Source organism: Chiloscyllium punctatum, chromosome 40 (assembly GCF_047496795.1).
Source record: "Chiloscyllium punctatum isolate Juve2018m chromosome 40, sChiPun1.3, whole genome shotgun sequence".
NCBI classification, from domain to species: domain Eukaryota; kingdom Metazoa; phylum Chordata; class Chondrichthyes; order Orectolobiformes; family Hemiscylliidae; genus Chiloscyllium; species Chiloscyllium punctatum.
In genome coordinates this window covers 24,342,081-24,414,169 of record NC_092778.1, presented here as the reverse complement: position 1 = coordinate 24,414,169, position 72,089 = coordinate 24,342,081, and the positions used below count along the sequence as shown (strand labels likewise).

At 43.8% G+C, this 72,089-nt stretch overlaps 2 protein-coding genes across 2 annotated transcripts; one reads left to right on the top strand and one right to left on the bottom strand.

Moving 5' to 3' along the window:
• The first annotated feature begins 46,482 nt into the window (after window positions 1–46,482).
• med9 (mediator complex subunit 9) lies at window positions 46,483–51,023 on the top strand. The gene is made up of 2 exons (XM_072559484.1): window positions 46,483–46,650; window positions 49,945–51,023. Exons 1-2 carry the CDS (start codon window positions 46,508–46,510, stop codon window positions 50,159–50,161), a joined length of 360 nt encoding a protein of 119 aa, XP_072415585.1. The 5' UTR covers window positions 46,483–46,507; the 3' UTR covers window positions 50,162–51,023.
• A 17,789-nt stretch (window positions 51,024–68,812) lies between these two features.
• rasd1 (RAS, dexamethasone-induced 1) lies at window positions 68,813–71,328 on the bottom strand. Its single transcript, XM_072559483.1, has 2 exons — window positions 70,943–71,328; window positions 68,813–69,888 (listed from the first exon to the last, which is right to left on the bottom strand). The coding sequence occupies exons 1-2, from the start codon at window positions 71,208–71,210 to the stop codon at window positions 69,362–69,364; spliced, it is 795 nt and encodes a 264-aa protein (XP_072415584.1). The 5' UTR covers window positions 71,211–71,328; the 3' UTR covers window positions 68,813–69,361.
• Between the last annotated feature and the right edge of the window lie 761 nt (window positions 71,329–72,089).

Here is a 72,089-nt window from a genome sequence, read left to right as displayed (position 1 = left end):
TTGAGGTTCTGGGTCTGTACTCAAGAGAGTTTAGAAGGGTGGGGAGGGGGGGGATCTGATTGAAGCTTACAGAATACTGAGCATAATTTGGAGATGCCGGTGTTGGACTGGGGTGTACAAAGTTAAAAATCACACAACACCAGGTTATAGTCCAACAGGTTTAATTGGAAGCACACTAGCTTTCGGAGCGACGCTGCTTCATCAGGTGATTGTGGAGGACTCGATCGTAACACAGAATTTATAGCAAAAATTTGCAGTGTGATGTAACTGAAATTATACATTGAAAAATTGATTGTCTGTTAAGCCTTTCATCTGTTAGAATACAGTGATAGTTTCACTTCTTTCAGGTATAAATCACAAAACCCTTTTTTTAAAGTTGCATTCTTGGGTTAGCTGTTAACAATGGTGATAGCTAGACAATATGTAGAAGGTGTTAGCCCCCTGTATTCTCTGTCTATGACCTGATGTTTAGATTGATTCTAATCTAAAAAGTGAGATAACAGAGTTTTACATAAATTCATGCAGTTTTTGAGCTCAGAGTTCTACATGAATGTATGCAGTTTGTGAGCAAAGTACAATGTAACTCTGCAAGTACAAATTCACCCCACAAAATATATGTGTGCATTGGGTCTTTGTCTGTCTGTGTGTGTGCGTCTGTCTGGGGTGAGGGTTGTGAGTGTGAGAAAGTGTGTGTGTGTGTGTGTGTGTAGTAAGTGCAGAGTGTCTTAAGTCTGTGAGGGGGCGCATGTGTGAGAGTGTGGGAGTGCGTGTGGGTGTCTGTGTGTACCTGTGTATGTGAGAGTGTGTGTGTGTAGGAATATCTGTGTGTGTGTGTAGTGCAATGGTGATCACCTGTAATGTGACATGAACCCAAGGTCCCGGTTGAGGCCTTCCCGATGGGTACCAAACTTAGCTATCAGCCTCTGCTCGGCCACTTTCCTCTGCTGCCTGTCCCAAAGTCCACCTTGGAGGATGGTCACCCGAAGGTCCGAGGCTGAATGTCCTGCACCACTGAAGTGTTCCCCAGCTGGGAGGGAACCCTCCTGTCTGTTGATTGTTATGCGGCGCCCATTCATCCGTTGTCGTAGCCTTTGCTCGGTTTCCCCAATGTACCATGCCTCCGGGCATCCTTGCCTGCAACGTATAAGATAGACAATGTTGGCTGAGTCACATGAGTACCTGCCATGTTCAAGGTGGGAGGTGTTCCCACGCGTAATAGTGGTATCTATGTCCACAATCTGACACGTCTTGCAGCGTCCACCATGACAGGGTTGTATGGAGTTGTCCTGAGAGCTGGGCAGTTTTGCTACGAACAATGATCTGTTTGAGGTTTGGCGGTTGTTTAAAGGCAAGTAGTGGAGGTGTGGGGAAGGTCTTGGCGAGGTGCTCATCCTCATTGATAATGTGTTGCAGGTCACGAATAACATTAACAGAATACTGAGCGGCCTGGATAGAGTTGATGTGGAGACAACGTTTGAAAGCATATGAGAGACTTAGGACCCGAGGCACAGCCTCAGAGTGAAGACATGACTCTTTTGAACTTAAATGAGGCGGAATTTCTTCAGCTAGAGACTGGCTATGGAACTCATTGCCACAGATAGCAGTGGAGGCCAAGTCATTGAGTGTATTTAAGCCAGAGATAGATAGGTTCTTGATTATTAAAGGGATCAAGGGTTACAGGGAGAAAACAGGAAAATAGGGTTCAGAAACAGATAAGCCATGATCGAATGACAGAGAGCAGATGTAATGGAACGAATGGCCTAATTCAGCTCCTACGTCATATGGTCAATCTACCTGTCAAAGCACCTGATAATTTTGAAAAACCTCTATCAAGTCTCCTCACAAAAAAAAACAGTCTCATTGTTCAAATATGGACACCATTTATGTGTTAACTGCGTTGTTACATACACAAGGATCTATTTGCCTCTCACTCATGGAGTGACATGCTTTATCATGATACCCAATCTGTGAATAATATTGTAGTTAATCCAACGGAAACAAACAGGTATGACTAAGTTCTTTCCTAGAAAATGTTAACGTCTTCTGTTTGCTGAACAGTCTTATTAAGTTAATTGAAATAGGTGTTTTTAGTGTATGGGGTTAACGTTCAGAATTTGTAAGCACAAAATGATTTCTCCACCAAAACAGGAACACATTATATTAACCCATGGCTGTCTTTGACATGAGATCTGTGAGCTAAATATGCCTGCTGGGTGTTCAAGTTGAACTCACTTGCACAAAAGCCACTTGTGGATTGACCTTTTATAAGATCACAGAACCTCTCAGTGCAGGCCAGAGACAAGAGCTTGCAGTCAGGGGTTTTGGGGATGGAGAAAACCATCAGGAGATGGAAAGGGAGGAAAACAATGGGCAAGAATGGGGAAATTATCAATAGAAGTGGGGATGGGGGAGGTCTGGTGTCCGTGGAACAGTCAGGACTGAGTGCCACAATTTGAAGAGGCAGGATTGTTGGGTTTGGGATGAAGGTAATCTGGAGGCAGCCAAACAGTGGTCAGCAACTATCTTCGACACAATAGCCATCTTGTTGGATGCTGCCTGAACTGCTGTGCTCTTCCAGCACCACTAATCCAGTATCTTAAAGAAGCCCTCAGGCTTTCTATTTGCATATGAAAAGTGGCTACTTGATGTTAGATTCTTGTCATTGCTTAACCACTATGACAGTGGTTGCATTTCAGATAGGTAATGAGTGCTTATGGTGTACCTACTCTCTGCAAAATGTTTAAATGCCCATTTTGCACTTGTGAAAAAGAAACCAATACAATTGAGGTTCAAAGCCACAATTACCATGTGTTTAAAATTTCAAATCAATGTTCTCTATAATTGACATACAATTGAAGTTGCTGTTATTAACTGATGTGGGTGTTTGGATTCAAAATTGTCCAAGTAGCCAAAACAATGAATTGTGTCGTTTTAATATTATATCTTTGATATTGGAAATCCTAAGACCACTATTCTAAAATCTAGATGGTGACTAGAGAAAGCAATAGCCTTCATAGACTTTGGGTTGGCAGGATATCAGTTGAGTTAATTTGTTATCCAGATATAGGCCTTCAACAGCATCAACATCTAACCTCTGATTCATGCCTGACTAACACTAAGGTATTAGCTAATGTGCTAAAAGGACACTGGCATTGGAAATGTGATTGAGGTATTAGTCAGCACATGACTATGCATTCATCATCTGCTTTAAACAACAACTGGTGCTCACAGTGGCTTCTCAATTTAACCAGACTGCCACCTTTCAGAGAGGGTTGGATTCATTTGTGGCACAGTCTATCCAACAACATACACCTGGTTAAGCATTATCAGAAAAGGCACATCTTATCAAAGCATCTCATCATGAACTCATCAGAATGCTTTGCAAGAATACAAACTCAAGGGGAAGGATCAATAATTATACTGCTTGAGCCGACACTGCAAATTGATTGACAAGTGATTTCTGATTGGTTGAGGTGTTGTCATGGTGAATATATCTATTGATCCTGATTGACATTTAACAGCCAAGCTTTGTTTAAATTTTAAACTCGGCAGTTTGACACTGATTGGCCAGGGCATTGCCCTGAGAAATGAACAGTGAATGGGCGAAGTTGGCTCTCCATTGACTGAAGGTTGATGCTAATTCTAGGCTTGCTGAAGTTTCTGTTCCTCAGCTGTTTGTGGGGCAGCCCTTTGTGCAACAGCCACAGGGATGACCACAGCTTGTGTGCCAGGAACCACTGGGGAGGGTTCCAATGAGCCGAAATGGTCAATCCTCAGTAGAGTGATCATTAACAGTCACAGCCACAAACAAATAGCATTTAAACAGTGTACTCCAATCACTGGGACATGGTAGCCCCCAAGAAGGAGGCCAGTAGAGTGTCTCTATGTGGCCATTGCATATTGTTGTCCTGATTCAGACGTCGGTTCCACAAGCCTTTTGATGCACATACAGTACCAAATTGTACTTGTGGCAGAGGGTATTCTGAGAGATAGGATTTACATGCATTTGGAGAAGCAAGGACTAATTAGGGATAGTCAACATGACTTTGTGCATGGGAAATCATGTCTCACAAACTTGATTGAATTGTTTGAGGACGCGATCGAGAAGATGGATGAGGGCAGAGCATGAGAAGTTATCTACATGGACTTTAGTAAAGCCTTTGATAAAGTTCCACATGATAGACTGGAAGTAAAATTAGATCAAATCGGATTCAGAGAGTGCTTGCCAATTGTATACAAAATTGGCTTGATGGTAGGAGACAGAGAGGGAGATAGTGGAGGGTTGTTTTTTGGACTGGAGACTTGTGACGATTAGTGGTCCACTATTGTTTGTCATTTATATAAATGATTTGGATGAGAATTTAGGAAGCCATTGATGTCAAGTAGACAGTGAAGAAGGGTATCTTGATCTTGACAAAGGGATCTTGATCAATTGGCCCAGTTGGCCCAAGAGTAGCAGATGGAGTTTAATGCATATAAATGTGAGGTGTTGAATTTTGGTTAGACAAACCAGGGCAGAAATGTACAGTTAATGGCAGGGCCCTGGGGAGTATTGTATGAACAGAGAGACCTAGGGGTTCAGGTACATAATTCTATGAAAATTACATCACCGGTAGACAAGATGCTATATGGCACATTTGACTTCATTGCTCAGATTTGGAGAACTATGCACAGTTCTGGTCACCGGGAAGGGAGGATATAGGAAAGATATTATTACATTAGAGAGGATGAGAAAAGATTTACAAAGATGTTAATGGGCCGGAAGGGTTTGAGTTGTAAGGAGAGGCTGGATAGGCTGGGACTTTTTTCACTGAAGTGTAGGAGATTGAGGGGTGACCTTATAGAGGTTTATAAAATCATGAGGAGCACAGATAAGGTGAATAGCAAAGGTTGTTTCCTACGGTAGGGGAGTCCAAAAGTAGAGGGCATCATTTTAAAATGAGAGGAGAAAGATTTAACATGCACCTGAGGCACAAATGTTTCATACAGATGGAACTTTATCAAGTGAACCACCAGAGGATGTGGTAGATAATAGACAATAGACAATAGACAATAGATGCAGGAGTAGGCCATTCAGCCCTTCGAGCCTGCACCGCCATTCAATATGATCATGGCTGATCATTCCTAATCAGTATCCTGTTCCAGCCTTATCTCCATAACCCTTGACTCCACTATCTTTAAGAGCTCTATCCAATTCTTTCTTAAATGAATCCAGAGACTGGGCCTCCACTGCCCTCTGGGGCAGAGCATTCCACACAGCCACCACTCTCTGGGTGAAGTAGTTTCTCCTCATCTCTGTCCTAAATGGTCTACCCCGTATTTTTAAGTTGTGTCCTCTGGTTCGGCACTCCCCCATCAACGGAAATATGTTTCCTCCTGCCAGAGTGTCCAATCCTTTCATAATCCTATACGTTTCAATCAGATCCCCTCTCAGTCTTCTAAACTCAAGGGTATACAAGCCCAGTCGCTCCAGTCTTTCAGTGTAAGGCAATCCTGCCATTCCAGGAATTGACCTCGTGAATCTACGCTGCACTCCCTCAATAGCCAGAATGTCTTTCCTCAAATTTGGAGACCAGAACTGTACACAGTACTCCAGGTGTGGTCTCACCAGGGCCCTGTACAGCTGCAGAAGCACCTCTTTGCTTCTATACTCAATCCCTCTTGTTATGAAGGCCAGCATGCTATTAGCCTTCTTCACGACCTGCTGTACCTGCATGCTTGCCTTCATTGACTGGTGGACAAGAACACCCAGATCTCTCTGAACAGCCCCTTTACCTAATTTGATACCATTGAGGTAGTAATCTGCCTTCCTGTTCTTGCCACCAAAGTGGATAACCAGACATTTATCCACATTAAACTGCATCTGTCATGCATCTGCCCACTCACCTAACTTGTCCAGGTCACCCTGTAATCTCCTAACATCCTCATCACATTTCACCCTACCACCCAGCTTTGTATCATCAGCAAATTTGCTAATGTTATTGCTGATACCATCTTCTATATCATTTACATACATTGTAAAAAGCTGCGGTCCCAGCACGGATCCCTGCGGTACCCCACTGGTCACTGCCTGCCATTCCGAAATGGAGCCGTTAATCACTACCCTTTGTTTCCTATTAGCCAACCAATTCTCTATCCAATCTAGTACTTTGCCCCCAATACCGTGCGCCCTAATTTTACTCACTAACCTCTTGTGTGGGACTTTATCAAAAGCTTTCTGAAAGTCCAGGTACACTAGATTAGATTAGATTAGATTACTTACAGTGTGGAAACAGGCCCTTCGGCCCAACAAGTCCACACCGCCCTGCCGAAGCGCAACCCACCCATACCCCTACATCTACCCCTTACCAAACACTACGGGCAATTTAGCATGGCCAATTCACCTGACCTGCACATCTTTGGAGTGTGGGAGGAAACCGGAGCACCCGGAGGAAACCCACCCAGACATGGGGAGAATGTGCAAACTCCACACAGAGAGTCGCCTGAGGCGGGAATTGAACCCGGGTCTCTGGCGCTGTGAGGCAGCAGTGCTAACCACTGTGCCACCGTGCCGCCCCCTGGACTACATCCACTGGATCTCCCTCGTCCATCTTCCGAGTTACATCCTCAAAAAATTCAAGAAGATTAGTCAAGCATGATTTCCCCTTCATAAATCCATGCTGACTCTGTCCTATCCTGTTACTATTATCCAGATGTGCCGTAATTTCATCCTTTATAATAGACTCCAGCATCTTTCCCACCACTGAGGTCAGACTAACTGGTCTATAATTTCCTGCTTTCTCCCGCCCACCCTTCTTAAAAAGTGGCACAACATTAGCCGCCCTCCAATCCTCAGGAACCGACCCCGATTCTATTGAACTCTGGAAAATAATCACCAGCGCATCCACGATTTCCCGAGCCACCTCCTTCAGTACCCTGGGATGCAGGCCATCAGGTCCCGGAGACTTATCAACCTTCAGACCTAACAGTCTCTCCAACACCAAATCCTGGCAAATATAAATTCCCTTAAGTTCAGGTCCTTCAGCCACTGTTACCTCAGGGAGATTGCTTGTGTCTTCCCCAGTGAACACAGATCTGAAGTACCCATTTAATTCCTCTGCCATTTCTTTGTTCCCAGTAATATATTCCCCTGTTTCTGTCTTCAAGGGCCCAATTTTTGTCCTAACCATTTTTTTGCCTTGGACATACCTAAAAAAGCTTTTACTATCCTCCTTTATATTCTTGGCCAGTTTACCTTCGTACCTCATTTTTTCTCTGCGTATTTCCTTCTTACTAATCCTCTGTTGTTCTTTAATAGCTTCCCAGTCCTCAGTTTTCCCACTTATCTTCGCTAAGTTATACTTTTTCTCTTTTAACTTTATATGTTTCTTTACTTCCCTCGTCAGCCACGCCCGCCCATGTCTCCTCCTGGGATCTTTCTTCCTTTTAGGAATGAACTGATCCTGCAACTTCTGCATTATACACAGAAATATCCGCCATTGTTCCTCCACGGTCTTCCCTGTTAAGGTATTGCACCATTGAACTTTGGCCAGTTGCTCCCTCATAGCTCCATATTTCCCTTTATTCAACTGAAATATTGTCACTTCCGATTGTACCCACTCCCTCTCAAATTGCAGATTGAAGCTTATTGTATTATGGTCACTACTTCCCAATGGCTCCTTCACTTCGAGGTCACTGACCAATTCAGGTTCGTTACACAATACCAGATCCAGAATCGCCTTATCCCTGGTCGGCTCCAGCACCAGCTGCTCTAAAAATCCATCTCTGAGGCACTCCACAAAGTCTCTTTCTTGAGGCCCGATACCATCCTGATTCTCCCAGTCTACCTGCATGTTAAAATCCCCCATAACAACTGTAGTAACATCTTTGCGACAAGCCAATTTCAGCTCCTGATTCAACTTACATCCGACATCCAGACTACTGTTTGGGGGCCTGTAGATGACTCCCATGAGGGTCTTTTTACCCTTAGTGTTTCAAAGCTCTATCACACTGACTCTACATCCCCTGACTCTCGGTCCCCCCACGCAAGGGACTGAATATCCTCCCTTACCAACAAGGCCACCCCACCCCCTCCGCCCGTCAGTCTGTCCTTACGATAGCACGTGTAGCCTTGAATATTCATTTCCCAGGCCCTGTCCCCATGAAGCCACGTCTCAGTTATCCCCACAATATCGTATCTGCCAATTTCCAAAAGAGCCTCAAGCTCATCCACCTTGTGTCTAATGCTTCGTGCATTCATATATAGAATTTTTAATTTGTTACTGCTCTCACCCATCCCCTCAACCCTTATTTCACTCAACTTTACAGCATGATGCCTTTTCCAGTTTTCTGCCTCCTTGATACAGTTGTCTTTCTTGACTTCTCTTGTTCTAACTACCCCTTCAATTTCCTTTTTAAACATCCAGCTTGTCCCCTCCCCCCCACTACTTAGTTTAAATGTAGCGGTGTTGCAGCAGAAAACCTGCCTGCCAGAATGCTGATCCCTGATCTATTAAGGTGCAAGCCGTCTCTCTTGTAGAATTTATGGTTACCATAAAATATACCCCAGTGATCCAAGAACTTGAAACCTTGCTTCCTGCACCAGTTCCCCAACCACACGTTCAAGTCCATTATCTCCCGGTTTGTGGCCACACTAGCCCGAGGAACTGGAAGCAAACTGGAGATAACCACCTTGGACGTCCTGCTTTTTAGCCTTCTTCCTAGTTCTCCGAAGTCTCGCTGTAGTATGTTCCTCCTCTTCTTCCCGACATCATTTGTGCCGACGTGTACCACCACCTCGGGCTCTTCACCCTCGTCCTTGAGGATGTCCTGCACTCTGTCCGCGATGTCTTTCACTCTAGCACCAGGAAGGCAACACACCATCCTTAAATCCCGTCTGCTGCCACAAAAACCCCGGTCAGTTCCTCTCACGATGGAGTCCCCTATTACCACGGCTCTGTGCGATGTCCGACTCTTCCGCTCTGCTTCTGCGGCAACTTTTGATTGACAAACATGGCCGCCTTGCGAACTGGCAGTGTCATCAGACTCTACTGTGTCCAAAAGCTTCAACTTGTTCCTGACAGGTACTTCTCCCGGCGTCTCTTGCACCTGTCTCCTCTCTGCCTTCCTCATCGTCTGCACTCTTCTGCTCTCTTCTGACATGATTGGTGTAATAACATCACTGAAGGTCTTGTCCAGATGCTGTTACAGTGACCATATTTAAAAATCATTTAGACAGATACATGAATAGGAATATGTGAACAGGATGTGGACCAAATGCAGGCAAATGGGACTAGTTTCGTTGGCATGGACAAGTTGGATGAAGCATGTTTCCATGCTGTATGACTCTATGACCTCTCCTTTTACTAACCCCCAAACCCCAGAGTACACAAGAAAGGCAGTGCTGCATTTAGGATAATGGGGTGGATGTTTTATGGTCCAAGTTATGAAATGAAAAGCTTCGACACCTTGTGCATGCTATGGAACTTTGGAAGATGATTGCTAGTTTGCCATCTCAGATTAATGTTTCCAGCCTGTAAATCATTGCTTGTGCCTTACTGCCATTAGTGTAATTCATTTGTAATGTTGAATGTTGTGGTCAAAGAGAGCTTGTGGTCTATTAGTCAACACAGAAGATCAATATGTAACATCTGTGTACAGGATGTTGTGACACCTTAATGGTATTGCCCTTCGAAGGGCCTCACATTGCACAAAAGTGGAGCCCTCCTCCCTCACAGAATGAAACGCTTACACCTTCCACTCCGGGTTTGGTGGCAGCCATTTCCAGTTCCATTTCCATTGCACATTTGTGATGTGGATGGAAGAAAACAGTGGTCACTCTTCAAAGAGTGAGTCACACACTCAATAGCTCAGTCTAGGTGACCTCTCCAAATCTTCAGAATCCCTTCTTCCCTGTCCAAATGTGATCTTCCTCCAGGTTCCCAACCAAACCATTTATTTAGCTATTCATGTCTTCCATTTTTGCCCCTGAGTCCCAGGCATACAGCATAGTCTTGCCAAACATTATTAAGTTCCGTACCCTCATTGAAGCCAGGGTGGTGCCGACTGTTGTCAATCCCTGCCTACCACAGTACCTCTTTCATTCCCTTGCTCTTTTGTCTCTCCCTCTTATATGGTGACTTGTTTCCCCTCCTCTTCACAATATTATCCCCTCTGTATCCCAGCTTGCTACCTTCAATCCACACATCACATCACATCAGTGAACCCTTGACTTTCAAAAACTACCTTTGACTTACCTGGGACCACCTGATGGATGGCTGTGTCCCTTAACCTGACTGAGGGTATTCCCCTTAGATTTTGAGGCATGGACATTTGGTTGAAACACATGCAGTGTGTTTGTGGTATACGTTGCTGCCATATAATGCACTTGTAACATTGTACTCCTAATCCTGTTGCAACATGAACCATCCCTTGACTGATCACGGAACCATGGTTTTACATCTGATTAAACATCAACATTAACGCCCAAAGGCATTGTACTCATATATGTGAGGAATAAGAGAATGATCAGGGAGAAGGTAGGGCCGATCAGGGATAGCGGAGGGAACTTGTGCTTGGAGTCTGAGCAGATAAGGGAAGCCCTAAGAATGTTTTTTTTGCTTCGGTTTTCACCAAGGAAAGGGATCTTGTTGTGAATGAAAACTTTGAGGAGCTGGGATACAGTCTTGACCAGATCAAGATTGATGAAGTTGATGTGCTAGAAATTTTGGAAAACATTAAGATTGATAAAACCAGATTTATCCTAGGCTGCTCCAGTAAGTGAGAAAGAAGGTTGCTAAGCCGCTGGCGAGGATATTTGCCTACTCTCTCTCCATGGGAGTTGTACCGGATGTTTGGAAGGAGGTGAATATTGTTCCTCTTTTCAAGAAGGGTAATAAGTAAATTCCTGGCAATTACACACCACTCAGTCTCACATCTGTGGTCAGCAAAGTTGTGGAAAGAATTCTGAGGGATAGGATTTATGACTATTTGACTATAGTGTGATTAAAGGCAGTCAGCATGACTTTGAGAGGGGCAGGTCATGCCTCACAAATCTTATTGAGTTCTTTGAGGAGGTGACAAGACAGGTTGATGAAGGTCGAGCAGTGGATGTGGTGTATCTGGACTTTAGCAAGGCATTTGATAAGGTTCCCCATGGTAGGCTCATTCATAAAGTCAGGAAGAATGGGACACAGGGAGATTTGGCAATCTGGATTCAGAATTGGCTGGCTGGCAGAAGGCAGAGAGTGGTTGTAGATGGATTCTATCTGGAGGTCAGTGTTGAGTGGGGTCCTTGGGCCTCTGTTCTTTGTAGTTTTTATAAATGACTTGAATCAGGAGGTTGAGGGTTGGGTTAGCAAATTTACAGATGACAAAAAGGTTGGAGGTGCCTTCGATAGTACAGAGGGCTACTGCAGACTGCAGCGTGACATAGACAGGATGCAGAGCTGGGCTGAGAAATGGCAGATGGAGTTCAACCTGGATAAATGCGAAGTGATGCATTTTGGAAGGCCGAACTCAAATGCTGAATATAGGATTAAAGACAGGATTCTTGGCAGAGTGGAGGAACAGAGGGATCTGGGTGTGCAAGTATATAGATCCCTCAAAATTGCCACCCAAGTGAATAGGGTTATTAAGAAAGCATATGGTGATTTGGGCGTTTTCATTAACAGGGGGATCAGGTTTAAGAGCTGCAAGGTTTTGCTATAGCTGTACAAGTCCCTGGTGAGACCACACCAGGATGCTGTCTGGACTGGAGGGATTTCCTTATGAAGAAAGGTTCTCTCTGGAGAGAAGGAGGAAGAGAGGAGACCTGATCAAGGTATACAAGATAATGTCTGGAATCGATAGAGTCAATAGCCAGAGACTTTTCCCCAGGGCAGGATTGTCTGGTACGAGGAGTCAGAGTTTTAAGATATTAGGAGAAAGGTATAGAGGAGACATCAGAGGTCGGTTCTTTACGCATAGAGTTGTGAATGCATGGAATGCGTTGCCAGCTGTGGTGGTAGAAGTAGAGCTATTAGGAACATTTAAGCGACTGCTGGACATGCACATGGATAGCAATGAGTTGAGGGGTGCATAGGTTAAGTTATTATATTTTACATTAGGATTAAACATTGGCACAACATTGTGGGCCAAAGGGCCTGTTTCTGTGCTGTACTTTTCTATGTTCTATGTATGTAAGCCAGATGTTGGGCTCTAGATGAGGAGAGGCAAGTACAAAAGGCAAGACAACGGGAGGATGCTGAGGGCATCCATTTAGGCAAAAAAGTGAAAGGATAGTAAGAGAACAAGGCAGAACCCTTGAAATGCATCCTGATCCAGTCCTATGAGGTGCATACTTGTCCCTTTGTGCAAAGGACCCTGGAAGCAGTATACAATGCTTGGTCTGTTGTGTTGCATTGGTAATATCCCTACCTCTGAACCAAGAGGCCCAGTTCCAAGTCCCACCTGCTCCAGAGGTGGGTAGTAACATCTCTGATTGTTTTGATTTGAAAATATGGACCATGAAAGGTTTTGGCGCAGACCAAAAAGGTAGCATTGAAATGGCAAACTGCATTCAAAGGGAGTTGGAGATATGTCATGATAAGGCAGTGCAATGCCAAGCTATGTGGACTGGGTTAAGAGAAGTTGCTGCCAACGGCGATGATGATGACTGCTGTCAACATGAGGGGCCTGAGGAGCAATCGGCCAGATGGAGTTGCTAGGTTTCCACTCTGATGTTCTTGTCAAGAATTATTGCTTTTTAGTTTCCATCTGCTGGGTGGGCGAATAGCAAATTACATATCAATGAGGTGAGATGAGGTAACAATGGCATGTAAATAAGCTTCCCACCACTCACTAGCCCTTCTCGCCATTGAAAGCTTGATTACAGAATCGACCTTTTCTTTACCTTGATGCCAATGCCAGTATCATTCCCAGCTAGGAAGACTCTACTCATAGTGTTCTATCATTTCCATGAAATTTTGAAAACTTCACCATTTCTTATATTGGCCCTCTGTCTTCACAGTTTATAAGGCTGACTGAGCCTTACAAACCTTGCAGGGTTGTAGTTACAAAATGTTAAGGGGCATTCTGTAAAGTATGTGTTCTAAATCTTTCTCACTTCAAATATTTTTGGATGTTGGAAGAGGAAAATCAGCAATTTATTGTTAAATATTAAAAATGTTGGCACACATGGGCCCATCTTACAGTGAAGCACATTAAAGCCTCTTTCCCATCATTGCTGTATTCCAAGAAAATAATTGTCTGAAAACAGGAACTAATCTAATCTCCAATGTTTTTTTCAATGCTATAACGGAAACTGTTTTCAGGTAGTTGGAAAGATCCATATCGTAAAAATTTCGACTTGGCTATAATTCTGTACCGGTTTTATGGGGCTGCCATTTATTTATCCTCAATATAAAGATTAGAGTTCTACTTTTTTCTATGGTCCTAAGTTCCTCTTGGGTTATACATGATGCAGACCTACTTCCATCAAAGCAAATTTCATCAACATTTTCTTGTATTCAACAGAACAGTAACTCATTCAATTATTCTTGAGATTGTGAATCGATGGAAATTTATTGTTGTGTAATACTGGTTGGACTGAAATCATTTTAATCAGAATACTTTGCTAGCTAGAAAAGTTATAGAACAAAATATTTGCTTTTATTATAGAATTGACAACAGATAATCAGTGTCTTGTAAAGTTGTGCAAAAAATTCCACCTCCACAAGCTTTATTAGAATACGTCATTGCGTTATACAGTGCAGATTAAATATTAGATACAATATCGAACAGGTGGCAGATTTAGGATTTCCTGTTGATCTTACTGCGTTGTGCTGTTAATGTTAGATAAGTTGAAATTATTAGGTTTTTAATGTTGTTCTGCAAACAATAGCATGATCCTCAATGTCACATTAATATCAGTGGCAAGATTTTCAATATGATAGAGACTGGAAATGGGAAGCTATGACTTCCTCGGGCATAGTCAGTAAGTGACAAAAATGCAATGGGATATATTACACTATTCTCAATGAATATAACTGAATCAACATAGAGTAGCAATAAAGTAAATTATGTGTAGCGGGAACAGATCGATTGTGACAATTTGGAGTAATGCCAGTAAACCATTTGCAAGTTCAGACTTCTGTCATCTCGAAATACAAAAATGGTTTAACAGCTATTTCTATGATTATGATTTTTTTTTCAAAAAACAACATGTTGTCTAATGTAGGTAAGAGAAAATAGATGTTGTAGGAAGCAAACACTGAGGACAAGAGTGGTGGTGCACATCAATGTCTTATTCTTATGCTTCAAGAGGATGCGAATGTTGCTGACTGGACAAGAATTTACTGCCAATCCCTAATTACTGAATGGAAGGTGCTGGTTAGCCACCACAGACCTTGGGGTGAAGACATACCCACAGTGCTGTTAATGAAGGGAGTTCCAGGATTTTGATCCAGTGACAGTGATGGGACTATGATATATTTCCAAGTCAGGGTGGTCTGCAGCTTGGAGGGGAACTTGCAGGTGATAGTGTTCCCATGTATTTGCTGTCCCTATCCTTCTAGGCGGTAATCAAAATGTTAAGGGGCATTCTGTAAAGTATGTGTTCTAAATCTTTCTCACTTCAAATATTTTTGGATGTTGGAAGAGGAAAATCAGCAATTTATTGTTAAATATTAAAAATGTTGGCACACATGGCCCATCTTACAGTGAAGCACATTAAAGCCTCTTTCCCATCATTGCTGTATTCCAAGAAAGTAATTGTCTGAAAACAGGAACTAATCTAATCTCCAATGTTTTTTTCAATGCTATAACGGAAACTGTTTTCAGGTAGTTGGAAAGATCCATATCATAAAAATTTCAACTTGGCTATAATTCTGTACCGGCTTTATGGGGCTGCCATTTATTTATCCTCAATATAAAGATTAGAGTTCTACTTTTTTCTATGGTCCTAAGTTCCTCTTGGGTTATACATGATGCAGACCACAGCTTGGTGAACAAATCACAATGACAGATTTAAGGCTGCTATCAGATGCTGAGATGATCTGGGAGATGCAGTTTAAATAAATAAATCTATTTCCTTCTCTCTCCAGAATGAATCCTCAGTCATATTATACTCAGCAAGATCCAAACCTCAAACATGGGATTGGAATGTACTGTCAAGGAAGCCTGAGTGATATGCTGCAGGAGTAGTTTTAGCACAGCCACTGTGCAAAATCAAATTGGGGGAATTGTCCTGGATGATGTCGATCTCCTTCAGTGTTGTTAAAGCTGTATTGATCCAGGCAAGTGGAGGCTATTCTGCCACATTCCTGACCTTTGCTTTTCAGATGGTAAACAGGCTTTTGGGAGTCAAGAGGTAAGTTGTTTGTTGCAGAATTCCCCGCCTGTGATCTGCTCTTGTAGCTGCAATATTTATCTGGCTGGTCCAATTTATTTTCTGGTCAGTGATACCCTAAGAACATTGAGGGGTTCAGTGATGGTTTTGTGATTGAACGTTGAAGGGACAGGGTTAGATTTACACTTGTTCGGCCTGTGTGGAATGATTCAGTCCATGCCTGAGTGATGCCCAGGTCTTACTGGATACAAGCAAGAATTTCTTCATTATCTGAGGAGTTACAAATGGTGTCAAACAGTGTTCACCATCAGCAAGCATCTTTACTTTTGATTTTATGATGAAGTGAAGTTTGTTTATGAAGCAGCTGAAGATGGTTGGGTCTAAAACAGTACGTTGAGGATATCTTACAATGATGCCCCTGAGGCCAAGCTAATTAACCTCTAACAAGCCCAACTATCTTCATTTGTGCTAGGAATGACTCCAACTAGTAGAAGTTTAACCCCCCACCCCACCGCCACCCCCTTCCATCCCCTATTCCCATTAACTCCAGTGTTCTGAGACCCTTGACAACACACTTGGCCAAATGCTGGTTTGATAATGGACAGTCACTGTCACCTGATCTCGGGAGTTGAGCTCTTTTTGTGCATGTTTAGATCAAGGCTATAATGAGGACTGCAGCTGAGTGGTCCTGGTGGAATTCCATTAAGCACATTATTGGTGATTAAATGTTACTTGATATCATTTTTGATGCACCTTGCATCACTTTACTGATGATCAAGAGTAAACTGATGACATGGTATTTGGCTGCATTAGATTTATCAATCTTTTTAAGGATAGGACATACCTGATCAATTTTCTACATTGCTAAGTAGATGCCTGTGTTGTAGCTGTACTGGAACAGCTTGGACAAAGGCACAGCAAGTTCCAAAAAGTATTACATTGGGCTTGAAACGTTAACTTTATTTATCTCTCTACAAATGATACCAGACTTGGTGAGTTTCTCCAGTAAGAGCACAGAGCAGCAGCACCGCTTTTTAAACAAGGGAATTAAATAATCACATGAGGAATACATAGCAGCAGAAATAATATTGTCAGAAAGATTGAATTTTAGAGTTGATTCATATAAAATATGTGATTGGTCAGCTTGGCGGAAACTATTCTTGAGGAAGTTAGATACTAACTCATTGACCGAACAAGTAAAATGTTTATATGCATGTGTCAAATCAGCTGCAATATACAATTAGGAGTATAACCTATGATATTATGGCAAATTAAGGTGTAAGAGAAGCAACAGATACTTTTGAAAAAATTCTGAAAAAGCTTTTAACAATTACTTTCATCTCAAAAGAAATAAAATACTTGAAAGAACAATATTTTATTGAAGAGTTCAGCATCAAGGAAAATCCATAGATAATTTATTTGATTATTTCCACAGATTAGTGGAAAAATTGTAACGATAGTGATTTAAAATCAGACTTTATCAGAGACAGACTTGTGATCTTAATTGCCAGATTTCTTAAAATCCAAAGAGATTTGACTCTAGAGAAAGCTATTCAGATAGTGAGTGAAATCCAGAAACACCACAGATCAATCATCAGACAAGATCAGGAGATCAATTAAATCTGTTTAGTTCTTAAAATACACAAGCACAAAAGGAACATCTGAGAACCAGTATAGTAAATAGGACAGGTGCTAAAGATCTCTATTAGCACCATGAAGCAAGGAAACCTCACAAGCACAGGCAGTGCCCAACTATTAAAAGAGTTTTGTTTTATCTGTAACACAACAAGTACTCATCGAAGTAATTGATGTATCTTCACCAAACATATGCAACACAGCTTGGTGAACAAATCACAATGACAGATTTAAGGCTGCTATCAGATGCTGAGATGATCTGGGAGATGCAGTTTAAATAAATAAATCTATTTCCTTCTCTCTCCAGAATGAATCCTCAGTAATATTATACTCAGCAAGATCCAATCCTCAAACAGCAGAACAGAGGAAACAAATATGTTGATTTTACCACTTCTGCAATTGCTGATATCAAATGAAAGCATTTAACCCAATCAACAAGATCCACATCCAACACAGATTTATTGGCAGACTGAAGAAACACCATTGAGAAGAAATGACCAATGTCCAGAAGTCAAGGAAATAATCAAGAAGAAATTGCCTGGTTCAGGGATTGCCTGGTGATATAGTTCCATAATACTTCAAAATGTCATTATCCTCAGTGAAGGAAACACATGATTTTAAAGGTACCCCAGAAGCAGCATTGGGGTAATCACAAATTTTTGCGAAGAGCAGCTTCCATGAAAGAAATCCAACAGATGAAAAAAAATCCCCTAATTTAAAGGGACTCACAGATGTCACACTGTCAAAAATCAGAATCTAAGTCTTCAACCCAGAGACCTCCCAGTCTTCTAATTCCATACAGAACGCATCTGGGAGAACAGCGAAGCCTCCAGACAGCCTGAATTTGTAAAGTCAGAGACTTGGGGGAAGATGGATTAGTGATTAGAACATAGAACAGTCCAGCACAGAACAGGCCCTTCAGCCCACGATGTTGTGCCGACCACTGATCCTCATGTATGCACCCTCAAATTTCTGTGACCATTTGCATGTCCAGCAGTCTCTTAAATGTCCCCAATGACCTTGCTTCCACAACTGCTGCTGGCAACGCATTCCATGCTCTCACAACTCTCTGCGTAAAGAACCCACCTCTGACATCCCCTCTATACTTTCCTCCAACCAGCTTAAAACTATGACCCCTCTTGTTAGTCATTTCTGCCCTGGGAAATAGTCTCTGGCTATTGACTCTATCTATGCCTCTCACTATCTTGTATACCTCAATTAGGTCCCCTCTTCTCCTCCTTTTCTCCAATGAAATAAGTCTGAGCTCAAATGTTACTCAAATGTTTGATTAATGTTACTCAAATGTTTAAATGAGAACAGAAATGTCTTGGAAAGGAAGTTTTGTGTAAGGGTGTGAGAGTCTGAAAGCATTAGTACTGAAGAGTGCCCAAATACCCATTATCATGATATCATATGGATTTGATGGAAGAGCAGCTTAGCACCTGGAAGGAGTAAAACCAACCATCCAAATCTTCTCATGGTGTCTATCATATCAGTGCCACCTTGTACTTAATTGATGAAATGCAATAAACTACATCTTGTTTAAGAATGTTCCCATTTGACAGCCACATAGTTTTCCTCTCCGATGCCAGGGTCAGCAGGCAGCTCCCATAGATCCCTACCCTATGGGATGATGGTAGTAAATCTATCCCGTGGTCAACTACATTATGAACGGTTAATATGACATGATGATCTGCAGTGAAGATTGCTCACACAACAATATCCATCAGGAAAACAAACACTACTGCAATTTCAGTCCAGAGCCCAATCCCATTTTCTGTTTCTTCCTCACCTTTCAAGATATCTCTACACCCTTACTGCAGGAGAATGGAATCTCACCAGCTGTTGTAGTTGTAACATTGTTGTGGAATTGACTAGTGTGCATTGTCTTCAGTTCCTGAGTCTCAGTTTGAATCCAGTTAATAAGATGAATGCTCCTCTTTCCCTCCCTGGCTATAATTGAAAATGAAATCTGGTACACACTTACAGCAAAATATAGGCAATGCTTATCCAATAATTAGCAGTATATTGGCAGTTTCATGAGATAAAAACCCTGTGAAGTGTCATGTTGGCTGTGTGAGACAGGAATGCTCAACTAGCCAATAGTTCTTTTGACTGTCAGTATGTTCCTTAGCCTGAATAACAAAGAACACGTTGTTCAACCAGGGTTTAAGTATGAAGTGAAGGTACAGGCCATACAAAATTAGGAATTAGCACAATGAAGTTAGATAAAATGATCGTATCAGTGACGTTTTCATCTTCAATGTACAATATGTGATCTGCAATGAAGCATGAAACACATAATAGCACAGAAATTAGAGAAGGTCTCTCAGAAGCTTAACCTGTCAGTCTGCTTTTGTCCCTGGGTTTAACAGAAGTTAAGCCATGCACAAATCCCCTAGCTGTTAAACCTTTAAGTTTCAGATGGGGACATTCTCTTGAAGTTGCAGAATACAGTGCCTGTATCTTTTGCTGTATTCACCAAAGAAGAAATAAGCAATAAAAAGAAAAAGACTAAAAGACTATTGAAATGGAGGATAGAATGTAGTAGGAAAAGATACGATAATGGGGGTCATATATAGGAACAGGAGTAGAACATTCAGCTCTTGGAAGCAATCTTAGCATTTAGTTGGGTTGTGACTCTGCAACATCTTAATTCCATTCGCCTGCCTTGGTTCTGTCTCCCTTAATATCAGGTACAGTAACACAATGTTATACAGCAGGATTAGTCATCCAGAGGCTGGATTAATGATCAGAGACCTGAGCAATATTCTTCCTTATGGCTGCTTTGGTGGGGGGCGGGGAGGGCATTTAATCAATCGCCTCTGTCCAATTAAGTCTATGGCCGGAAGGCTCATAGGTGATCTCCCACACTGCCACAAAGTAAAGCCCTCTTAGAAACCTCATCCTGTCATCCTGCACATTACCACAATGCCAGACGGGGTCTCATCAGGCATAAAGGCCATACAGCAAATCCTTCAGTGTTGCTAGTTTGTTCTCGGAGGGCTGATTGAGGCACCTGGCATCAGGAAAGAGATAACTGTTGAGAACCACTCGATATCCCCTTTTAAAACTGGGGAAGATATAGTGAGAGTGAAAACTGCAATGTGAATGAGAGCCTGCATTCATTGACCTCATTCACATCGATACTGTCACTGCTGTCACTGTGTGCGCACAGGGAACATGAAAACACTGCTTACCCAAATATGTCAGGTCCAGGCCAACTGCAACAATGTTTGTTGCAGGATTGCTAAAGCTATAAATGAGAATAAATACAGTCTTGGAGCAGAATGCAGTGACTCATCTAGTGTGGATGGTAGGGTACTCCTCTGGGTTGACTTATTAATCGAGGGTGATGGAGGGAAGGTTGAAGTTATGGAAAGTAGGATTAGGGTGATAGAGGGAGAGTGAGGGTGATGGCTTGAAGCTTCCACGATCCTCAGATTTGGAAGGTGGAGCGTGCTGACAGCAGCATCCTCTCTGATGGACAGAATGGTACCACTGGGTCAACAAGGAGTGGATTCCTGTGTATTGCACTTTGAAGATGGCATCCATACCTTTAACTACCTTTAACTGCAGTGGGATATGGTTGCTGGACAATTGGCTGCTTCTCTCAACTGTGAATAGGTAATTGATAGTGTGATTCAGTGAGGCCACATTTGCACACCCTTCAAATGGTATGGCACCAACTTCTGGTACCAACATGAACATGGCGAGCCAGAGATTTCAAGTGTAAGCAATCCATTCTCTCTCAGCTCAATGTAAGAGACCACATACTTCTCACTTATGGGTCTATAAACTGAAATTAAAATTGGACTGCTATCACTGAAACACCAGGTGAGTTTTGCAACTTGAAAGGCAAGTGCTGCATATTGTTGAGCTATTCAATTCAATGTGGCTTTTCGGATGCAGTAAAAGAGAGAGACTCTGAGACTGAGCAGCACTAAGTTAAGGATTCGGCCTGACAATGGCCCTTCAATTATATCAAAAAATGTAAACTGCCAAGAGCAGCAAAGGAAAGGAAACATTCAGAGCCTGCAAATAGAAAGCTTCCATCTCTCCCACTCTACCTATCTCTGTGTAGGGAAACAACAGAGAGCTTATGCAAGTTTAAAGGAAAGAATCCTAAAACAAGAAGAGACCTTGGACCACCTAATCAACTACTGAATCAACAAACAACCATCACCTACACAGAACAGCATAACAACATTGCTAAAATCACAAAGACTGTGAAAACATGAAATTCTTTCTTGTAGTCTGGACTTCAAATCTCTAAAATTTTATTGACTCTGCCTATTCTCTTTTTCCCACCCATAGCATATGCTTTAAACTTTCGATCTTTTGTCTGTCTTCACAGAATCACAGTATCATTATGGTGCAGAAGGAGAGCATTCAGTTTACTGTACCAGCACTGGCTTTATTCCTTAGTGCCAATCTCCTGCCTTTTCCACATATCCCTGCACACCATTATTATCCATGAACCATCTATTGCAATCTTGACAATGCCTCCAGTGAACCTGCTCCCACCATACTTCCAGGCTGTACATTCTATACTCTTAACTGCTTGCAGTGTGAAAAAGCATGTCTTTCCCTCACATCACCTTTGCTTCATTTGCACATCACTTTAAACTTAATTAGGACTGAGTGTCTGTTTGTATCTGTGTAAGTGTATTTGGAGTTTTGAAGGGATATAGTTTTTTTTTACATAAATAGAAATCCTTTATTTTCACAGATCTTGTTAGATTTAAATATAGCACAATAAATAGTTGTTTTCCTGTTCCTGACAAAACATACTGTGAATTGCTTTGGTCCTGCACAGCAGTCAGGAAGGTAAATTAGTCATTTGAGTGATTTCAATGAGATTTTATATATTTATACATTTTGTGACAGATTGTGCAATTGTGTGTGATTATTGGCGCTCTCTACCCATTAAATTGTGACATCAGGGAGCTGATGAAATTTTTGGTCTAAAGTTTATTCTCTACTATGCCACTCTCTTCACCATCCACTCCACCAGCTTACCCAGGATTCGGTAGTCACCTTAGATTCGATTTACATGTTCCAATGAGCAATACCACATTCCTCTTCCAAAAGCCATTGCCTATATGCATGCAACTCTTTAGACACTGCTTTTGCCAGTGCTCTTCATGGTAATGTAACACAAGTCATTGAGTGAGACAAGAGATGATATAGCAGGGGCACTTGCAAAAATGTTCAAATCCTCTTTGGCCACAAGAGAGGTGCCAGAGAACTGAAGGACAGTCCATGTGATACTGTTATTCAAGAAGTGAGCGAGGGATAAACCAGGAAACGTCAGGTTGGTCAGTCTAACCTCAATGGTGGGGAAACTATTGGAAACAATTCTGGGGGACAGAATTAATCTGCTCTTGGAGAGACAGGGATTAATCAAGAACAGTCAGCATGGTTTTGTTAAGGAGAGGTCATGCTTGACCAACTTGACTGAATTTTTTAAAGAGATGGCCAAGTGTAGATGAGGGCAGTGCTTTTGATATTGTCTAGTTGGACTTCAGCAAGAATTTGATAAGGTCCCACATGGGACACTTATAGCAAAGGTAAGAGTCCATGGCTGAGTGTGAAGTGAGGGGTAATTTCTCACTGGAAGTATTGTACTATGGGGTCCCACAGGGGTCCATGCTGTTTGTGGTCTATAGGACATAGAAAAGTACAGCACAGGAACAAGCTCCATCGTCCACTATACGTGGGCCGACAATGTTGCCATTTCTAAACAAACTCATTTGCTTGTATATGGCCCATATCCCTCTATTCCCTGCCTGTTCAATGTCTGTCTAAAAGCCTCCTAACCTTTGCTATCAGATCTGCTTCTAGCACCTCCTCTGGCAGCATGTTCCAGGCACTGACCACCCTCTGTGTAAAAAACTTTCCTCTCCTTTAAATACCTCCTCTAAACCCACCTTAAATTTTTACCCCCAAGTATTGAACATATACCGGAGAGAAAAAGATTCTGACTACCCAACCTAGCCATGCCTTAATTTTATATACTTCCATTAGCCTCTGATGCTCTAGCAAAAACAATTCAAGTTAGTCCAACATCTCCTTATAGTGAATACGCTCCAATCTGGGTAATATCCTGGTAGATCTATTTTGCACTGTCTCTGAAGCCTTCACATCTTCCCTATAGCGTGGTGACCAGAACTGCTCACAATATAGGAATGATTTAGACGAGTTGATCAGCTATTTGGGGTGGGGGTGGGGTGTAGGGAATAAATAGTGAGAACAACAGCCTTAGATTACAGCAGATATCGATGGGCTGGTCAGATGGGCTGATCTATGGCAAATGGAATTCAATCCGGATACGTGTGAGGGGATGCACTTGGGCAGGACACAACAAGTCAGGGGGATACATGATGAACAATAGGACCCTAGAAAGCACCAAGGATCAGAGGGATCTTGGTGTGCATGTCCAGCGGTCACTTAAAGTGTCAGGGCAGTTGGTTAAAGTGGTTAAGAAGGCACATGGGATGTTTGCCTTTGTTAGTGGAGGCATAAAGTTTAAGAGCAGGGAGGTGATGCTGGAATAGTATAAAACATTGGTTACTGCATGCAGATCTGGAATCCACATTATAGGAGGGATCTGATTGCACTGGAGAGGTGATTTACCAGAATGTTGCCTGGGCTGGAGAGTTTCAGTTATGAAGTTATGAGTGTTGCTGAACAAAAAGACCCAGGGGTACAGCTGCATAATTCCTTGAAAGTGAAGTTGCAGGTAGATAGCGTAATGAAGAAGGCATTTAGCACACTTGCCTTCATTGGTCAGAACACTGAACACAGGAGTTGGGATGCCATATTGCAGCTGTACAGGACATTGGTGGGGCCACCTTTAGAATACTATACACAATTCTGGCCATCTTCCTATAGGAAGGATAGTGTTAAACTTGAAGGGGTGCCGAAAAGATTTATAGGATGTTGCTAGGGTTGGAGGGTTTGAGTTATAGGGAAAGGCCAAATAGGCTAGGGCTCTTTTCCCTGGAGTGTTGGAGGCTGAGGGATAACCTTATAGGCGTTTATAAAATCATGAGGGGCATGGATAGAGCGAATAGCTAATGTCTTTTCCCTGAGGTGGGAGAGTCCAAAACTAGATGGCATTGGCTTAAGGTGAGAGGGGAAAAATTTAAAGGGGACCTAAGGGGCAACTTTTTCACACAGTGGGTGATGCATCTTTAGAATGAGCTGTCAGAGGAAGTGGAGAAGGCTGGTACAATTACAACCTTTAAAAGGCATCTGGAAGGGTACATGAATAGGAAGGGTTTAGAGGGATATGGACCAAATGCTGGTGAATGGAACTAGGTCAGTTTGGAACGTCTGGTCGCTGTGGATGAATTGGACTGAAAGGTCAGTTTCTGTAATGTTTGACTCCATGACACTATTTAAGAAGGATTGGACAGACTGGGGTTGTTTTCCTTCGACCAGAGGAGATTGAGAGGGGAGATAATTGAGATGTATAAAATCATAAAGGGTTTCGATAGGGTGGAAAGGAAGAGATCTTTCCCCTTGTTGGAGGATCAATGTCCAGGGAGGGGCATAGACTGAAGGTAAGGAGAAGAAGGTTTAGTGGAGATGTGAGGGAAAGCCTTTTTACCCAGAGGGTGGTGGGAGTTTGGAACTCACTGCCTGTACGGGTGGTAAAGGCAGAAACCCTCATATCAATGAAGAAGCATTTAGAAGGCATACAAGTGCAGGAAAATGTGCTTAGAATAGTGATTGTTTTTCACCAGGGCAGACGTGATGGGCCGAAGGACCTTTTCCCTCACTGTAGGTCTCTATGACTCTATGCAGCAGTGAGTTTCACATTCAGTCATGACTCCGACCCAGATTACCAGCTGTACTGCCATCCATGCATGGGATGTAAATCTAATTGGGGGCAAAGGTCACCTTTATGTCCCCAGAACAACGCCACCATTGTAACTCGTCCAGTTTGTCTTCCACAGCCTGCCCTAATTGTTTGACCTCCTGTTTTTCAATGACGCTGCTTTATTGCTGCCTGGAACTCCATCCTGAGGAAGTGGAAACCTCAGTAAGTCCATTAAAAATAGAAAGAACTGCGGACGCTATAAATCAGAAACAAAAGCAGAAATTGCTGAAAAAGCTCAGCAGGTCAGGCAGTATCTGTGGAGAGAAATCAGAATTAACGTTTCCGGTCAAGTGACCCATCCTCAGAACTCATGCAGGATTTCTGAGGACGGGTCACGTGATCTGAAACATTAACTCTGAATTCTCTCCACAGATACTGCCTGACCTGCTGAGCTTTTTCAGCAATTCCTATATTTTGTTTCCCCTGTAATATCATTGGTTATCTCAATTTGCTCCCTGCGGGAAGGTCAGATGTTATTTATCACAGAATGTCCAATTGTCATTCGGGACTGGAATGGGAGCAGATATTTGAGTTGCTCACTTGCAGTGGATATTACTATACAGGTACTGAGGTTTGCTGAGGGTCACCCAGTATTCCCCTCCTTCACAGCGTGCCACCTGCAATGGCTCATGATGATGGTAGAAATTTCAAGGTTACAATTTAGGGTGGTACTGAAAAACACTTACAGCTCTCATCCTTCTCCTGACATGATGTAGACAGACGACATTATTCTCTTAAAAAATCAGAAATTGCAGGAGAAACTCAGCAGGTCTGGCAGCATCTATGGAGAGAGAAATGGGCAGCCAGGTGGCTCAATGGTTAGCACTGATGCCTCACAGCACCAAGGTCCCAGGTTCGATTCCAGCCTCTGCCGATTGTCTGTGTGGAGTTTACACATTATCCCCATGTCTGCGTGGGTTTCCTCTGGGTGCTCTGGTTTCCTCCCACAGTCCAAAGATGTGCAGGGTACGTGGATTGGCCATGCTAAATTGCCCATAGTGCTAGGTGCATTAGTCAGAGGTCTGGGTGGGTTACTCTTTGGAGGGTCGGTGTGGACTTGTTGGGCCAAAGGGCCTGTTTCAACACTGTAGGGAATCTAATCTAATCAAATAGAGTTGACATTTGGAGTTCACTGTCTCTGAATGGGTTTCTCTGGCAATTTCTGTTTTTGTTTCAGATTTCCTGCCTGAGCAGTTCTTTGTTACATAACAATATTCTCTACATCCATTCATACAGTCATAGAGTCATAGAGATGTACCCCATGGAAACAGACCCTTCAGTCCAACCTGTCCATGCTGACGAGATATCCCAACCCAATCTAGTCCCATCTGCCAGCACCTGACCCATATCCCTCCAAACCTTTCCTATTCATATACCCATTCAAATGCCTCTTAAATGTTGCAATTGTATCAGCCTCTACCACATCCTCTGGCAGCTCATTCCATACACATACCACCCTCTGCGTGAAAATGTTGCCCCTCAGGTCTCTTTTATATCTTTCCCCTCTCACCCTAAGCCTCTAGTTCTGGACTCCCCAACCCCAGGGAAAAGACTTTGTATTTTTACCCTACCTGTGCCCCTCATGATTTTATAAACCTCTATAAGGTTACCCCTCAGCCTCCGACGCTCCAGGGAAAACAGCCCCAGCCTGTTCAGCCTCTCCCTACAGCTCAAATCCTCTAACCCTGGCAACATCCTTGCAAATCTTTTCTGAACCCTTTCAAGTTTCACAACATCTTTCCACTAGGAAGGAGATCAGAATTGCACGCAATATTCCAAAAGTGGCCTAACCAATGTCCTGTACAGCTGTAACATACTCTGACCAATAAAGGAAAGCATACCAAATGCCTTCTTCACTATCCTATCTACCTACGACTCCACTTTCAAGGAGCTATGAACCTGCACTGCAAGGTCTCTTTGTTCAGCAACACTCCCTAGGACCTTACCATTAAGTGTATAAGTCCTGCTAAGATTTGCTTTCCCAAAGTGCAGCACCTCGCATTTATCTGAATTAAACTCCATCTGCCACTTCTCAGCCCATTAGCCCATCTGATCAATATCCCATTGTAATCTAAGGTAATCTTCTTCGCTGTCCACTACATCTCCAATTCTGGTGTCATCCGCAAATTTACTAACGATACCTGTTATGCTCCCATCCAAATCATTTACATAAATGATGAAAAGTAGTGGACCTAGCACCGATCCTTGTGGCACTCCACTGGCCACAGGCCTCCAGTCTGAATAACAACCCTCCACCACCACCCTCTGGTCTTCTACCTTTGAGCCAGTTCTGTATCCAAATGGCTAGTCCTCCTTGTATTCCATGAGATCTAACTTTGCTAACCAGTCTCCCCTGGGGAACCTTGTTGAACACCTTGCTGAAGTCCACATAGATCACATCTACCGCTCTGCCCTCAATCCTCTTTGTTACTTCTTCAAAAGACTCAATCAAGTTTGTGAGACATGATTTCCCATGCACAAAGCCATGTTGACAATCCCTAATCAGTCCTTGCCTTTCCAAATACATGTACATCCTTTCCCTCAGGATTCCCTCCAACAACTTGCCCACTACCAACATCAGGCTCACTGGTCTATGGCTCCCTGGATTGTCCTTACTACCTTTCTTAAACAGTGCCACCACATTTGCCAACCTCCAGTCTTGTTTGTTAAATTTGAATCAAACTTAAAATTTCATTTGAAGATCAATATCATTATGAAGTCAACTAGCTCATTGTGGTAAATAGTTGTAGTTTGTTAATAAATACCAATTATTCTGGCAATTCAAAATTTGTTTTCTTTAAATAGAATTGATAGGTGACTTCAGTGACACAGATCAACTATGTAGCTAGGCAATGTGTACATTTAATGTAGTTTATCAGCTTGTCTTGTTCAGGCTTCAAGCATTGAACAGATTGATTGCATTCTAATGTCAGGAAATGTTCATAGTAGGCAACCAATTGGACAACAAAGAACTCAAAAAGTGCTTAATCAAGCACAAGGTATACCCAAGAACACTGCAAGAAGCTAGAGAAGATATTATGGAGGTCCTGGCTGTTATTTTTGCATCATTGTTAGCCACGGTGAGGTCCCAGAAAACTGGAAGTTAGTGAATGTTGTGCCATTATTCAAGAAAAATCTGGGAACTACAGACCAGTAAGCTTAACATCTGTGGTAGGTAAGTTACTTAAGAAGATTCTGAGGGATAAGATATACATGCATTTGGAAAGAAAGGGTTTGGTTAGGAATACTCAGCATGGCTTTATGTGTGTGAGATCATGCCTCACAAGGAAGGTTGATGAGGGCAGGACCATAGACCTAGTCTATATGGATTACAGTAAGGCCTTTGATAAAGTTCCACATGGTAGGCTGCTCTGGAAGGTTAGGTCACATGGAATCCAGGGGGAGCTGGCAAATTGAATACACAATTTACTTGATGGTAGGAAACAAAGGGAAATAGTGGAAGGATGCTTGTCGAATTCGAGGCCTGTGACTAGTGCAATGCCTCAGGGGTTGGTGCTGGGCCCACTACTGTTTGTTCTCTTTATCAATGATTTGGATGAAAATGTATGAGGCATAATTAGTAAGTTTGCAGATGACACAAAAATAGGCGGTATCGTGGACAGTGAGGAAGGTTCTCAGAAATTGCAGCAGGCCCTTGATAGTTTGGGCAATGGTCCAAGAAATGGCAAATGGAGTTCAATAGAGATAAGTGTGAGGTCTTGCATTTTAGAACGTCAAATCAAGGCAGGAGTTTCTTAATGAATAGTAGGGCCTTAAGGAGTGTAGTAGAACAGAGGAACCTTGGAGTTCAGGTGCACAGGTCTTAGAAAGTGGAGTTGCAAGTAGACAAGGCAGTGAACAAGGCTTTTGACACACTGGCCTTCCTCAGTCAGGGCATTAAGTGTAGAAGTTGAGAAGTTATGCTATGGTTCTACAGGATGTTGGTGAGGCCGCACTTGGAGTATTGTGTTCAGTTTTGGTCACCTTGCTATAGGAAGGATGTCATTAAATTGGAAAGCTTGCAGAAGAAATTTACAAGAATGTTGCCAGGACTCAAGGGTTTGAATTATAGGGGGAGGTTGGACAAGCGAGGACATTTTTCTTTAGAGCGTAGGAGAATGAGGGGAGATCTTAAAGAAGTGTTTAAGACCATGAGAGGCATGGATATGGCGAATGAACTCATTCTTTTTCCCAGGGTTGGGGAATTGAGGGCAAGAGGGCCTCAGTTAAAGAATAAAGGGGAAAAAAATAAAAGGGAACCTGAGGGGCAATTTCTTTTACACAGAGGGTGGTCCGCATATGGAAGGAGCTGCCAATGGAATTGGTTGCAGCAGGTACATTAACAACATTTAAAAGGCATTTGGACAAATACATGGATAGGAAAGAATTGGAAAGATATGGGCCAAGTGCAGGGAGATGGGGTTAGCGTGGAGGGACATTTTAGTTGGTATAGACCAGTTGGTCAAAGGGCCTGTCTCTGTGCTGTAGGACACAATGACATTACGTGGCTACACACTGCTATAGTATGGTTTATATAGTTTAGCCTGCAGTGAATGATATGCTAGATTTATGTGTGACTATTTTAAGTATAAAGAAAATTATCATGTCCGTGATTTGCAACTTCAGCTTCTGTAGTTCCCCAATCCCAACAACCCTTAGCTACAACTTGGCCATACTAGTTTGTTAATCATGATATTTAATGTTCCACAATCCTGAATACAAGTGTTCCGAACTGAATAGGCTCTCTTGGATCCCCTGGTTAACTGACTCATGTCTCTCTGCAGCCGCAGCTGCTCGTTATATCAGCAACACTGAGAGAACACAACAGGCAGCAGTTGTCATTGGTCAGTATTTATGATATTTTGTATTCCTGTACTCTTTGACCTGTGTCCAGTATTTCCATCAGCCATTCCTTTTCATATTTAAACAAATATATGTCACATAAGACCGTTGACAATGAATTGCTAACCCTGGTTTGGAAGTAAGACCTAACCATTCCTTGAATACAGGCTATAAAGCTCCAAATTCAAACACAAACATCACACACAATATAATCTGTTTCTCTCAGACAGAGAGAGAAAAAAGCACATGTTCTGAAGGAAGGAATACAGAAATAAAACAGTTATGACACACTAAATAACATATTGCTTTAAAACTATGCACAAAACTCCACAAAAGGTTAATTCATTTTTAATGATTACAAATGGGCGGCACGGTGGCACAGTGGTTAGCACTGCAGCCTCACAGTGCCGGAGACCCGGGTTCAATTCCCGCCTCAGGCGACTGACTGTGTGGAGTTTGCACGTTCTCCCCGTGTCTGCGTGGGTTTCCTCCGGGTCCTCCGGTTTCCTCCCACAGTCACAAAGATGTGCAGGTCAGGTGAATTGGCCATGCTAAATTGCCCGTAGTGTTAGGTAAGGGGTCGATGTAGATGTAGGGGTATGGGTGGGTACGCTTCGGCGGGGCGGTGTGGACTTGTTGGGCCAAAGGGCCTGTTTCCACACTGTAAGTAATCTAATCTAATCAAATATCTGCAACTATAGAAGTTGCTGACCCAGTCTGTCTCTCTCTCACTTCAGAATGGAATAAAGCAATTCTTTCAACACAATATTACAGATTCAGTGCCAGCCTTTTCAGTTAGCCCTTTTCAGTTAGCCTTCAGCGAATGTTCGGAACAAATTGATACATGTTGCCTTTTCTAAGACCAATTGCCCATGACACTCAGATCTTCATTTCATCCCAGATGTCTTTCCTCTGGTAGGAGCCTAGGTCTGGTATCAACAAGTTATTCTCTTAGTCCCATTAAAGCTGTGGTACCTTTTAACTATTCTGGAAAATGACCATCAAGATCTGCCCTTCTGTCAATTACCCTGTCCATAAGATTAGCTATGCTGCATTTTGGGAAAACAAATCTTAGCAGGACTTATACACATAATGGTAAGGTCCTAGGGAGTGTTGCTGAACAAAGAGACCTTGGAGTGCAGGTTCATAGTTCCTTGAAAGTGGAGTCGCAGGTGGATAGGATAGTGAAGAAGGCATTTGGTATGCTTTCCTTTATCGGTCAGGGTATTGAGTACAGGAGTTGGGAGGTCATGTTGTGACTGTACAGGACATTGGTTAGGCCACTGTTGGAATATTGCGAGAATTCTGGTCTCCTTCCTATCGGAAGATGTTGTGAAACTTGAAAGGGTTCAGAAAAGATTTGCAAGGATGTTGCCAGGGTTAAAGGATTTGAGCTATAGGGAGAAGCCGAACAGGCTGAGGCTGTTTTCCCTGGAGCATCAGAGGCTGAGGGGTGACCTTACAGAGGTTTATAAAATTATGAGGGGCATGGATAGGATAAATAGACAAAGTCTTTTCCCTGGGGTGGGGGAGTCCAGAACTAGAGGGCATAGGTTTAGGGTGAGAGGGGAAAGATATAAAAGAGACCCATGGGGCAACCTTTTACGCAGAGGGTGGTATGTGTATGGAATGAGCTGCCAGAGAAAGTGGTGGAGGCTGGTACAATTACAACATTCAAAAGGCATTTGGATGGGTATATGAATTGGAAGGGTTTGGATGGATATATGGCAGGTGGGACTAGATTGTGTTAGGCTATCTGGTCGGCATGGGTTGGACCGAAGGGTCTGCTTCCGTGCTGTACATCTCTATGACTCTATTACCAACCCTATTGTCTGTCCTGGATATAGAGCCCTTTTCCAACTGTGCAACCTCCCTCTCTTTTGCTATATCTTACCTTAGAAAGTACTAATGCTTCTAGAAGATAATGAATAGTCTGTCTGAATCTAGTACTCTGACTGTAAAACCCAGTAAATGGCCTTAATATCCTTGGTCTCTCCTGCTCAGCTTCCCTACATTTCTTCTCATCTGCCATACTCTTTTCCCCTTCACTTGAAACATCCATACAATGTGCCCTCAGGGACTCCTATTCCCTAGCCCACCAACCTGTCTTCTCTGTAGGTCTGTGTAAAGCCATTTCCATTGCATATTTGTGGTTGAGATTATGATGGGGTGGGGGGGGAGGTGGAACAGCCATTGCAGACTCAGCATCTCAGTCTAGGTGATTCCCCCACAGCTTCAGATTCTTTCCTTCCTTGATCTCTGTCTCAACCCTATCTGCTTAGTTCTTCCCCATGTTCTCATCCAAACCATTTATTCAATTGCCCATTCCACCAGTTTGCCTGGGTCCCTAGTGCACACCAGAGCCATACCAAACATGCAGTGCCCTCTTATTGAAGCCAGGCAGTGCTGTTATCAATCCTGCCTCCTGCACCATTTTCCCTGATCTGTTCTAGTGTCTCCCCCACCCTTATAGGTTGTATTACCTCTCTTCACATTTATTATCCCCTCTGCATCTCAGCATTCAGCTTCCAATCCAATAGGGGAGCTCACTACTTTCATACCACAGCAGTGGTCTCTAACAGTCCCTCCTTCACTTTCAGTGGTCAGACCCATGGCAGTGACCACAGCCCAGTCCTCTGATTGACTTGAACAGACAGTCCCGAAATCATGAGTTCCCTGACTGATCTCTGTAAAATTCCCCAAATGACTGAGCATGACTCCCCAGACCGGTTGAACTGAACATACACGACTGAATGTGGCCCACTCCCTGGACTTAAGTGATATAGTCCCTTGACCCCAAATAGCCAAATGACTGTATCCATGTCACTGGACTGATATAGTGTCAGTTGCTGCCCATAATTTACTATGCTGGAATCCCCTGCCTGAAGGCTGTCTCCCTTGACCCGACTGAGGACTACTCCCCCTCAACTTTGAGACATAGCCATTTGGCTAAAGCACATTGAGAATTTTTGCCGCATTTGCAGATGGTGCAAGTGTGAGATTGACATAGCACTGTGCGATAGTAACATATGCACCTTTTTCACTAATCACTGCTGCGTAATATGACAAGCTGCTTGGGTCTGTGACCACAGCAAGGTGAGACAGAAATGTTGTGAACTTTTAACGTCTGGTTAAATGGACAAAACTTAGAAAGCAAGGGATGCAGTGAGCATCCGAACAGGCACAAAGTGAGTGAAAGAGAAAAGAGCAAGTGAGTAGCCATGACATACATACTTTTCCAATCTGAGAGATGGGTGCCTCTCCCAGCACACAATTTATCCTGGCAACAGCATTCCAAATAAAGGTGGTGGAGTTCTCCAAAGTGCAGCACTGACATGCCCATCTGTACTGTAAATGGATTAAAGATGTGCTATTAAAGTTTGGTAAGGGTGGTACATGCTTGATGCCAAGCTTCATGGCTGGAGGAGTGCAATTCGCCTACTGCCCATGGACACATTGGTGCTGGTGTCCAAGGTTAAGCTCCAGATGAGCTCGTGTCGCCATGTTTCAGATATGAGCTCCATGTTGTGATTTCTCAGCATCCACTTTCCAACCATCTGCTGGTTGGTGTTGGTTCATCTAAAGTGTCCTTAGATCAATAATTAACTTTTCTGTATCACTTCCCAATAGAAAGCATCTGTCTTTGTTCTCTTTTAAAACAAACCACTGTTCCAATCTCAATTCTTCACTTCAACCAGTCCCTGGCTGGCATAAATGCTTTCCATTGTAAGAGTAATCCCACTGCTGCTGTGCACATGTCCAGTGACCATGGTCCCCTGAAAGTGCAAACAGGTTCACATTTGCTGCACATGTGCATAAAGATAGTTGCCATAGCCACACTGGACTATAGGGCTGCTCTCACATTCGAGAGTGATGATTGATGGCATTATAACCTGAGGGTCCCCACACCTCAGGTGAGGGTAGAGATTGAGAAGGAGACTCCATCAGGTTAACCCCAGCTAGTGCAAGAATTGAATCCACACTGTCAGTAGCACAGACCAGCCAACCAGCCAAATGAACCAACTGACCCCCCAACCTATATTATATATATATTGACGTGGTTGTGTCTCCTTTTTTGCCAAACAATTCATTTCTCCTCTAGATCTGAGCAGTTCTGAATTCAGCTTTCATTTCTATGTCACAGAATCCCTACAGTGTGGGAATGCTCAGTTTCATTGCTACAGGTGTTAAATGACTGTAAGATCGATTGCAAGTCACTCTTATGGTCTCACAGCTACCAAGGATCCCAAGCTGAGCGGTACGGTGGCTCAGTGGTTAACCATGCCGCCTTACAGCATCAGGGTCCCAGGTTCGATTCCAGTCTCAGACAACTGTGTGGAGTTTGCACATTCTCCCCGTGTCTGGGTGAGTTTTCTCCAGGTGCTCCGGTTTCCTCCCGCAGGCCAGGTGAATTGGCCAAGCTAAATTGCCCATAGTCTTAGGTACATTCGGCAGAGGGAAATGGATCTGGGTGGGTTACTCTTCAGAGGTTCAGTGTGGATTTGTTGGGCTGAAGGGCCAGTTTCCATACTGTAGTGAATCTGGAATCTAGATATCATTTCCTCACTTTGGCCAAAGGTACACCTCTCATAATTGTGGCAGTGGTCATCAGTAACACTATTTTCTGTTCAGAGCAGTCATCCTTTCCATTGCTTGGTGTCCTGCTTCATCATGAACTGCATCCCAACTTGAGGTTGCCAAGAAGGAGGAGTTGCTTCCCGTCTTTCTTTGTCATGAACCAGCCAATTGATGCCTGCCTTAATCAGCTGAAGCTATACTGAGGTCCTCTTTTAAGATAGTCTACAATATACTAAAAAATGTGCTGCATGCCAAATTTGCAGACAGTGCAAAAATAGAATCATAGAATCCCTGCAGTGTGGAAACAGGCCATTTGGACCATTGAGTCCACACAGACCCTCTGAACAGCATCCCACCCTATCAATGTGACCCTGTATTTCCATAACTAATCCACCCAGCCCACACACCTTTGGACTGTGGGCAGAAACCAGAGCACCCAGAGGAAATCCACACAGACATGGGGAGAATGTGCAAACTCCCCTCAAACAGTCCCCCAAGGGTGGACTCAAACCCAGGTCCTTGGTGCTTGTGAGGCAGCAGTAGTTATCATTGTGTCACCTCAATGACACAGAAAGGAACTGTTCATTTTGTCGAAATCCAGAACCAAATCAGGAACCTTTCGAACTTCAGTCTAATGCTCTCCCAACTGAACTATTTCAGCTAATATTTTTTGTTTTAACCCTTAAAAAGCCTCAGCCAACTTGTCACTTCTACTCCAAGTTCTGTCTGCTGGATACCTATAAGGTCTTCTACATATCTGTCTAGTTGTATAATTAACTTCTGTAGCCATGTGCACCTACAGGTTTTGTTGTGAAGATCAAAACTGGGATTAACATATTTGTTAAGTAAAGGTACTAAAAGTTGTGAACCAAGATATGTTAAAATACGTCTCATCAATGGTCAAAGTAAATGATGGAAAGAGATCAAAAGAGAAAATCTCTTCCTTCTTCCTATTGCCTTAATATTGTGTCTCGTTCCCAGCGTATCCGTCAATATTTTCTGGAAGGAAGCTGTTATATCCCATTAAGTGTTACTGTAAATGGTTTTGAGGTTTGCAAATTATTTTATGGCACCATTTAAAAAAAGCCTTGTCTCCATACGAATCTGCCGAGTGTCATTAACATCGAGGTTTTATGACTTAATTATCTAGGAACTTCCATGGTTTGAACTAGCTTTGTTGCAGCCATTTGCAAATATAGTGCCACTGACAAAAGGGGAATGGAGAAGAATTTAAAATGTAAATGTTTTCTCCTTCTTAAGCTTGAGACAGTGAGGTATTGTTTGAATTACTCCTTTCTGTTTTTATTTTCATCACTGACAGAGGTAGGCCAAGTGTGCTGTCCATGGACATATAGAGACGTACAGCATGGAAACAGACCCTTCGGTCCAACCTGTCCATGCTGACCAGATATCCCAACCCAATCTAGTCCCACCTGCCAGCACCCGGCCCATATCCCTCCAAACCCTTCCTATTCATGTCCCCACCCAGATGCCTTTTAAATGTTGTAATTGTACCAGCCTCCACCACTTCCTCTGGCAGCTCATTTCATACACCTACCATTCCCTGCATGAAAACGTTGCCCCTTAGGTTTCTTTTATATCTTTCCCCTCTCACCCTAAGCCTACGCCCTCTAGTTCTGGACTCCCTGACCCCAGGGAAAAGACTTTGTCTATTTACCCTATCCATGCCCTTCATGATTTTATAAACCTCTATAAGGTCACCCCTCAGCCTCCGATGCTCCAGGGAAAACAGCTCCAGCCTATTCTCTCCCTATAGCTCAAATCCTCCAACCCTGGCAACATCCTTGTAAATCCTTTCTGAACCCTTTCAAGTTTCACAGCATCCAGAACCCTAGTTTTTAGATACCAATTTTTGATATAAACCCACAGCCAATGTTTCTAGATAAAACCAATGCTAGGGTTATTAATAAACAGCTTAGGTGGAGAGAAATCTGAGTTAATGTTTCAGATCCAATGATCCTTCCTTCAAACAGAATTGCTGCCAGACCTGCTGAGCTTTCCCAGCATTTTCTGTTTTTGTTTGATTTCCAGCATCTGTTGTTCTTTCATTGTTATTTAGTTCAGCAGGTGTTGTTTCTCTTAGAATGGAGAAGGCTGACAGAGGATCTGATTGATGTGTATGAAGCTCTGCAGAGCATAGTAAGGGAGACAGTAAAGGGGTCGATAACCGGGGAGCACAGTTTTAAGGAGAGAAAGCAAAGTTAAGATTTCAAGACCTGTGACTCTTCTTCAGAACTGTTCTCTCCTCAGATGCTGCCAAACCTGCTGAGTTTCTGCAGCAACTTCTGTTTTCATCTCTCAGCCCTTTGCTTCAGCCTCAGCTGGAAAGTCAATACAATGCAGGGGCTTCCAAAATTCTGAAAATATGATCATGAGATCAGCTTTGGCTATTGTGTGAGTCCAATAACATTGTCAATTCTAAAAATAACCAAAAGTTAAACGTGGAAATGTAGAATACAATTTTCCCTGGGATTTCTCTTCATTCCTTCAGCCATGAGAGAAAACTTCCACATGAAGCGGGAAGCTTTCAAGCTCAAACTTTCAGTACAATTGTTGAGCAAACAATTAGATCTACTCTGATACCTTTGGAAAATTTACTGGATGTCGTTCTTACATGATTAATGTGTTGGCGATGCTTACATGATTTAAGAGAAAGAAACATTTAATGTACACATTTATCTCAATCCATATAAATTGCTTCTAATGTACAGATGGGTGCTTGATGCAATTGATTTAGTGAGCATTTTAATTCTGTTCTGGTAGCAATTGATTTAAAGTGGAATATTTTTAAAAAATGAATTGTTCAATAATCCTTTCCTGTGCGATTTCTGAGAAACAAAAAGATGGATTTCTTGCCAGAGTTTATTTGATTTGATTTGACTTATTGTAGTCACATGTATCTAAGCTTTTCGCTGTACTTTGTTTTGCAAACAGTACAGGCAGATCATGGCATAAAAGCACACACAGATCCTAGGGTGCAAAGCAATATCAACATTATTTGAAGTTAGAGAGTCCATTCATCCGTCTAACAACGGCAGGGAAGAAGCTGTTGGTGCATGTGTTGATGCTTCTGTATCTTCTGTCTGATGGAAGAGATTGTAGGAGAGCATTACCGGGGTGGGAGGGTTCTGTTATTATGTTCACTGGGACAATGAGAAGTGTAAATGGAGTCCATGGATGGGAGAGTGGCTTTTATGATGGTCTCTGCTGTGCATACCACTTTCTATAGTTTTTTTACAGCCCTGGGCAGAGCAGTTGCCGTACCAGACCATTATGCACCCAGATAGTATGCTTTCTATGCTGCATCTGTAAAAGTTGGTGAGAGTCCTTGTGGACATACCATATTTCCAAAGCCACCTGACGAAGAAAAAGTGTTGCTGTGCCTTCTTGACTGTTATATCTACATGGGAAGTCCAAGACAAATTGCTGGTTATCGTCATTCCTAAGAACTTGACCTTCTCCACCCTCTCAACTCCATTGAGGTCGATGGAGGCATGTCCTCCCCCTTTCTTCCTGAGGTCAAAAATCCATGAATCTCAGGGGATTACAGCCTTATAAAATCCTTGACCATAAGAAATAGGAAAGGAGTAGACCATTCAGCCCCTCAACTTACTTCACCATCCAATAGGGTCATGGCTGATCGGACACCCTTCATATCTACTTTGCTGCCTTTCCTCTAAAACCTTGGATCCCCTACTGATCACACATCTATCTATCTCAGCCTTGTACTCTGTCCCACAGATTTCTAAGGCAAGGAATTCCAAAGATTCACAATCCTCTGAGAGAAGAAATTCCTCCTCACCTAGGTCTTAACTCTCCCCTTCACTCTGAGACAGTGCCCCCTCTGTCCTAGACTCTCCCATGAGGGGATACACCTTCTCGGCATTTACCCTGTCAAGACTCTTAAAATTCTTATGTTTCAATGAGATCAACTCTCATTCTTCTAAATTCCAATTAGTAAAATCCCAAATTGTTAACGTTTGCTCATTAAATAATCCCACCATACCAGGAATCATCCGAGTGAACACGCTCTGAGCTGCCTCCAATAAATTTTGTTTTTAAGAATCCCTACAGGGTGGAAACAGGCCCATTGGCCTAACAAGTCCACACTGACCCTCTCAAAGAGTCTCAAACCCATTACACTATATTTACCCCCAACTAATGCACCTAACCTACACATCCCTGAACACTACGGGAAATTTAGAACGGCCAATTTCCCCTAACATGCACGTCTTTGAATTGTGGGAAGAAACTGCAGCACCCAGAGGAAACCCACTCAGACACGTGGAGAATGTGCAAACTCCACGTAGATAGTCCCCCAAGGCTGGAAATTGAATCCAGGTCCCTGGTGTTGTAAGGCAGCAGTACTAACCACTGAGTCACCATGCCACCCATGATAGCTTTCTTTAAATAAGGGGACCAAAACTGCTCGCAGTACTCAAGATGTGGTTTCACCAGTTGTGGTAAGAATTCCCAACTCTGATACTCCAACCCTGGGGCTGAAGAGATATATGGGTGGCATGTTTAGAGAGGTGATCACAATTTAGCTGGAGGGCCTAGATGAAAGGAAGGAATGGGTCACTACCCGGGCAGTCAAGGACAAACAGGCAGGTAGTGCAGGAGGCCCCTGTGGTCTCAGTCTCAAATCAATTTTCTATTCTACAAGCTGCGAGTATGCTGGTACCTCAGGGACCGCAGACAGAGCCAAGTTTCCAGTGCCACAAGAGCCTGACTGTACAGAGGGAAGGATGTAAAAAGGAGGAGCAATAGTGATGGAGATTCATTAGTTCGAAGAACAGATAGGTGTTTTCGAGGTTGGAGATGTGACTCTGGAATGATGTGTTGCCAAGATCAGGGATGTCACTGACAAACTACAGGACACCCTGAAGGGGGAAGTGTGATAAGACACAGTTTGTGGCACGTGTTAGCACCCATGATACAGGCAGAATAGAACATAGAATAGAGAACAGTAAAGTACAATACAGGCCCTTTGGCCCTTGCTGTTGTGTTGCCCTTTTATCGTCCTCTAAGATCAGACTAACTGACATACTCTTCACTGTACTATCTTCCATGTGCCTATCCAAGAGTTACTTAAATGTCTCCAATGTATCTGACTCAACTACCACTGCTGGCAGTGCATTCTACACACCCATCCCTCGGAGTAAAGAAACAACTTCTGACATCTCCCCTAAACCTTCCTCCAATTACCTTAAAATTATGCCCTCGTGATAGACATTTCTGCCCTCAGAAAAAGTCTCTGGCTATCCACTTTATGCCTCTCAGCATCTTGTACACCTTTATCAAGTCACTTCTCATCCTTCTTTCCTCCAATGAGAAAAGCCCTAGCTCCCTCAACCTTTCTTCAGAAGACATACCGTCCAGTCCAGGCAGCATTCTGGTAAATCTCCTCTGCACCCTCTCTAAAGCTTCCACATCTTTCCTATAAAGAGATTACCAGAACTGAACACAATATGCCTTCTTAACCCTATCAACTTGTGTAGCAACTGTGAGGGATCTATGGACATGGATCCCAAGGTCCCTCTGTTCCTCCACACTGCCAAAAATTCTGCCTTTAACCCTGTAATCTGCATTCAAATTCGACCTTCCAAAGTGAATCACTTCACACTTTTCCAGATTGAACTCCATCTGCCATTTATCAGCCCAGTTCTGCATCCTGTCAATGTCCTGTTGCAACCTACAACAGCCCTCCACACTACCCACGACTCCACCAACCTTCATGTCATCAGCAAACTTACTAACCCATTCTTCCACTTCCTCATCCAAGTAATTTATAAATATCACAAAGAGCAGAGGTCCCAGAACAAATCCCTGCAGAACACCACTGGTCACCAAGTTCCAGGCTGAAAACTCCACCACCCTCTGTCTTCTATTGGACAGCCAATTCTGTATCTAGACAGTCAGATTTCCCTGTATCCCATGCCTCCTTCCTTTCTGAATGAGCCTACCATGCGGTATCTTATCAAACGCCTTGCTGAAATCCATGTACACCACACCCACTGCTCTGCCTTCATCACAACCTCAAATAATTCAATAAGATTTGTGAGAAATGACCTGCCTCTCACAAAGCCATGCTATCTCTAATCAAACTATAGTTTTCCAAGTACCAGGATTATCTCTATTCCCTTTCTTGAACAAGGGAATAACATTTGCCTCCCTCCAATCATCTGGCACTACTCCAGTGGACGGTGAGAATGCAAAGATCATCACCAAAGGCACAGTAACCTCTTCCCTCGCTTCCTGTAGTAACCTAGGGTATATCTCGTCTGGCCCAGGGAATTGATTTATCCTTATGTTTTTCAAAATGTACATCCTTCTTCCTAACATCAACCTGTTCTAGAACATCAGTCTGTTTCATGCTGTCCTCAAAAACATCAAGGTTACCCTCAGCAGTGAACACTGAAGCAAAGCAAAATATTCATTAAGGACTTCCCCCACTGGGCGGCACAATGTCTCAGTGGTTAGCAGGGCTGCTTCACAGCACCAGGGACCTGGGTTCAATTCCCACCTCGGGCAACTGTCTGTGTGGAGTTTGCACATTCTCCCCATGTCTAAGTGGGTTTCCTCTGGGTGCTCCGGTTTCCTCCCACTGTCCAATGATGTGCAGGTCAGGTGAATTGGCCATGCTAAATTGCCCATAGTGTTAGGTGCATTAGTCAGGGGTAAATGTAGGGGAAAGGGCCTGGGTAGGTTGCTCTTCAGAGGGTTGGTGTGGACTTGTTGGGCTGAAGGGCCTGTTTCCATACTGTAGAGAATCTAATCTAATCTAATTATACATCTTTCACTTCCAGGCGCAAGTTCCCTGATCGATCCTATCCTCAAACTGGCTATCCTCTTGTTCTTCATATAAGTGTAGAATGCCTTAGGGTTTTCCAAGGCTTTGTCATGCCCCCTTCTAGCTCTTCTAGGTCCATTCTTCAGTTCCTTCCTGGCTACCTTGTAACCCTCGAGAGCCCTGTCTGATCCTTGCCTCCTCAACCTTAAGTACGCTTCCTTCTTCCTCTTGACTAGATGGTCTATGTCCTTGTCACCCAAGGTTCTTTCAAACTACCATTTTCCTTGCCTCAGTGGGACACTATCAGCTAGTGCTTCCTAATGAGGAATAAGGTCTTGCATCAATATTTCAGGGAGTTAGGCAATAGACTAAACTGCCTCAAAAGGTAGCAATCTCAGGATTACACCCAGTGCAAATGTGAGTACATAGAGAGGAGAAAAGAGCAGATGAACGTGTGGCTCAAGAGTTGGTGCAGGAGGAAGGGTTTTAGACTCCCGGATCTCTGAAGAAAGTGGGACCTACACAAGTGGGACAGTCTGTACCTGAACCAGAATGGCACTAACATCCTTGCAGGATGGTTTGCTGTTGCCTTGACAGGGGCAGGGGATATAGTTTGTTCGTTCAATAGTGACACACGTACCTTAGAAAAGGAACCAAGGCAGCATGGATTTAGCCATGTGTTGTCCCTAAGGACTAAGGCTGATCGCCTCTACTTTAATGACAGGAGTATTTGAAGTAAGACGGGTGAGTTACAGTGTAGATTGACATATGGAACTGCAATTTGTTGCCATCACAGAGACATGGTTGAGGGAGGAACAGGACTGGCAACACTCCAGGATCTAGAATCTTCATGTAGTTCAGGAGAGGGTGTAATAGTGGAAGTGGTGTCATATTATTAGTGAGTCCGTTTCTGCAGAAAGGAGGGATGATATCTTGGTAAGATGATCAAATGAGACTTTGTGGGTAGAACTAAAAATGGGGTATCCTGGATATCAGAGAAGAGAAAGCAGAGTAACATTTCAAGTTCAGTGACCCTTTTCCAGAACCATTTTTAAGACAGCTTACTAGGTTCAAAACATTAGCTCTGCTTTTTCTCCCACAGATGCTGCTAGAACTGCTGAGTTTCCCAGCAATTTCTGTTACTGTTTCAGATTTCCAGCATCTGAAATTCTTTGTTTTACCTTATTTCAATAGCTCCTGTAGAAATCAGCAGTTATGACAGTGCATCACTTTCTAAGTACTGCATTTAAATGTCAATATATATACATGATTTGCTCCAGAGTGTGGCTGAACCTACAAACATTGATCTTGGAACAAAATAATACAATTAGAGTCAAGCAGCTGACACTATAATGAAGAATGTGGTGGCACAGTGGTTAAGCACTGCTGCCTCACAGCTCCAGGCACCCAGGTTTGATTCCAGCCTGAGTCTGTGTGGAGTTTGCATTTTATCGATATGTCTGCACGGGTTTCCTCTGGGTGCTCCAGTTTCCATCAACAGTCCAGAGATGTGCAGGTTAAGGATTGGTCAAGGTAAACTGCCCTGTAGTGTCCAGGGATGTGTAGGCTAGGTGGATTAGCCATAGTAAATTCAGGATTACACAGAGATAGGGTAGGGGGTAGGGGGTGGGGCTCACTCAAAGAGCCGAATGGCCTCTTTACACACAGCGGGACGTGTGATTATAAGAACACAATACGGTCTGAATGCTTCTGGAGAAAAGGTGTTTTAACAACTCAATCTAATGTAATGCACAAATTAAACCAAAACCTCACTGAATAAAGAGATATTCTAAAATCACAAACCTCCAGAATTTTAAAATATTTTTTGGACTTTCACTTCAATTGCTCATTAAACGCTTCCAATATGAAAATGCACACTCCACATTTCTTGTCACAATGTTGTTTCCATGGTATCATTATCACTTATTGAGCATGGGGAAAGCTAGGCTTAGAATTCTATTTATTGCCACTTGATCAAACACCTTTCCACATGTTCCACATCAAACATATTGCTGTTATGAAACCTCTCTCTCACCTCACAAAAAAAACCTCAAATTTAACTACAACTTGCCTTGGACAAATCCACTTCCCTTAATTCATCTCATCCAAGTGGCCATTAACTTTGTCCCAGATTATCATCTTCCCCACCACTAAAGTTAAACTAATAAATTGTTGAGCTTGTCCTCACAGACTTTCTAAATAAAATTGTAATATTTGCAAATCAACAGTCCTGATTCACCAATCTTGTACCTATGGAGAATTAAAAGGCATGATCAATACCTCCTCAATTTCCCTGCTGTCCCATATCCTCTGATCAGTCTTTTGGTAAAATTTAACATTCAACTTTTCCAAAATATTTTGAATCCTGGATATCTGAGATAAAAACAAAGTTAAAAATCACACAACACCAGGTTATAGTCCAACAGGTTTAATTGGAAGCACTAGCTTTCAGAACGCTGCTCTTTCATCAGGTGGTTGTGGAGCAGGACCATAAGACACAGAATTTACAGCAAAAGATTATGCAACTGAAATGATATACCGAACAAACCTAGATTGTTATTAAGTCTTTCATCTTTTAGAATGGGTTGCAGGTTTCAGTTCATTAATATGTAAATCCCAGAATTTCTTGCATTAACTTTTAAAAAAAAGTAACATCTCAGCTCAGACAATACATTAAAGGAGTGAGACTAGAGTCTGTCTGTACTCCAGTCTTGAGTAAGATTGGTTCTAGTTCCAAAGTGGAATTTATGAAATACTAACTAGATTGACTGCCTGCAGCATGTGCATTTTTAAGCAAAATGGAATGTATCTGGAAATATAATTCTGCAAATACAAATTCACCCCAGTGCAACACCAGCTCCTCCACATCAGAGATAAAAGCAGAAGAGGGAAGCAGAGAATATTCAGAATGTTTATAGAGAGAGAAATAGAGTTAACATTTCAGATCATCATCTTTAACTTGAACTGAAAAAAATATGAATTTAAATGTAAGATGCACCTTGCATTTCTAAATCTGTAAAGCACACTTATCAACAATTGCAGCAAATGACGTCTTTTTTTCTTTCATAGTATATTGTCATAGCAATCAGGGCCAGAGTTCGTTGTCCATCCCTAAATGAATTAAATGCTTACTAGGCAAATGCTGGAATCCAAAATAGACAACCAGATAACTGGAAATACACAGCAAGCCAGGCAACATCAGGAGATGGAGAAGTTGATGCTTTGGATCTTCTTTTTCATGGAGGAGAAAGTGAGGACTGCAGATGCTGGAGATCAGAGTCAAAACGTGTGGCGCTGGAAAAGCACAGCAGGTCAGAAGGGCAGGAGATTCATGTTTCAAGTGTAAGCCCTACATCAGGAATGTGGTGGGGGGAAGCCTAAAGGGGCTGAGAGATAAATGGGAGGGGATGGGGCTGGGGGGAAGATAGCTGGGAATACAATAAGTAGATGAAGGTGGGGGGTGATCATGATAGGGCAGAGTGGAGGGTGGAGTGGATAGGTGGGAAGAAAGATGGTCAGATAGAACAGTTCAAGAGGGCAGTGCCAAGTTGGAGGGTTAGATCTCACTGACGCCAACTCATGGACACGTCCTCCTTCTACCCCTTTGACCAACACCAAACTATTATCTTCCAGACTATCCACAACATCATCACCTCAGGGAATCTCTCACCCACAGCCTCCAGCCTCATAGACCGGGAACTCTGCACCACCTGGTTCTACCTCCTACACAAAATTCACAAACCTGACTGCCCCGGTCGAGCCATCATCTCTGCCTGCTCCTGCCCCACTGAACTTATCTCTGCACACCTTGACACTGTCCTGTCCCCCTAGATCTAGGATTTCCCCACTTACATTTGGGACTACACCCATGCCCTCCACCTCCTCTATGACCTTTAGTTCCCCAGCCACCAATGCTTCATCTTCACCACGGACATCTAATTCCTGTACACATTCATTCGCCACATGATGAAGGCCTCCAAGCCCTCTGTTTCTTCCTCTGCCACTGACCCAACCTGAACCCTTCTACCAACACACTCATCTGGCTGGCTGAACTGTTCCTCACCCTCAACAATTTCTCCTTTGAATCCTCCCACTCCCTTCAGACCACAGGAGTAACCATGGGCACCCGCATGAGCCCCAACTATGCCTACCCCTTCATCGGATATGTGGAATAGTCCATCTTCCGCAGTTACACTGGCACCAATCCCCACCTTTTCCTCAGCAACATCAATGATGGTATCAGCTCCATTTTGGAGGTTGAACAGTTCAGCAACTTCACGACATCTTCCACCCTGACCTCAAGTTCACCTGAATCATCCCAGACACCTCCCTCCCCTTCCTGGACCTATCCATATCCATTTCTGGTGACCGATTCAACACAGATATCTACTTCAAACCCACCGAGTCCCACTGCTACTTGGACTACACCTCTTCCCACCCGACCTCCCTCTGTAAATACACTATCCCAATTCCTCCACATCTGCTCCTTGGAGGACCAATTCCACTCCAGAGCATCCCAGATGGACCACAATTTCCCCTCCCGCATGGTCAACAATGTCCTCCAGCACAACTCCTCCACTTCCCGCTCCTCCGTCCTTGAATACCACCCCCCCCACGCCCCGCCCCGGTCTTCACCTTCCACCACACCAACCTCCGGAACCAACTATCCTTTGTCATTTCTGTAACCCCATCTACCTCCTACCCAAAATTCTGGAGAGGGATATATAGTTCCCTCCATACCTCTTTCAGCATTCCGCACAGACCATTCCCTCCTCAACTTCCCCATTACGTGCACTACCACACTAACCTACCCTCCAATCCCAGCACCTTCCCTTGCCACTACAAGAGGTGTAAAACCTGTGCTGACAGCTCCCCCTTCAGCTCCATCCAAGGCCCCAAAGGACTTTTCTCCATCGACAAAGATTCTCCTGCACCTCCAAACACCTCATCTACTGTGCGAAAGTGAGGACTGCAGATGCTGGAGGTTAGAGTCAAGAGTGTGGTGCTGGAGAATCACAGCAGGTCATGGAGAATCAACGTTTCATCAGGGTTCATTTAATTTAATTTCATTGATTTAATCTCCCTGGATTTCTCACCCGAATGGAAGACTTTCCTTTAAATGTTTTTCATCCCTTAGCCTTTCCCAGCTCCACACTGTTTCACTGACCTGGAATGAAATCTGTTCCTCTATCCATAGGATACCACAGGAACTGAGTGTTTCCAATGTTTGTTCCTAATTATGAGAGTTGATGTTCTTTTACCTTCGGTGAGGTTTAACAGTTAATTTGTCAACGTTATTCTACCCGACTTCAGAAAGTACTCTGCTCCTGCGCCTGTTATACACGATAAAGATTCCCATTGGGGGCAACCTGAGGCGGCGCACATCTCCGGAAGTGACGCGATTGTGAATACGGTCTATTCCCCTCAGTGTCGCCCGGTGATGACGCAGGGTGAGGGGTTGGCGGCCATGGCGGCAGGTTCGGGATCGGGATCGGGGTCGGGGACGGTGGCGGTGACAAAGAAGACCCTGATCAAACAGGAGGACTGCTCCTTCCTCCCCATCGTCCACGACATCATCAAATGGTAACGAGCCGCTTTACAGTCACATGGCCGGGAGACCGGGGACGAAGTGAGGGGGGAGAGAGAGGGGGAAGGGGAATGGGGATTGGATGGAGGGAGGGGAAGGGGAATGGGGATTGGATGGAGGAAGGGGAATGGGGATTGGATGGAGGGAGGGGAATGGGGATTGGATGGAGGAAGGGGAATGGGGATTGGATGGAGGGAGGGGAAGGGGAATGGGGATTGGATGGAGGAAGGGGAATGGGGATTGGATGGAGGAAGGGGAATGGGGATTGGATGGAGGGAGGGGAAGGGGAATGGGGATTGGATGGAGGAAGGGGAATGGGGATTGGATGGAGGGAGGGGAAGGGGAATGGGGATTGGATGGAGGAAGGGGAATGGGGATTGGATGGAGGGAGGGGAAGGGGAATGGGGATTGGATAGATGGAGGGAGTGGATGTGAGGAAGATGTTTCCGTTGGTAGGAGAGACTAAGATCTGAAGGCACAACCTTAGAGTAAAGAGAAGGTATTTTAGAACAAAGACAAGGAGAAACTTATCTGGCCAGAGAGTGGTGAATCTTTGGAATTCATTACCACAGAACGCTGTGGAGGCAAGGTCATTGAGTATATTTAAGATTGAGTTGGATAGGTTCTTGAGTATCGGGGGGATCAAGGGTTACGGGGGAAAGCAAAACAATGGTGTTGAGAATCCTATCAGCCACAGTTGAATGACGGAGCAGACTCGATGGGCAGAATGGCCTAATTTCTGCTCCTCTGTCTTATGGTATTGCGAGGAAAGTGTGGGAAGAGGCAGGGGTGGGTACAGGTAGGAAGCTGGAGGGTATGGAGAGGGGGCATGAATGTTACAGTGGGATGGAGGGTACTGGGGGAAAGAGGTTGGAGGTGAGGAGGGGGAGGAGGTTAAAGGAATTGTGGCGGTGGAGGTTGGGGGATGGAGTATGTATATGGTATGTAGGCAGAGGAGTGGAGGATGTGAGCAAAGGAGGTGACGCATGGCTGGTGAAGGGGGAAGAAGAACGAGAGGGAGTGGTGAGCGCAAGAATGGAATGGTGGGTGGAGGGGTGGTGTTGTGAAGGAAAGCTGAATTCCCATATTTGTCCCTCAATCAATGTCATCTAAAACAGAGGCCTGGTCATTACCAAATCATTGGTTGTCTGTGTTGCTGAGTTTAAATGTGTTTCCTACATTCCAGTACATTTGGCAGTTGAATCTCTGACCACCTGAGTTTGAAGGCTTGAACCACAGCATATGGATTCCTTGCTCAGTGTGCTGCGTTGTTTTCAGTAACTCTTTGCTTGTTATTCGGTATTATAATCTGGATAGGAGTTATTCACAAACCTTCCTGTTACCTTGTAAATGTACTGGACAGTTGCAGTATTTTATGTATCAGCCTGAAAATTCCTTTGAAGCAAAATGCTATAATAAAGTCAGGTGGTGTTTTAGTAATATTGTCACTGGACTAGAAATCAGACTCCCAGGTTAATGTTCTGGGGACCCGGGCTCAAATATTCCAGTGCTGAAAATATGTTGCTGGAAAAGCGCAGCAGGTCAGGCAGCGTCCAAGGAGCAGGAGAATCGATGTTTCGGGCATGAGCCCTTCTTCAGGAATGAGGAAAGTGTGCCAAGCAGGCTAAAATAAAAGGTAGGGAGGAGGGACTTGGGGGAGGGGTGTTGGAAATCCGAAAGGTGGAAGGAGGTTAAGGTGAGGGTGATAGGCCGGAGTGGGGGTGGGGGCGGAGAGGTCAGGAAGAAGATTGCAGGTTAGGAAGGTGGTGCTGAGTTCAAGGGTTGGGACAGTCTTCCCAACTTATAGAAACTTATAAGATAATGAATGGCTTAGAAAGGGTGGGCGCTGGGAATTTGTTTCCATCAGACGGGGATACTTGGACTTGTGGGCACAGCTTTAGGATTAGAGGGGGTCAGTTTAAAACGAAACTGAGGAGACATTTCTTCAGCCAGAGAGTGGTGGGCCTGTGGAATTCATTGCCACGGAGCGCAGTGGAGGCTGGGACGTTAAATGTCTTCAAGGCAGAGATTGATATAATTCCTTGCGAGATTAAGGAATTTAGTATATGGGGAGAGCTCGGGTAAGTGGCGTTGAAATGCCTACCAGCCATGATTGTATGGTGGAGTGGACTCGATGGGCCGAATGGCCTTACTTCCACTCCTATGTCTTATGGTCTTATTTGATAAACTGCTGCATGAAAGGTTAATATACAAGTGAAGATCGCATGAGCTTATGGGGTAATTTATTAGCTTGGATAGAGAATTGGCTAACTAAGTTGAGTTGAGATAAATTTCTGGTTGGCAGGATGTAACTAATGGGGTTCGGTCCTCTAGCCTCAATATTTACGATCTAGATTCATGACTTGGATACGGAGTTAGAAAATACTACAGCCAAATTTGCAGATGACTGTGAAACAGGTGAGAAGTTGGAATGAAGAAATAAGGAACATAAGAAATGGAAGTGGATAGGTTAGGTGAGTAGGCCAAAAATTGGCAGATGATGTTTTTCATAGACAGGTGTGAGTTTATCCATTTTGGTCAAAGTATTTAACGGCAACTTATTATCTAAATGAAAAGAAACTTCAGAGTGCTTCAATGCAGGGGAATCTGGCTATCCACAGAAAACTAGTATGCGGCTACAGCAGGGAATAAGAAGGGCAAATGGAATTTTGGCATTTATCGCTAAAACAATAGAGGATAAAAGTAGGGAAGTATTGCTGCATTTCTACAGGCATTAATGAGACCACACTTGAGTACTGCATACAATGTTGGTGCCCTTAATTGTATTGTATTGGAGGCAGTTCAGAGGAGGTTCACTAGATTAATTCTATAATTGAGGGTTCTCTCTTATAAAGAGAAATTGAACAATTTAGGCCTAAATTGCTTAGGTTAGAAGAATAAGAGATCTAATTGAAGTACATAAGATGCTAAAAGGGATTGACTAAGTAGACGTAGAAGAAATGTTGTCTCATATCTGGCCTACAGTGACTCCAGAATCAGAAAAATATGGTTGACTTTTTTAACTACTCCCCCGCCAACCCTCCCCACCCCCTGCCAACCCTCCCCCCCACCAACTCAGATCAAGGGGCACTTAGGAAAGGGGAATAAATTCTAGCCCAACCAGTGGTTCCCACATGCAATTAACAAATACAACAACTATGGGCAATGTCATCAATCCAATTATCCTGTAGCCCTAGTCATTTTGTCTACAATTGTTGTTATAAATACTTTATAAAAGAATTAGGATTGTATGTAATGATTTGTTTGTTGGTTTATATTGTTGAGTGCAGCATGGACAAAGACAGCCAAGATGTACACCAAGAGCTCAACAAACTGAAAACGAAGCTGCAGGAGACTCGGGAAATGATTTTGGCAATGCCTGGAATTGACCTCAGTCCTGAGCAGCAGCAGCTTCAGCTTCAGAATTTGCGAGACCAGGTTCGCACAAAGAATGAACTTTTACAGAAGTACAAGAGCCTTTGTATGTTTGACATCCCCAAAACATAGGAAATGGCCAGCCACCAGCATCAAGGAACATATCCATTGTAAATTTTTTTTTACCTCTGAGTTCATGACGACAGAAATACGGACAAACTTGTGTGCTTAGTAATGGCTTATTGAATATACCTTCTTTAAATTATAAGCCTAATGTTTAATTTACTACATGGAGTTATCTATTGATTTATCAGAATATTTGTGCATTGTTTTTCTAGTCACAAGTATATGTGATATGAGCAACTATATTTACTGAAGGAAAGCTTATTACTGGTAAGGTTCCACGAGTAATGTATGAAATGAAAAATTTACTGGTCTGTAATGCATTGTCCATGCAATAATATATTGTTTTATCAGTAAACTAATATGGATTTAGTTAGCTGGTGTCCAAATGCAGATTAAGTATATCCTCTTCAACCCAAGAACTGGAATACAGAAGGTCTAGTGTAGTGGAACCTCACTCCCATATTATCTTTTGACAGTAGATTTGTATTTTTATTTAAAGTTAAAAGAACAATTCTCTTATGCTTCCAAAGTTGGCTGTTATGAAAATGGTTTGACATTCAAAATTGATGAACAAATAATGAATTCAAGAACAATTAATTGGTGTTGAAGTTTGACTCTGGTCTATGTACTCAAAGTATATGCTAAATGTTCTATAAAACATAGTAAAGTGCAGGTGTCATGTATATTACATTTTTGTTAATGATTAACACAGTGTCCCAGTCTCATTCATGCTTTTCAGCAAAGTGTATTTTGAATATTTTTACCAGTGTGATACTCCAGATACTGTTTGCTGTTATGTGTCACTTACTCTCCTGAGTAGTGTGCTGTAATGTCTCTCCATAATAAATGGAATGTAGTACAAACATGTTATCCATGAGAGAAACCTCTTTAATTTTCAATACAGGGAAAACATTAGGCCACCTTATATTTTTGTACTGTAAAATCATGTTAATTGTAGTTGTCTTTTCCCCTTAATCTACCCAGACTATTGGAAATTTAGAACAATTTTTTAATGTCTTGAGAGACTGGTGAATGAACTAAGTTGTATTTTAGATTTTGATTTTATAAATCTATATATTTTTAGTGAATATATAGTGATTTAGTGTCTAATTAGTGACTTAATTTATGATTTGGAGATGCTGATGTTGGACTGGGGTGTACAAAGTTAAATATCACACAACACCAGGTTATAATCCACCTGATGAAGGAGCAGCACTCCGAAAGCTAGTGCTTCCAATTCAACCTGTTGGACTATAACCTGGTGTTGTGTGATCTTTGCCTTAAGTTCAGTAGTGAATGTTTTAGATATTAACCTTGTCTCAGTGATAACACTTATTGTCTTGCCAGAAAGCCCAAGTCTTACTCCAAAAACTTAATCTATACAGTCACTGTATTGCAGTATTGAGAGAATACTCATTGTGTAAGTGTTTTTTTTGGATGAGGTTATTAAGCAATCCATGTCTTTGCTTCCAAACACTTTCCAAAATAGTGGGGTTCTCAATTGTCAATAGACATTCCAGGATTTATTAACCGCATAATAAGCACTAACAATGGTTAAAAATAACAAGAACAACACCTGGTAAATCCTTGAGTGAACCAGCGATGAAGAGATGGTTAAAACCAGTTTCAATTTCAGTGCTAGATTCATCAGACTTTCATTAAAAAATTGAGGTACCTTGCTAAACACTTGTTTTGCTGTTTCAATATTGCAATATTCCTGGACTACTGTCCTTCTTTATCCCATTTCAAAAACCTTGGTTTTCAACTTCCCAGTGTAGTTTCCATTCTGAGTGAGCTATTTATCAGTGATTAGGTTGAAGCTGTTCATATTTCATAAACATAGTATTCCAACAAACTCTGTGAATCTCTTATCACTCGAGACATATTCCTTTGACAAATGTGGTGTTTGTTTCTCTGATTGCTGTCCTGTCATCACCTTTTGTAACCACTCTTCAACAAAAAAAAGGCATTTTCTCCTTCCTTGTAAAGTTGAAAAATGAATAGTTGACAAGATGCTGCATTGTTCACATACTAATGTCTATAAACGTAAATTGTTCTGTTTCAGGTCAGTTACAAAATCTGTCTAAATTGTAAGGATAATTGGCCTGGTTGTGAGCATAAATACAATGGTGTAGAGAAGTGCATAACAGTACCACTCAATTAACCTTTTGCTAACAAGGATCTTAAACCGCAGCCTGTTCTCAGCTGGATGAAAGAAATCCCTTTCGCATTGTTCACAGAAGGTCTAGATCAATATCCTGATCGATATTTATCCATCACGTAGTATTATTAAAATCAGATAATCTTTGTATTTTATCTAAAAGTTACTTGCAGAATTTCAACGTGTGCTGTTTACTGCTACTTTTTCCTGCATTGCAATAGTGATCACACTTTGAAAGTGCTTCATTTACTTCAGTATGTTTGAAATGTTCTAAGGTTGAGACACGCTGTATAACTTCCAAGCATGTACTTCGTCAGTGCGTTTTGTAAATGGATGTCTGGTGAGCTGCTTATGATTGGGGTGGCACGATAGCTCAGTGGTTAGCACTGCTGCCTCACAGCACCAGGGACCCAGGTTTGAATACACCCTCACGCAACTGTCTGTATGGAGTTTGCACATTAGAGCATTACAGCGCAGTACAGGCCCTTTGGCCCTCGATTTGCCCTGTGTCTGTGTGGGTTTATTCCAGTTTCCTCCCACAGTCCAAAGATGTGCAAATCAGGTGAATTGGCCACGCTAAATTGCACATAGTGTTAGGTACATTAGTCAGGGGTAAATGTAGGGTAAGGGAATGGGTTGGTGTGGACTTGTTAGGCTAAAGGGTCTGTTTCCATACTGTAGGGAATGTGAAAAATGTGTCTATCAATGATTCTATTAGTCACTGTGGCAAAGGAGATTTGTTAGAGCTAAGTGGAAGGGTTTAAGCTAGTCTGGCAGGGGAGTGGAATCTTCAACAGTAGTGAAACAAAGAGAAGGAGGAGGCTAGCACAGAAGCCTCTAAAAGATCTACAAGGCTTTCTATGTGTAGAGCTACTGGAAATAGGTGAGATCCTAAACAAATGTTGCTTGTCAGTACTTGCTATGGAGAAAGACAGGGAAGCTTGAGGATGTAAATAGTGATGTCTTGAAATGTGTCCATGTTACAAAAAAGGAGATCCTAAAATGCAAAAAGGTAGATAAAACCCCAGAATCTGATCAACTGTATGCTAGGACATTTTGGAGAGCTAGGGAGGAAATTGTAGGACCCCTAGCAGAGATATTTATATCATTGACAGCCATGGGTGAGATGATAATAGCATGGTTAATGCTATCCTGTTATTTAAGAAAGGCCGTGAGGAAAAGCCAGGGAATTAGACCAGTGAGCCTCGTGTCTGTGGTGGCGAAGTTGTTAGAGGGGATTCTGAGAGACATTTGGAAAGGGAAGGACTGATTAAGGATAGTCAACATGGCTGTGTGTGTGTGGGAAATTGTGGCTTGATTGTGTTTTTTGAAGAGGTGGCCAAGAAGATGGCAGAGTGGTAGGCGTATCCATCGAATTTAGCAACGCCTTTGAAAAGGTACTACACGGTAAGACTGGTTAGTAAGGTTAGAGAGTTCACATGGGATCCAGGGAGAGTTAGCCAAGTGGATACAAAATTGTCTTGATAGTAGGAGACAGGGTGGTGGAAGAAGATTGTTTTTTCAGACTGGTGACCTCTGACTAGCAGTGTGCCACAAGGATTGGTGCTAGGTCCACTGTTGTTCATTATTTATATGTATAAATAATTTGGATGTGAATATAGGAGGCATGGTTAGGAAGTTTGCAGGTGGCGCTAAAATTGGTAGTATAGTGGACAATAAAGAAAGATGTCTAAGAATATAACAGAATCTTGTCAACTGTGCCGAGGAATGGCAAATGGAGTTTAGTGCAGATAAATGTGAGGTATCGTATTTTGGTAAGACAAAGCAGGGCAGAACTTACATAATTAATGGTAGGGGCCTGGGGAGTGTTGTCAAAGACGTAGAGCCAGGGGGGCAGGTACACAGTTCTTTGAAAGTGATGTCACAGGTAGACAAAGTGGTGAAGGAGTTTGGTACATTTGCCTTCAGAGCATTGAGTACAAGAGTTGGGGCATCATGTTATAGCTATACAAGGTGTAGGTTTGCTCGCTGAGCTGTAGGTTTGATATCCAGACGTTTCATTACCTGGCTAGGTAACATCATCAGTGGCGACCTCCAAGTGAAGCGAAGCTGTTGTCTCCTGCTTTGTATTTATAGAATAAATAGAAAGCAGGAGACAAAAGTTTCGCTTCACTTGGAGGTCGCCACTGATGATGTTATCTAGCCAGGTAATGAAACATCTGGATATCAAACCTACAGCTCAGAGAGCAAACCTACACCCTAAACTTCAACCTGAGCTACAAACCTTGCAAAAATAGCTATACAGTTCATTGGTTTGGCCACATTTGGAATGCTGCAAACAATTCCAGTCACCCTACGACATGCAGGATGTTATTAAACTGATTAGATTACTTACAGTGTGGAAACAGGCCCTTCGGCCCAACAAGTCCACACCGACCCTCTGAAGAGCAACCCACCCAGACCCATTCCCCTACATTTACCCCTTCACTTAACACTATGGGCAATTTAGCATGGCCAATTCACCTGACCTGCACATTTTTGGACTGTGGGAGGAAACCGGAGCAGCCGGAGGAAACCCACACAGACACGGGGAGAATGTGCAAACTCCACACAGACAGTTGCCTGAGGCGGGAATTGAACCCGGGTCTCTGGCACTGTGAGGCTAATCACCGTGCCGCCCATGATGTAAAAACGATTCAAGGATGTTGCCAAGTCTGGAAGGTTTGAGTTATAAGAAGAAACTTGGTCTTCATTTCCTAGAGCATAGGAGGGTGAGGAATAACATTCAATGTTTTAAAATAATGGGCATATATGAGGCAAATGTTTTACACAGAAGGTGATTTGAGTGTGGAATGAGCTTCCCGAGGAAGTAGTGGATGTGGGTACAATTACAGTATTTAAAAGGCATTTAAATAGATACATGAACAGGAAAAGTTTAGAGACTTATGGGCCAGGAGCAGGCAGGGACTAGTTTAGTTTGGGATTACGTTTGGCATGGACTGGTTGAACCGAATGGCTGACTCTTATCCTGTTGCACGCCCTTAAAACTGATTTTTAAAGATTTCATTCATGGGATATGGCAGTCGCTAGCTAGGTCAAATTGCTTGCCCATCCCTAATTGGTTTGTTAAATTATTTCAGAGGGCAGTTAAGAGCAAACTTCATTACTGTGGGTCTGAAGTCATATGTGGGTCAGAACAGGTAAGAATGGCAGATTTCCTTCCCTAAAGAACATGAGTGAATTAAGTTTTTTTTACAACAATCCGTGATTGTTTCAGAATCATCACTGCTGGGACAAACTTTCAATTCCAGAATTTATAAATTGGATAACTACTCCAGTGGGTCAGTGGCACTGCCTCACAGTGCCAGGGACCCAGGTTTGATCCCAGATTTGGGAGACTGTGCAAACTCCACACAGACATTCTCCCCATGTCTGTGTGGCCTTCCACTGGCTACTCCAGTTTCCTCACAATCCAATGATGTGCAGGTTTTGCCACATGGTGTCGAAGGAATGTGCGGGCTAGATGGATGAGCCATGGGATATGCAGGGTTTCAGGGGTAGGGTGGGGGGTGGGGTCATGTTGGGTCTGCGTGGGATGCTCTTCAGAGGGTTAGTGCAGATTCGATAGGCCGAATGGCATTTTTCCACATTGTCGGTTGCCTGGAATTCGGTGACCAGTACTGTCCTTTGGGGATCTGTTTTTGGCCCTGTGCTCTTCGTAGTTTTTTAAAATGCCTTGGTTGAAGAAGTGGACGGGTGGATTAGTAAGTTTGCCGATGACACAAAGGTCAGTGGTGTTGTAGATAGTGTCAAGGGCTGTTGCAGGTAACAACAAGACATTGACAGGATGCAGAGCTGGGCTGAGAAGTGGCAGATGGAGTTCAACCTGGATAAATGCGAAGTGATTCATTTTGGAAGATCAAATTTGAACGCTGAAAACAGGCTTAAAGACAGGATTCTTGGCAGTCTGGAGGAATAGTAGGACCTTGGGGTCCACGTCCCTCAAAATTGCCACCCAAGTTGTTAGGGTTGTTAAGAAAGCCTGTGGTGTTTTGGCTTTCATTAATGGGGGGATTGAGTTTAAGAGCTCTGCAAGGTTTTGCTGCAGCTCTATAAATCCCTGATTAGACACACTTGGAATATTGTGTCCAGCTCTGGTCACCTCATTATAGGAAGGATGTAGATGCTTTAGAGAGGGTGCAGAAAAGATTTACCAGGATGCTGCCTGGATTGGAGGACTTATAAAGAGAGATTGAGTGAGTTAGGGCTTTCCACACTGGAGAGAAGAAAGAGGTGACTTGACAGAGGTGTACAAGGTAATGAGAGGCAAAGATAGTGTCAATGAAATGTCCCGTTTCCAATAAACCTCATAAGCAGACCTTGTGAAATTGCCACATTTGTTTATTTTGCAATATTGTAGGAAGAGATCAATGACCACTCATCTTGGAATGACTCAATGCTGATGAGTCATAACCTCTCTGCTCAGATCTAGGTAGACAGTGTATAAAGTGTTACAAATAGCTGAACAATACAGGTCTAACTATGATGGGGAGTTTAACAATATTCGAAAGACTAACATTACTACTGGTTTAACAACATTGATTAATTGAGTTAAGTATAGTCCAACAGGTTTATTTGGAAACACTAGCTGTCGGAACACTGCTCCTTCATCCCTGATGAGGGAGCAGCACTCCAAAAGCTAGTACTATAACCCGGTGTTGTGTGATTTTTAACTTTGTACACCCCAGTCCAACACTGACTCCTCCACATCTTGATTAATTGAACAATAGTAACTGGAGGCTGACAATATTACCAGTCTAAGAACATTGAACATTTGAAACTGATTGAGTAGCATCCTGTTCATAGTGGCAAATAGTCAGTGACTATCAATATTAAATAGTTTGGTGACATCTTGTCTGCAGGGGCATTGTTTTAGCTGGCGTTCCCACAGAGAGAGACCCCTCGGGCGAACTTATCAGTGGGTGTGGAGGTTTAGCAGCATTGTTAGTGAGAGAGTCCAATTAGCGGGCCATTTAACTAACATGTTTCCTCTGGTCAGGGAAATGACTGTCACAGCCAATTCCTGTGAATAGCTTCAGCAATTTAGCTAGCATATCTCCTGTACTCAGGGAAAATGGCTTTGACAGTCAAATTGGTTTCTCTTCTCCCACAAGTAGAGAGCCAGAGACATTTCCCCAGGGCCGAAATGGTTGTCATGAGGGGTCATAATTTCAAGGTGATTGGAGTAAGGTAGGTTCTTTATGCAGAGAGTGGTGGGTGTGTGGAATGCACTGCCAATGGTGTAGCAGTGTCAGAGACATTAGCGACTTATTAGTGACTGCTGGACAATCGCATGCATGGCAGTAAATTGAGGGGTTCGTAGGTTAAGTTGATCTTAGATTAAGATAAATGCTTGGCACAACATCATGGGCCAAAGGTGGTGTACGATGTAGGGATTCTGTGACTACACCATTATGCCATAAGTACTCCACATGCTGCAATTTGTTTTGATTAAAGGTTACAATCTGAAATATCAACAACATTGATTAATTGAACAATGGTAACACGAGACTGACATTATTATTTAGATTCGATTACTTACAGTGTGGAAACAGTTCCCTTGGGCCAACAAGTCCTCACCGACCTGCCAAAGCGCACCCACCAGACCCATTCCCCTACATTTACCCCTGCACCTAACACTATGGGCAACTTAGCATGACCAATTCACCTGACCTGCACGTTTTTGGACTGTGGGAGGAAACCGGAGCACCCGGAGGAAACCCATGCAGACATGGGGAGAACGTGCAAACTCCACACAGACAGTCGCCTGAGGCAGGAGTTGAACCTGGGTCTACTGGCGCTGTGAGGCAGCAGTGCTAACCACTGTGCCACCGTGCCGCCCATTATCACTAGTCTAAGAACATTGATTAGTTGAACAATTGAATTCTCTCTTGACATATATTGCTAGATCTTCTACTTCCTATGTTTTGGCATTTTCCTTTAAAATTTGATACAATTGGTTCTTTGAAGTTCTGATGTGAACTACATTAGGTAGATGAATGGATAAATCCATCAATGATATGTTACACTTATGGAGAGGTTCCCCAATTTGTGACAGCTCCAGTCAGGATACTCCATGTTATGTTTCTAGGTGTAGAGAGATGAAATGGCATCATTTCTTTATTCACTCACCCCTCGGTTAGTCACAAGATTAGTTAAAAGATTCTCTTCTCTTGTGGCTGCCTTGCTGTCTGACCAAATTAATTTATGTTTTAAAATGAACCAGTTTAACCAGGCTTTCTTAAGTTAAAGAAAGAGTGAGTTTATTTGGTACAAAATTTGGAAAGAAGTCATAAAATAGGCATTTGGTATGCTTTCTTTTATTGGTTAGAGCATTGAGTATAGGAGTTGGGAGGTCATGTTGTGGCTGTACAGGACATGGGTTAGACCACTTTTGGAATATTGTGGGCAGTTCTGGTCACCCTCTTATCAGAAGGATATTGTGAAACTTGAAAGGGTTCAGAAATGGTTTACAAGGATGTTGCCAGGGTTGGAGAGGCTGAATAAGCTGGGGCTGTTTTCCCGGGGAGGGGAGGGGGGGTAATCTTGAGGGGCATAGATAGTGTCAATAGACAAGGTTTTTTCCCTAGCGTGGGACAGTCCAGAACTGGAGGGTGAGAGGGGGAAAATTTGCAAGGGACTTAAGGGGCAACTTTTCATACAGAGGGTGGTGCGTGTATGGAATGAGTTGCCAGAGGAAGTAGTGGAGGCTGGTACAATTGTAGCAATTAAAGTCATCTGGATGGGTATATGAATAGCTGAAAATGTATTGCTGGAAAAGCGCAGCAGGTCAGGCAGCATCAAAGGAGCAGGGGAATCGACGTTTCGGGCATAAGCCCATCTTCAGGAATGAGGAAAGTGTGTCCAACAGGCTAAGATAAAAGGTAGGGAGGTGGGACTTGGGGGAGGGGCGTTGGAAATGCGATAGGTGGAAGCAGGTCAAGGTGAGGGTGATAGGCCAGAGTGGGGTGGGGGCGGAGAGGTCAGGAAGAAGATTGCAGGTTAGGAAGGCGGTGCTGAGTTCGAGGGATTTGACTGAGACAAGGTGGGGGGAGGGGAAATGAGGAAACTGGAGAAATCTGAGTTCATCCCTTGTGGTTGGAGGGTTCCTAGGCAGAAGATGAGGCGCTCTTCCTCCAGCCGTCGTGTTGCTATGGTCTGGTGATGGAGGAGTCCAAGGACCTGCATGTCCTTGGTGGAGTGGGAGGGGGAGTTGAAGTGTTGAGCCACGGGGTGGTTGGGTTGGTTGGTCCGGGTGTCCCAGAGGTGTTCTCTGAAACGTTCCGCAAGTAGGCGGCCTGTCTCCCCGATATAGAGGAGGCCACATCGGGTGCAACGGATGCAATAGATGATGTGCGTGGAGGTGCAGGTGAATTTGTGGTGGATATGGAAGTATCCCTTGGGGCCTTGGAGGGAAGGAAGGGGGGAGGTGTGGGCGCAAGTTTTGCATTTCCATATCAGCCACAAATTCACCTGCACCTCCACACACATCACCTATTGCATCCGCTGCACCCGATGTGGCCTCCTCTATACTGGGGAGACAGGCCGCCTACTTGGGGAACGTTTCAGAGAACACCTCTGGGACACCCGGACCAACCAACCCAACCACCCCGTAGCTCAACACTTCAACTCCCCCTCCCACTCCACCAAGGACATGCAGGTCCTTGGACTCCTCCATCGCCAGACCATAGCAACACGACGGTTGGAGGAAGAGCACCTCATCTTCTGCCTAGGAACCCTCCAACCACAAGGGATGAACTCAGATTTCTCCAGTTTCCTCATTTCCCCTCCCCCCACCTTGTCTCAGTCAAATCCCTCGAACTCAGCACCGCCTTCCTAACCTGCAATCTTCTTCCTGACCTCCGCCCCCACCCCACTCTGGCCTATCACCCTCACCTTAACCTCCTTCCACCTATCGCATTTCCAACACCCCTCCCCCAAGTCCCTCCTCCCTACCTTTTATCTTAGCCTGCTGGACACACTTTCCTCATTCCTGAAGAAGGGCTTATGCCCGAAACATCGATTCTCCTGCTCCTTTGATGCTGCCTGACCTGCTGCGCTTTTCCAGCAACACATTTTCAGCTCTGATCTCCAGCATCTGCAGTCCTCACTTTCTCCTCCTGGGTATATGAATAGGAAGGTTTAGAGGGATATGGGCTGAGTGCTGGCAAATGGGAATAGATTAGGTTAGGATACCTGATCGGCACCAATGAGTTGGACCGAAGGGTCTGTTTTCGTGCTGCATATCTCTATGACTGAGTAATAATGTAGCACCTGTACCACAAATTAGCAATGAGAAAATGATGGAAGTGAAAAGACACATGATCAGTCTCTGGGTTGTTGATGAAGTGTAGGTAGTGGCATGTTGCAGCTATTACATTGAGAGATACTGGAAGTGTTGACATTGGTAGTTGTACAGCAGATCTCACCATTCTTGACTTTGCAGGTTCTTCTGTCCTGTTTCCTCTCAATAGTGACTGGCTTTCAGTATGCAAAGTAAATAATGTATTTTATCTTGAACTGCCATGCAAGGATGTTTAATGACTGTCCTCAATTTATGATGTTCATAGCACATTAGTCTCCTAAAACACACCGCTTAGGGATTGAAGTTGGTTTTAATCCCTATTTGCGTATTGCTAGAAAGGTATAAAACAAATGTGTTTTTTGACTCATCCACAATCTGAAATATCAACCAGAAGAGAGGTTTTCCTGTTTAGAGGAGATAGGTAGATTGCCTTAACCCTCTACATTTTGAAGTTTATCTCACAGAGCAGGCTCAAGGAGCCAAGTGGCCTACTCTTGCTATGTTTTTTTCCTAAATTTCTCTTTGAAGAGTCCTTGGTACCCTACAAGGTGCACCATTCAAGGTGCACACATGGAATCTTTTGGCAGTCAGTAAAATCCATACTTAGAATTTAAATTATGAGCCAGACTTGGCTTGCAGTCTTTGTTTTTCAAAAAAGCAAGTCTTGTTCAAAACTTCAATACACTTCTAAATAATTCGGGGTTCTAATTTGTCATCATGATAGATACAACCTAAAATGCTCAGAATGGAGTGTCCACTGTTACCCTTGAGAATAAGGTCAGCCTTTGATTGGATGCATTCTCAGAACCTCCAAAACCATTGAGGTCTAATGGTTTAGAGAAATGAAAATGCACACAGCTCACAGGGGGAGAAATGAAGTAACTGCTGCAGAGCATGACCCATCTTGCTCTGTAAGTTCACTTGTACATGACCAAGTGAACTAATCACTTCCCTCATTGAAGAATGGGAAATTAGTGAGGAGTGGATCTGAATACTGTGTGTATATCATCAGGGAGAGGAACACTTGAACACGTTACCACAGAGGAGCAAATAAAATATATTTGTATTCTGACAACTCAGCTGGTTTACTGATGGCCCCCAGGGAAGAAATCCTGTTCTACTTACCTGGCCTGGCCCATATTGTTCCAACATGGCTGATTTAACCTGTCTGCTGATGTAGCCTCAAACTTTACCTCAGTGGTATTAAACAACTGTCAGCATCTTGGCCTAAAGGATTAACATCAACTAGGAAAAATAGAAAGTCAGCCTGTCAGAGATGCCCACCATCTGAGAATTAATTTTTTTTTAGAAACTGATGAAAAGGTGAGAAAGGAAAAGTTCAACAAAACAAAATTAAGGACCAATCCTGGTGATCTGTGAAAGTCTTTACTGAAAGAACGTTGACCATTATCAGTATCCAACTCCTGTATGAGCTGAACCCCAAAACTGGCAAGTTGCTAATATGTTTCCAGTTACTTTGGTAAAGTGTTTGAAGGAACCTTATAACAAAAGTAGACTCGTGATCAGAGTAAAAATACTTTATACTAACACAATTGTACTCTACTGCACAGAGATAGGCAGCTTAACACGTGACAAATTCAGGACAGTACAGGAGATGGCCATTGTCTGTTCCCTCAGTACACCATAAGGTCCTCCATCATCTATTATCATGTGAGTTGGGAGCAGGAATAGGCTGTTCAGCCGCTTGAGCCTGTCCCTCCATTCAATAAGATCATGGATGATCTGATTGTAACCTCAAATTGGCACTCCTGCCTATCCCTGATAACCTTTCATCCATTTGCTTAGCAAAAATCTATCCACCTTGAAAATATTCAAGGACTCTACTCCCACCATTGAAGACTCCTCATTTTTGTTTGAAATGAGTGATACCTGAATTTTACATAATGATCCTTCTGCTTATAGATTTTTCCATAAACATCCTCTTATTCTATGCAATGGGCTTAAATTTGTCTCTGACCATTATCTGACTATTATCCCCTTTCATTTCAAATTTATTTTTGTGTTTTTTATATGTTCCCACCAAAACTGGGCATAATTTTCTTAATGTGATCTGACAACCACACCTTAACATAATTAATTATTACATTATACTGATTGCACAGAAACCTTGGCAAATGCCCTCTATAAATTAATGTCAAATGTGTATTTTAGAGATAAAATACTGTTTTCCCGAAAAAAAATTTGGTGCATTACATTGTCGTTTGTTTCAGCACAAAGACAAGGAATGACAAGGTGAAATTGTGAGAAAATGGTGCCTAAATTGCTTGAAATAAATCAATTTAGCAGACGTGACTCATCTGTTGTTGCAGGGTTTGTTCAGAATAACAAGTGGCACAATTGAGAGTTTTCACAGATATTTTGTCAGAGTGGGCTGTCCGTTTGAAATGGCATATCTGTAAGCAAAGCACTTGACCATCCCAAGTTCATAATGTTCTTGACAAGGACACTGCAATTCTGCAGCTCAGGCTCCTTCCTTGGGTCCATGTGTACTTACTAAATAAATGAGCTCAACTGTTTCTGGTGGAGGTTATTGGTTTTTGATTTGGTTTTCACAACGTGGCTCTTAAGGTTTCGATTCCAGACCAAATTACATCAAACAGACTGATGTTTAACTGTACGGGTGTGAAGTTTTAACAGTAACTTGTTACAGCATTTCTAAGAAGCGTACAACAGTTTTTGATGAGAACCTCAGCGTTATTTTACGGGCAGACTTCTCAAGGGTGCTACTTTCGCAAATACACTTCAAAACGCCTTTGATGTAACTGTGCAGTCTGTTATACTTTGGCAAGAGGGTTGAAATGACGAGTAAAGCATTTTTCTGAACTCCTGGAATACTAGTTTTATTCAGAGGTTATTCAGTGAGATTGAAATTCGCGATAGCACATTTGGTGCATGTTTTCTCCTCATTTAGATACAACTGCAACATCTGATTGTTATTGGCGCTTAATGCCTTTTTGATTCACTTTGCAAACTCTGCTGGTTTGTAGCCCAAGGAGAAATACTTTAGCAGCTCTAAAATGGAAACAAAAATAAATGATTTAAAGACATGCACACCCTTCACAACAAACTAGAATGGTCTGCCTGGAGTATAGAAAACGCCCCAGGTGCCTTATACGGTAGTAGAGAAAAGGGGAACATCGAGTAGGAAGGCTGACTGAAAAGTTTGATCAACGAAATGATTAAAAAAAAGGTAGGGGAGGGAAGTAAGGAAGGTTTAGGGAAACGGTTCTAGAGATCGGTAGTTTACGGGAACATTAATGATCAATGATTGAGAGTCTGCACAAAAGACTAGATCGGGAAGAGCAAAGACAGTAGGACAGTGAAAGTTAGGGGATTGTAGATTTGCAAAGGGGTTTGAGGACTTAGATTTAAAACTTAATTTAATTGGCAGGAAGTGACCTGTACGTATTTCAGGACAAGAGCTAATACTGGATAAGCTACTTCTTATTTAATACGGAGTATGAAAGAAGACATTAGAAATAATCTAGTTTGGAAGTGGCAGGAACATTCAGAAGGATTGTAACCTCACTGAGGTTGCGAGAGGAGGGAGATAGACAGTTCCATGAGTTAGTACGTGGTCCTGGTAAGGTGTGGCGTTGAATGGTTTATTGAACATTCACACATTTCAGCATTGTCTGGCCCAATTACTGGGAAGGAAAAAGTCTTTGCAAGGGAATTAATGTTAATAAAGGGCAATAAGTTCTGGCTCCAGTCTTTGGTCGCAGTGCGTTTTGGCTCGGCTGTTTATTCAGGTAATCTGTCAGTTTAAGGGTGAGCAAAGAAGGCGATGCCGATAGAGATAGTTATCATCAGCACACAGCTGAACGCGTATCCAATATATACAGATATATGACAGGACACTATTCCACAGGATAGTAAGGCTTCCTGTCCTTGGGAACACTACACCCCCACACCCCTGCTGACTGACAAAACCCCACAGTAGAAAAACAGGAGGTTGGAGAAACACAAGCCAGGCAACATTAGGGGGTGAAGAGGTTGGGTATAACCTTTCTTCAGTACTAGATGTGGGGGTAAGGGGAGCATCAGAAAAAGGTTGGGAGGGGGAGGAGAGAGTGCTAGTTGGGGTGGGGAGAGTTCCAGAATGGTGAGGTGGTGGGCATGACCTGAACACCGGTAGTGGGTATGACCTGGTTGGTCCATGGGAGGAATGAATCCGGTTGTAGTTTGACTGGTCAAAACAATTCTTGTTGCAACTCATTTACCTTCTCCCTGATGAATTGTTCACAGCACCTACTGTCTGCATTCCATCTCAATACTCCTGTATGGATCAATCTTCCTTAGTGAGATTCTCCAGGAGACAGCCACTGAGGAATGGGAACACAGGAAGTCCCTAACTAGTTCCTTGTGACAAACCCTGCCAGTTCAAAAACAGGCACTGAACTACCCCATGGTGACAGTGCTCCCTGCCAAGTAGGTTTAGGATACAAAGTGTCCCTGTGCTGCCAACTCCCACCCCACCCTGGTTAGGGCATTAGTACAAATTCTTTTTGCACTTGTGACGTGACACAAACTGTATATTACTGAGGAGTGTCTCCCTTACCAGAGACATTGAAAGAATGGTGATATATTACCATGGGTAATGTCTTAGGGGTAGGGAGGTCTACTTGAGGTGGAGGTGTTCCCATGTATCTGCTGTCTTTGACCCTCGAGAGCGAAGAGGACCTGGGTTTAGAAAATGCTAAGGAGCTTTGGTGAATGTCTGCAATTCATCTTTTAGATGGTACACACTGCTGCTAGAGAGGATGTTTGTGGATGTGGTGTCAATCAAGGGGTCTGTTTTGTCCTGGATGGTGTCAAGCTTCTTGAGGGTTGTTGCAGCTGTACCATCCAGGCAAGTGATTAGAATTCCACCACACTTCTCACTTGTGCCTTGTAGATGGTGGCCAGACTTTGGGGATGTAGGAGGTGAGTTTCTCACTGCAGTATTCCTAACCTCTGACTTGGTCTTGTAGCCACTATGTTTATATGGTGAGTCTAATTGAGTTTCTGGTCAATGGGTAAATCCCAGGATCCTGATAGTGGGCATTAGTGATAGTAACACCATTGAAACTCAAAGGGCAGTGGCTAGATTGTTTCTTATTGGAGAGTCTGGTATTTGTATACTGCGAATGTTACTTGCCACGTGTCAGACCAAGCCTGGATATTGTCCAGATTTTGTTGTATCTCAACATAATTCAGAATCTTAAGAGGTGTGAATGGTGCTGAATATTTTGCAATCATCGATGAACATCCCCACCTCTCACCTTATGATGGAGGGAAGGTCATTGATGAAGTAGCTGAAGGTGGTTGGGACAATGACACTACCCTGAGGAACTCCTGCATCCATGTCCTGGAGCTGAGATGACTGACCCCCAGAACAGACAGAATCATCTTCCTATGTGTCAGGTCATGACTCCAACCTGGATTGGAAGCCAGAAAGTCAATGTAATTCTGAAAAATTCATATAAGACTTAACTGTAATTCTCTCTCTACGGATCTGCCCCCGGTCCTGGGGTATCTCTCCTGCACTTTCTATGTGTATATTGGAAATGTGATGTGTCTTACCACTATAGAAAGGAGAGGGGGAAAGGAAGAACAAAAGAAAGGTCTGGGATAGGACAGAGGACAGAGAGCATGGAACAGAAAGCAAAGGAAATAGCAATGATTATAAGTTTAAAGAAAAAGCATTTCATCCAGAATGTAAATGATAGAATAACTAACAGCTCTGTCTAAAAGCAAAAACGTGAAAAACACGGTTCAAGACTGCACAAGGCAAAGTGGAATGAGTTCATTGCATGTAACTGCTCAATTCAATGCTGAATCCAAAGGAAAATGCTGAGTTGGGAGGTGAGAGTCCTGTTTCTCATGTTTGCTGTGAATGAATTTAAGTGTTGTAGATACCTGGACAGCTACTGAAAATTATTTGTATTTACCAAATTCATCTCCACATACTTTGATACTGTCCTATCCCCCTGGTCCGGGAACTCATCACAAAAGTTTGGGACACCACCCATGCCCTCCACCTCCTCCAAGACTTTTGCTTTCTCAGCCTCCAACACCTCATTGTCACTATGGACATCCAGTCCCTATATACCTCCATCTGCCATGACCAGGGCCTCCAAGCCTTCCATTTCTTCCGATGTCTCTACCAGTACCCTTCCACTGACACTCTCATTCATTTGGGTGAACTGGTCCTCACCGTCAACAATTTCTCCTTGGATCCCTCCCACTTCCTCCAGATTCCTGTCTCTTTGTCAGTTATGTGGAACAGTTCATATTCCGCAGTTACACCACCTTTTCCTCCATTACATTGATGACTGCATCGGCGCCACCTCATGTTCCCACGAGCAGGTCAAGCAGTTCATCAACTTCACCAACCCATTCCATCCTGACTTTAAATTCACCTGGACCACCTCTGACACTTCCCTCCCCATCCTGGACCTCTCCATCTCCATCAATGGTGACTGACTCAACACTGACATTTTCTCCAAATCTATTGACTCCCACAGCTTACCTGAATTACACTTCCTCCCATCCAGCCTCCCTTATCCCCAATTCCTCCGCCTCTGCTACATCTGCTCCCAGGAGGACCAGTTCCACCACAGATCATACCAGGTGGCCTCCTCCTTTAAAAGACTGCAATTTCCCCTCCCACGGGGTTGATGATGCCCTCCAGCACATCTTATCCACTTCCTGCACGTCTGCCCTTGAATCCCACCCCTCCAACCACAACGAAGACAGAACACCTCTGCTCCCACACCTCCCCCTCACCTCTGTGCAAAGTGCAAAGGAGCCTTCCACATCCATCAGAGTTTTCCCTGCACTTCCACACGTTATTTACTGTATCTGTTGCTTCCAATGCAGTCTCTTTTACACTGGGGAGACAGGATGCCTACTTGCAGAGCGCTTCAGAGAATATCTCCAGGACACCCACACCAGCCATCCCCACTGTCCCATGGCCCAACATTTCAACTCCCCTCCCACTCTGCTGACAACATGCAGGTCCTGGGCCTCCTCCATTGCCACTCTCTCACCACGAATACCTGGAGGAAGAACGTCTCATCTTCCACCTCAGGACCCTCCAACCCCACAGCATCAGTTTCACCAGTTTCCCATTTCCTCTCCCACCACCTTCTCCCAGTTCCAACCTTCCAACTCAGCACTGCCCTCATGATCTGTCCTACCTGTCCATCTTCCTTCCCACCTATTCCACTCTACCCTCCTCTCTGACCTATCACCATTACCCCCACCTCCATCCACCTATCTATCACATTCTCAGTTACCTTCTCCCCAGCCCCACTCCCCTTCACATTTATCTCTCAGACACTTTGGCTCACAGCCTCATTCCTGATGAAGGGTTTATGCTGGAAACATTGATTCTCCTGCTACCCGATGATGCCTGACTTGCTGTGCTTTTCCACGCTCTCAACTTGTATTTACTTTGCACCATTCAAGACCTGAGCGTGTCTCAAGGTAGTTTACAACAAAATTATTTGAAGCATTGTTTTTTTTCTGTCAAGGCAAACATGCAACTAAGTTGCACACTGCAAAGAACAATGCAGTAAATGACCAGTTATGGAAATCAGTCATGTTAATTAAGTGATTCAGTACATGTTGGCATGAATTCGTTGCTGATCATTGTTTAGACATATGGCTTCATCCGCTTTGTCACCTTCTCCAGTATTTTCTTTTGAGATACAAGTTGTATATTGGAAACTGTTCCACCAATCCACACCGGTGTTTGTTCTGCCGGAACCACTTTCCATCCACATTCTAACTCCCTAGTTCCTTTCCCCCATTGGCCTGGCTAGTTTCCCCTTAATATCAAATACACTGTTCACTTCAACCGCTCCCTGTGACAGTATGTCCCACCTTTGCACCGCTATCCAGTTGAAGATCTTTTCCCCTGAATTTTTCAGTGATTAGTGCTGACCTTTAGTTTATTATCTTGGAAGTAACATTCTTTCTGTAGCTACTTTATTTTAAAAATGTCCTTATTTTAAAAGAACTTTATTATCCTTGTTTGACCATTGGTAAGATATTCATGAACTGATGCAGTAACTGCACGATCACTGATTGGTTGGTTGGCAAAGCAAGCGAGGAGAAATATGAAACGTTATTTGAAAGCAGCAGAGGTCACAACACGGGCTTCATTTCAAAACATTTATTAGAAAACTAAGACTTTGTTCATTGTTCAAGTACAACTTTTGATTGCCAGTATACAAAAAAAAGGCAATTGTAAACAAGTTCTGACGTCCATCGCGCTACAATGTAGGAGGTTGCACACATCAAGGTTACAATATGTTGACTTTTTGAAAAAAAAAATCAAGTACAAACATTTCACAGTCAAAACGACAAAAAAAAGGAACATTCCTCAGGAGACCTGTCACAGCAGCCTCTCAATTTTGTGTGTGTTTCTGTCAGTCCCTGCGCCTGTATCTCTCTCCCTGTTTGTGAGAGCTGGCGTCCACTTCCGTGTGAGAGAGATCGCCTCATCATCGGGATGGACCGACACTGTCCTCGCTAGAGGGCTCGCCAGTCTTTAGTAAACGCCGTCACTGGGGCTGGTTCGCGCCCCAGGAGGAGGCAGGAGTGAGTGACCTTTTTCGCTGTCCGCCTGCCCCCAGCACACACACACACAACACACACCCGTCCCCAGACCTCTCGGCCTACTTCAGCTTGAAGGGGGCAGGCCACTTTAGCTGATGACACAGCGGTCCTTGTCCCGGGCGTGGGTGCCGCCGAATGCCTTCTCTTTGATGTACATCAGGTCGCTGTGCACACTCGGTCTCCGGGCGAACGGCGCTACGATCCCGTACGCATCGTCGTCCTTGAGCTTGCGGCTGCGGAAGGTTTTTCGGTGCAGGATGTCACAGTACTGCACCGAGACTTTCCTGTGCAAGTCCGGGCTCATCTCACTCGGCAGCTTGGCCATGGTGAACAGGGTCTGGAACATCTCGTCCACATTACTGTTCCTCTTTGCTGAGATCTCAAAATAGGCGCATTTGGAGTCACCATCCAGCAGCCGCTGGATCTTGTCCCTGGGCACCTCCCGGTAGAAATCCCGGTCACTCTTGTTACCGCAAATGACGATCGGGACGTCAATATTATCCTTGGTCTTGTTCTTCAGGCACGACTTGGTCTCCATGATCTGCTGCTTGAGCCGCTGAACTTCCTCAAAGGAGTCCTGGTTATCCAGACTGAAGACCAGGATAAAGACATCACCTGTACCAGACACAGACAAGAACACCGTGAGTGCACGCTGACAGGCAGGAGACACAACAAATGTTTCCCGGCATTTCCCCCTTCCCCGCTGTCAGACACTCTCCCTTCAAAACACTCCCCTTTCCAACTCAAAATCCCAGTTTAAACAGACCGGATCTCTCTCTCTCTCCCCTCACGGAGGAGTTTAAAGACTAAAAACTACCAGCTCCTGCCCCTCAACAGAGCAACAACACAGAACTAACGCGAAATGTTGCGCCTCAGATTGGAAGTTGACCGGGTGGGATGGAAGGCTCAAGTTTAAACTCAAAACACAAGAGCGTGACTTTAAAGGGTTTCTGAGAAAGGGTCAGTGGACCCGAAACGTTAACTTGGCTTTCTCTCCATGAATGTTGAGTCTCGCCAGCAATTTAAGTTTGTAATTCTGATTTCCAGTAGTCCTTTCGGGTTTTTAAAAATAATTTAAATAAGTTTTTGGCTGTGCGTGGTTTGGAGGTGGAGGGAGAGTGTGGGGGTGGAGGGAGAGAGTGTGGGGGTGGAGGGAGAGAGTGTGGGGGTGGAGGGAGAGTGTGGGGGTGGAGGGAGAGAGTGTGGGGGTGGAGGGAGAGTGTGGGGGTGGAGGGAGAGTGTGGGGGTGGAGGGAGAGAGTGTGGGGGTGGAGGGAGAGAGTGTGGGGGTGGAGGGAGAGAGTGTGGGGGTGGAGGGAGAGAGTGTGGGGGTGGAGGGAGAGAGTGTGGGGTGGAGGGAGAGTGTGGGGGTGGAGGGAGAGTGTGGGGGTGGAGGGAGAGAGTGTGGGGGTGGAGGGAGAGAGTGTGGGGTGGAGGGAGAGTGTGGGGGTGGAGGGAGAGAGTGTGGGGGTGGAGGGAGAGAGTGTGGGGGTGGAGGGAGAGAGTGTGGGGTGGAGGGAGAGTGTGGGGGTGGAGGGAGAGTGTGGGGGTGGAGGGAGAGAGTGTGGGGGTGGAGGGAGAGAGTGTGGGGGTGGACGGAGAGAGTGTGGGGGTGGAGGGAGTGTGTGGGGGTGAGTCTATCCCCGCGGTCCGGTGGAGGGTGGTGTTACCTGTCAGGATGGAGAGGCGCCTCATGGCCGGGAATGGGTGGTTTCCCGAAGTGTCCAGGATGTCGAGCTGGTACACATCGCCGCGGATGCTGTAAAACTTGCGGTGGAAGTCCTCGATGGTCGGCGTGTACTGGTCCTCGAACTTGCTGTTGAGGAAACGCGACACGATGGCGCTTTTGCCCACTTTGGAGGAGCCCAGGATAACCATCCGGTAGCAGTTCTTGGCGGGAATGTTAACCTCTGGGTCGCAGGGCGACATCTTCATCATAACCAGAGGGACAGGGACAGCGAAGCTGATCTGGAGGGCAGTGCGGATGGTCCAGACACACACTCACAGAGACTGGTGGGAGGTGTTAGAGACACAGGGAGTCCGAGCAGGAGCAGGAGCTCAGCAACACAACGAGACAGTACAGAGCTCCGCCGCTTTTTATAGCGCCTGCCACTGGCGTCATTGCAGGACGCAACCGCGTGGAGCTGGTAAACAGAGGGACAGTGTGTGTCTGAGAGAGAGATACAGCACGTCAGTAAACCCTGGCCCCAGTCTCTGCAAAGGCAGCCCCAGACACTGCAGCGTGTTTGGAACTGTCCTCGGCCCGAACAGACACTCCGTTCCTCAATTCAGTCAAACCTCACAGCGTTCTGACAACTACTGACCCCCTGTCCCTCATTCACACGGAATGGGGTGGGTGGGGGTGAACGGTGCCAGTGTGTGCACAAGGCTGAAGGTTCACCCTTCCCCCCCCCCCCCCCCCCCGCCCCTCAACCCCCAGCCCTGAGATCCAAATCCTGCCCAGAATAGAGAAACTGAGAAACCTTTCCCGTGACTGGCGAACATTAAACAGTGAGGGACGTTGGGAGAAATGGTCCGGGGTTGAGGTTGGAGCTGGGGCTGAAGGAGCCGCGGTGTTATGAAGTTAGCACAAGATGACAGCGGGTTCCCAGTCCGTTGGCAAAAGTGAGGACTGCAGATGCTGGAAACCAGAGTTTAGATCAGAGTGGTGCTGGAAAAGCACAGGATCCGAGGAGCAGGAAAATCGACGTTTCGGGCAAAAGCCCTTCATCAGGAATGGGAGTCAATATCTCTCCCAGTCCGTAAACAGGCGGGAGGACTGCACTCAGCCTGCTCTTCCAATGGCACTGAATTTGG

Excerpts from the sequence above, each read along its gene's own strand:
- med9 (XM_072559484.1), top strand. The coding sequence starts at position 46,508 with ATGACGCAGGGTGAGGGGTTGGCGGCCATGGCGGCAGGTTCGGGATCG. Across the intron at positions 46,651-49,944 it reads GTCCACGACATCATCAAATG|CATGGACAAAGACAGCCAAG; the intron begins GTAACGAGCCGC and ends TGTTGAGTGCAG.
- rasd1 (XM_072559483.1), bottom strand. The coding sequence starts at position 71,210 with ATGATGAAGATGTCGCCCTGCGACCCAGAGGTTAACATTCCCGCCAAG. Across the intron at positions 69,889-70,942 it reads GCGCCTCTCCATCCTGACAG|GTGATGTCTTTATCCTGGTC; the intron begins GTAACACCACCC and ends TGTCTGGTACAG.